Raw genomic sequence first — 72089 nt, forward strand, 5'->3', positions numbered from 1 at the left:
CACCCTCTCACACCACACCCTGGTGGCTGTGCCCAAAGTCTGCCTTCCTAGGCATGGGATCCAGGCCTTTCAGATCTGACGTGTCATCTGCCCATTCTGAACCAGCTCCATCCCAGGACCCATTCATACCCCTGTACAGTTCCTGACCTCTGCATCCTGCTCTCAGCTCCATACTTTCCCCAGCACCAGCAGCATCAAGCCGGCCTCATCCCTCTCAGCCCCTGACCAGCACAGCCCACCACAGGTGCCCCCAGCAGAGGTGAGGGCTGACAGTGGGGAAGGGTGAACCATAAGTTGACTACCTCTTTTCTCACACCTTACAGAGATTTGATCCTTGTACCCGGTCAGTTTTATTATCACATTTCTCACAGGAAATAGGTGAGGCTTGAAAGACCAGACACTTTGCCCAAGGTCTCCCTATGAGGGAACACAGGTCTCCCAACTCCAAAACCATGGCACTTTCTACCTTGCCCCACTGCGGCCAATTTTTAAATCTCTGTTCACTCTCAGATGCCTAGGGCAATTCCCAGGATTCCTGATGAGAGTAGCTGGATATGTTTTAGCGTTCCCATGGCTATGTTGGCACACCCTGTGTGAGCAGCTGGCAATGTCTGCTTTGCCCCGGCCCTGAACTGGAGCCACTGCCTGGGGCCTGCCTGCCCTGCTAATGGGGCTGCACCCACAAGAGCACCCCTGGAAGCCCCGAGCCTGGCGTCTTCCCTGGACATGTCAGACCCAGAGCAACTCCCCCTGTCATGAGGGGCACAAACACCCTATCTACCCCAGCCCAGCTTCAGGGCATGGACACAAAGCTGGCTCCGTGCAGGAAGTGTCCAGGCTGCATTTCCTGCCCTCAGAGGATTCCCCCATAGCACCTCAATAGGTCTCACCCTGAAGAGCCATCCTTCTTCCACACTGTTTTCATGATTCTCAATGTGTCCCTGATTCTCTCTACGCAGTCCCCCCACTCTGAATTCAATGATTGTCACTTCCTCAGTGGCTGGATGACTGTCTTCCCTACACAACTGTGAGCTCCAAGAGGGCCAGGGCGAGACCATGGGTTTCTCGTCATAGAAGCCCCAGCACCCAGCATAGCTCAGTAGACAGCAGTCGGATGTATAGATGAAACCAGGAGGACAGGTTCCTACAGCCCCCGTCCTGTGGCTTCAGGGGTGCCACCACCCAGGCCTGACTCTTTGTGTAGCCACTCTCCATGCTATCCCATGCATTTTCTGCTAACCTGAATCCCCAGCGTGGGTATGGGGACTTTCTGCACCCAGCTACAGGTGCCAGTCCCAGAATATACCTCCTCCTCTGTGCGAGGTGGCACTGCCAAGGTGACAGCCTCAGGCATACTTCCCAGCAATGGTGTAGAGTGGGCACTGCCAGGCCTCTGGGCTGGCCATTCTGGAGCAAGGAGTGTCATCTGTGCTGCGCTGCCCTGCTGGGGCCTTCAGATGGCTCCATCATGGCTAAGCCAGAGTGGTGCCAGGGCATTGATGGCCCTGGTAGTCGTATGGCTAGGAATAACAGAGAAAATGCCACCTTTTAAGTGAAGAGTCCTACTTAACCATATGAGGCAGCAACACACAGTGCTGATCATGCCACCTTTCCCAGGCTCTGTGCAAGGTGCCCTGGCATTGCCAGCAGGCTACTCCCCTAGATTGAGTTCCAGGCCCACACAACAGATTCCTGCCAGTCTTAGCAGCACCCCTTGGGGTGAGCCTTGGGGAAATCAGAGTAGCCTTCCAAAGAGGGGTCTCTGCAGCAGTGGGTCCACAGAGGGAGATGTGACTCTGCCAGTATGAGAACACCCGCACCCAGATCAGCAGGGCCACGCCAGCTCAAGGAGGCCATGTGCTTTGGAGGGTGGCTGGAGGTCGTCTTGGTCTGTGGTCCTCAGGCAGCTTCCCCAGGTCCTTGCTGCTAGGTTCAGGGAGCCTAGAGCCAGCACAGGCCCTGGATGTGGCCTCTGGCCAGGACAAGCCTTGAGCCTCCTGCTCCCCATTCCCTAGGTCTGCATGTCCTGTGGGGGGGATGGGAGATCGGCTCTGGGGAATGACACTTCATGGGCGCCTATCCAGGCCCGATCTCAAAGGTGGGGAAATTCCATAATCACAGCAACTCCGGAGGACAACTCAGAAAGCCTGTGTTTAATAGGCACCTGTCACAGTCTGCAAGGCTCTCAGCACACGGGTGTCCCCATGCCCAGCTCCTTCTCATCCACCTTTTCCAAGGACTGGGGCTTCTCTTGGGGCAAGTCTTCCAGCATTAGGCCCAGCACATGCACGATCTCATAGTACAGCTCTTGAAGCCTGCAAAATGGAGCAGGAGAAGATGAGATCTGAGGTCAGGGGCAGGCTCCAGGACCCCCTAGCCCCACTGACCACACATTTGCACCTGCACAGGTATAGGGTCAAAGAAGAGCAGGGACTTCAGGCCAGATCAGGCTGGGTGGGAATCCTGGATCTGCCAGTCTGCCTGGGGTCCCCTGGAGCAAGGGATTTTACTTCATGTGTCAGGTTGGAAATAAATTCTTAGGTCCTGAGAGAAGTAACTGTGTGGAGTTGCCCAGACAGTGACTGACACCCTATTGGGCCAAAAGTGGGCATTCCCCAACAACTCCTTCCTTTTTGGTTTCTCCCATCTCTAAAGCCCTCCAAGCAGCTTTCATTGAGAAGCCAAGCTAATTATATCTGTCCTCGCTGAAGAGCCCACTGTAGCTCCCTAGTGCCCACAGCCCACCATAGCTCCTGATGCCTACAACCTGTCCAGCCATCAACCAGGTTTTTACATCCTTCCTGCTCAGTAACGGCTGCTCATAATCCCAGCTGACTCACACTGAGCACAAGCCCTGGGCCAGGCCAGGTTCAGAGCTTCACATACACTGTTTTCATTGAATCAGCCCAGCAGCCCCTCATGTGACAGATGGGAAAGGGGCAGAGAATTGTCCAAGGCCACACAGGAAGGTAGTGGCACAACCAGGCCAGAAGCTGAGACTACCTGGTGGTCTCTCCTCTGCACTCTGGAAAGGGGTTAGTGAGGAGAGGCCTGGAGACTTTAAGGAGCTGGCATTTACATGCAAGTCAAGGTGGGTTGGGGAGGGGCAGGAGGGGCAGATTCCCCCAAGCCACAGCCTGTCCACACAGCAGCCCAGCCCCTGTGTATACATGGAATGCTGTACCCTCAAGAAAGCCATGTTCCACTCACCCACTGCCCATCAGCACTTCAGTCATCATCCCCCTCACCTCCCAGGGCACCTGACATAGCCCGACCTCGAGGAAGCCCCAGTGACCAGGGAAGGCTAGGGCTGGAACTGACTTGCGGACAGTTGTGTCCTGGTAGTCCAGAGTGGAAAAGTAGATGTCGATGAAGGGTAGGCTAGTGCCAAAATCATCCAAGACCATGGGGTCAGTGTGGCGCAAGGTCTTCTTAAAGTTCTCCACCAGCTCACTGAAACTTTTACAGTCAGCATTTTTCTAGAGAGGAAAGCATAATGAGAGAGCAGTGATGAGAAGGTGACAGTGGAGCTGCACAGAGGCATGGAGAACCTCCAGGATGGGCCCCAGGCAGCGGCCTCACCCTGGTCCTGGAAAGAAGCTTCAGCCTGGTCACAACTTCATCCTGACCCCTTCTGAACCTGGACTCCTGGGTGGGGCAGTCACCACTGAGGACAGGCAGCACATGAAGTCCAGCTGAGGCTCAGCACAGCCTCTCCCAACCCTGGGCAAACCTTGGGCACGGTGAAGACAGGCACATGTCTCCACCCCAGAGAAGAGGCCAAGGAGGGATGCACCCAAAAAGGGAGGGAGGCCTAGCAGAGCACCCGAGGTTCAGCATGGGAGGCTCAGAGCACTCAGGCTCAGAGGGAAAATTCACCCTGGTCCCTCATGGTTGCATCATGCTTGACAGAAAATCTCCAGCTGGTTTGCTCATTCTTGCTCTGGTTTAAGGAACTTGAGAGAACCAAGGTTGTCTAGCACTCTATCAGAGCCTCCGCATCCTCGTCCACTCAGTGGCCTGGGGCCATGGCTGCCTGGCACCCAGTGAGCCCTCAGGAAGAAGCCTCAGCACAGACTGCCTGGCCCCAAAGGGCCCAGCAGTATAGTTCTGCCCACAACAGAGGGAGACATTATAATCACAGCACTCAACACTCTGAGAGGTCCAGAGAAACACAAAAACGCCAACAGTAAAGGCTGATTCTATAAAACATGGGAGGAAGGTGGCTGTCTTACCTAAGGTTGCAGGTGCCTGAGGCCACCTGCTCTCTACACAGGTACCACGGCCCCTCCTCCTCGCCATCCCATCAGCCTGATGATCCATCCACCCATCTGTCCACCTGCCTGTGGGGGCCACTCACCTGTATATGCATCAGCCTGCTGATCTCCTCCTGCTGCCGCTGCAGAATCACCTGCTTCTCTCCCATGAGCGCCACCTGCCGCTCCAACATCCGCTCTCGCTCAAACTTTTTGATGGAGTCCTAGAGAGTCAGACAATGGAGGTCAACTACAGGCTCTTGCTACATGCCCAGACCCAGTCTTTCCTCTTCCTCAGCCTTGCACCACTGCTCAGGCCCTCAGCAGGGGCACTTTTCCCCACACAGTGACAGCCCCCACTCAAGCTGCCAACTGCAGCTGCAGAGGCTTCCTAGGCCCCACCGTCCTGTTGACCACCATCAGCAGGCAAGGCAAATGCACTGGCTCAGGGAGGAGAGTTCGGCCGGGTGAGGGACAGGCCCATCTGGCCTCCTCTACGCCACTTCATTGGGAAGACACAGCTACACAGCTCCGGGTCCTCCCTGGAGACTTGCCCTACAGCTCCACGTGCCACACCTGCCCTGACCTCCGATCCTCACAGGCGGGGCCTCACCTCTGTGTGCATGATCATCACACCCACGAACATGTTGAGGAAGATGAAAGAGGCGAGCAAGATGAAGATGATGGTGAATGCCCGGCTCAAAGCAAATTGCCGATTGTCCAACTGCTTCTGCAGGTCTGTCCAGCCATCAACCTGCTCAGGCAGGGCAGAGTATGCTGAGGGCCCAGGCCCAGTGGCACAGGCCTCCTTTTCATCTACACTAGGGGAGTGCCAGGCCCACTGAGGAGGAGGGTGGCTCTGCTTCCACGTCATCCCCTCAACACCTCTCAGTCCACTGGCTCCAGCACATACGTGATGGCCTGGGAATGCAGAGCACACCTGGCTGGGGATGCTACTGACCAACATGCCTCGAGGTCTCTTTTCTCAAGGCCTCCCAACCCTCCCAGAAAGACACTGCCTCTCTGCCAGGCCCACCTTTGAAAAGACCCCACTCTTTCCAGAGTCCAGCAGAATCTAGATTTCTAGATTTGGGTTTTACATGCTTCTTCTAGGTGGATTTGTGACAGCCGGTTCCCCAAAAGGCTATGTGACATGGGTTTCATTTATAAATTAAAATTAATCCAAATGAATTATTATTTGAGAACTCTGCAAAGTTTGATCACCCTGTGAGACACGTAGAAGCACTCTAAGGAATCACGGGCCTAGAGTGATGGAGCCCTGTGCAGGGTGCTGGCTTGTGATGGGGAACAGACCCCAGCTTCCCTGGGCCCAACTGAGCACCTGGACATGAGGAAAGCCCCATGTGAGGCCCCACATGTCCACACACTCACACCACCTAGGCTGTCCCTTCCCAAGGCCCCTGCCCTCACCACTGTTCCCAAACACAGTACCGTGGCCAAGCTGAAGAGGGTGAAGAAAGCCGCAGCCAGGTTCCCCCAGTTATCATGGTCACCCTTGTCTGCAGATCCAAACAGGCAGAAGCCCAAGACAGCAAAGATGTACATGAGGAGGAAGAGCAGGAGGAGCACAGAGGCCACAGTGTAGACTGTCTGTCCCACGGCAATGATCAGCGTCTGCAAGGCAGGGACACTGTGGTAGGTGGGGGTGCCGCTGGGCTGGGTGGGCTCCAGGGACAGAGGTCCATTCTGCCCAGTTCACAGCTATCCCCAGCAACTGGTGCCATGCCTGGCACAAGGCAGATGCTCAATAAGGGTGGGTGGGTAGGTGGGTGGGTGGGTTGGATAAACTAATGAATTAATGAAGTGAATCAGAACTGTGCCCAGATTGAGGGCTGGATCCATTTAACAGTGCTTCACCAATGTCTGACATCCACTCTCAGTCAATTCTCTCAGGTCTGAGGTGACCACTCCACTTGAACCCCAACCTGACTGTGTGGTCATCTCAGGGCATCCTGCTCCTGCTTCTCAGCTGAGGACCAGCCCTGAATGCTTTCTGCCCCAGGCCCAGGAGGAGTAGGGGAACGACCCCGGGAGTGAGTATACAGAGGGCCAAGAGGAATGTGGCTCCCTGGTCCTTGTCGGCCCCATCTTCACACGTAGGTCCCTGTCTTGTAACCTCAGTCTTGCCCCATATGACATGTGCATTTGTCTTATCTCCCCACTACATTGCCCATTTCTGGGAGCACCATGTATGACTCCTTATTCATTCTTCTTGCTCTGGAGTCTTGCATGCAGTAGGCACTCAATGCATGTTCACCTACCTAGACATTTCACAGACATAACCTCAAGGTAGGTAGGTGTTATCATTCTTCCCATTTCAAAATGAGCAGTCACAGGCTCAAAGAAGCAAGCTATCTTGGCCAGGGTCACACTCCAACACAATGGCAGAGCTGTGACCAACTCTCAAGGCCTTTGCCCCATGCCACCACCTTCAACCACTAATGACCCTGAGCACAGAGACTGTTTACTGGCTTAGTACTAGGAAAGGAGGTCCTTCGAGCTAAGAAACAAGGCAGTACATTTTGGACAGTTTGGGGTAACCTGGGAAACAGAGAGACAGTCCAAGAGCCCTGGGCTGCCCTGCATGCAGAACGGTTTGGGGCTACCTGCAGGGGTGAATGCACCCCAGATGCCTCCCATCTCTCCTTGGGAAAAGAAAATAAGTGTTTTTGGATTAATTGCAAAAGAGCTGAGATTTTTGTTTGTTTGTTTGTTTTTTGAGACAGAGTCTCGCTCTGTCGCCCCCGCTGGAGTGCAGTGGCGCGATCTTGGCTCACTGCAAGCTCCGCCTCCCGGGTTCATGCCATTCTCCTGCCTCAGCCTCCTGAGTAGCTGGGACTACAGGCGCCCGCCACCACGCCTGGCAATTTTTTTTTTTTTTTGTATTTTTAGTAGAGTCAGGGTTTCACGTGTTAGCCAGGATGGTCTCGATCTCCTGACCTTGTGATCCACCCACCTTGGCCTCCCAAAGTGCTGGGATTACAGGTGTGAGCCACTGCGCCCGGCCGAGATTTTTTTTTTCTTAATGCCTTCCTCCCCGCTAAACAGAGGCAGAACTTCTTTCCCAAGGACTAAGACGAAAGCAGTAAATCCTCATAAGAAAAGCTGTGATGAGATGTGGTCTGCAGATCAGGTTTTTAGTGGGAAGGGAGGAACACTGGGTGGTAGAACCCAAAGCCTGTGCAGAAGGGTTGCAGGGAGGCCTGGCTGGGCCTCCCACCTCCAGGCCAGCCCACAGGCTGGTGCCACCTGAGGTCCAAGCTGAGCAACCTTTAGAGCAGCAGTGGAGGAACAGACATGCTCTCCTGGGAGCCCCATATAGGGCCCATGACAGCTGGATTTGGCCAAGTTCTTTAAGCACAATCCACGCAGGCCCTCTAGAGCACAGTCCAGAAAGGTACAGAAATCCAGTCCTAAAAGTGGGTTGCCCAGTTCCCCTTAGGCCAGTAGCTCCCTCCTGAGGAAGTCCTAAGCTTTTGAGGCCCATGGTGTGGCCCCCATTGGATGTGTGATTTTGAATTCCCAAATCCTTTTGCGGGGGGCAATTCCCTGTACCCAGTTCAGCTCTCCTGGGCTCTGGATCAAGCCACAGCCCTGGGGCATTCTAGATGTGGAAACGAGCTCCAGGCAAGGCAGGTGCCCAGGCCCAGTGCTTGGAGGGAGCACTCCTACACAGCCCCTTGGATGTGTGGAATATGATCCGGCCCCAGGAGGAGGAGGCAGGGAGGAAGGGGGACTAATGCTCACACCACAGCCCAGCATCTGAAGGTTGTTTCCAGGCTGAAACGCAGATGAACATTTGCGCATTTCTGTGCAAAACAACATTTCCTCATGGTGCAGGTTTATTGTCATGAGGTAGAAGGCAGAGTGTCATTTTAATCAACCAGGAGTCAGGAGCCAAGAAGGTGCCAGAGTGCCATCTCTGGGCTCTGAGATTGTAGCCCTTCATTTAAGGGCTCCTTTAGACTTGAATTAATACAAATTAGCTCAGAGGTGCAAGTGCCGACCATGGGCAGGTCCAGCTCCCCCTGCAGGCCAGCCAACATTCAGAGGGCATGTTATCCAGGGTCATTACTGTGCCTCTGGGGCTCTGAGGTCCTATGACATCCCAAGGCTACAGGACAGCCACAGCTCAGGGTGGTTGGTGATCCCCAGGGAATCACTCTAGGATGCAAGGCCCTGCTTAATGACAGAAAACCCATGAGGCCAAACCTGGGGTGCATGCGTGTATGCCTGTTGCCTCTGCATGCCCAGGGTCTCTGTGCATGCCTACAGGGGCAAAAGGCTGAGCAGTCCCCAAGCAGGCCAGCTTGCTCTGGGATACAGCCCTTGGCTAGCAGGAGCCTCTGCCACAACACAGCAAAGACAGGTGCACTGAGCCAGCAGCCAGTGTCCACAGCCTTGAGGTGCCAGTCTAGTCACTGCCCCTGCCCCTTTCTTCCAAGATGGAAGCCCTCCCTGCCACCAGTCCTTTCTGCTTCCCTCCTCTCCTGGCCTCACCTGAAAGTCCTCTATCAGCAGAGGACATCACAACCCAGCTCCCCTCTCCAAGAAGGCTGCCTATTCCTAATAGCCCTCAGATCCAGGGGGCCACCATCTGCCTTATCCTGGGACCCCTTGTTTTCAGAAGGCACAGCCCCAGCTTTTGGGCAGGGCCAACCTTCCAGCTTCCCCCTCTCCCTCATGTCTTAAAATCTCTGCCTCCAGATTCAGTACCTCCTTCTCCAGTCAACCCTGCTGTCAGCCTGGGGGCCTTCCACATCTTTATGGAAGATGCCAGGGCTCTTTACCCCTGGGCTTCCCTCTCTAGTGACCCTGGTGCCACTCCTGGCCCCTGCTCCCTTGGTGCCCAACACCTGGAAAAACCAGATCACACTTCCCACTGCCAGATCCCGCCCTTGCTCTGGGGTGACCACCTGACCATGAACATCTCGGGCCTCCAGTCTTCTTTCCCTTCCGCCTTCCTTCCTCTTGTCCCTGCTGACTCCAGTGCCCAGCACCTTACATACTCCCTTCCTTATAGGACACACTGCAAGGTCCGTCTGTAGCCTGAAAAATGGGGAGCCACCCTCAGGCTTGAAACCTAGGGTGCTGCAATTGGATGTGCACTTTCAAGATCCTCCCCACCCTGCTGGGACATTTCTGTTCCAGGGCTCCCAGTAGCGTGGGACGCCATTGCAGGAATCCAGGTAAGGCTGATGGTGACAGGGATGAAGAGATGTGGACAAGTCAATAACCACCGAGGAGGTCACACAACAAAGCTTGAGAGAGCAGTCTAAGTAGACAGTCAAATTTATGACTTGGCAACTGAATACGGGTGGGGGACCCCTCTTTACCAAGAGATGAAATACTGGAGGAGATGATGGCCAAATAGGAAAAGCTCCAGTCTATAGCTCCCAGTGTGAGTGATGCAGAAGACGGGTGATTTCTGCATTTCCAACTGAGGTACCAGGTTCATCTCAATGGGGCTTGTCAGACAGTGGGTGCAGGACAGTGGGTGCAGTACACCGAGCGAAAGCCAAAGCAGGAGGAGGCATCGCCTCACCCAGGAAGCACAGGGGTCGGGGAATTCCCTTTCCTAGCCAAGGGAAGTTGTGACAGAGAGCACCTGGAAAATCGGGTCACTCTCACCCTAATACTGTACTTTTCCAATGGTCTTACCAAATGACACACCAAGAGATTATATCCCACGCATGGCATGGCTCAGAGGGTCCCACACCCACTGAGCCTCACTCATTGCTAGCACAGCAGTCTGAGATCGAACTCCAAGGTGGCAGCGAGGCTGGGGGAGGGGCACCCACCATTGCTGAGGTTTGAGTAGGTAAACTGGGTGGAGTCCACTGCAGCTCAAGGACACCTGCCTGCCTCTGTAGACTCCATCTCTGGGGGCAGGGAATAGCTGAACAAAAGGCAGCAGAAAATTCTGCAAACTTAAATGTCCCTGTCTGACAGTTTTGAAGAGAGTAGTGGTTCTCCCAGCATGGAGTTTGAGATCTGAGAAGGGACAGACTGCCTCCTCAAGTGGGTCCCTGACCCCCAAGTAGCCTAACTGGGAGGCACCTCCCAGTAGGGGCCGACAGACACCTCACATGGCTGGGTGCCCCTCTGAGATGAAGCTTCTAGAGAAACAATCAGGCAGCAACATTTGCTGTTCTGCAATATTTGCTATTCTGCAGTCTCCGCTGGTGATATCCAGGCAAACAGGATCTGGAGTGGACCTCCAGCAAACTCCAACAGACCTGCAGCTGAAGGTCCTGACTGTTAGAAGGAAAACTAACAAACAGAAAGCCAAAACCCCATCTATACGTCACCATCATCAAAGACCAAAGGTAGATAAAACCACAAAGATGGGGAGAAACCAAAGCAGAAAAGCTGAAAATTCTAAAAATCAGAGCACCTCTTCTCCTCCAAAGGATGGAGAATGACTTTGACGAATTGAGAGAAGAAGTTTTCAGACGATCATAATTCTCCGAGCTAAAGAAGGATGTTCAAACCCATCACAAAGAAGCTAAAAACCTTGAAAAAAGATTAGATGAATAGTTAACTAGAATAACCAGTGTAGAGAAGTCCTTAAATGACCTGAAGAAGCTGAAAACCAGGCACGAGAACTATGTGAAGCATGCACAAGCTTCAGTAGCTGATTTGATCAACTGGAAGAAAGGGTATCAGTGACTGAAGATCAAATGAATGAAATGAAGTGAGAAGAGAAGTCTAGATAAAAAATAAATAAAACGAACAAACCTCCAAGAAATATGGGACTATGTGAAAAGACCAAATCTACGTCTGATGGGTGTACCTGAAAGTGACGGGGAGAATGTAACCAAGTTGGAAAACACTCCAGGATATTATCCAGGATAACTTCCCCAACCTAGCAAGGCAGGCCAACATTCAAATTCAGGAAACACAGAGAACAGCACAAAGATACTCCTCAAGAAGAGCAACTCCAAGACACATAATTGTCAGATTCACCAAAGTTGAAATGAAGGAAAAAATGTTAAGGGCAGCCAGAGATAAAGGTCGGGTTATCCACAAAGGGAAGCCCATCAGACTAACAGCAGATCTCTCGGCAGAAATTCTACAAGCCTGAACAGAGTGGGGGCCAATATTCAACATTCTTAAAGAAAAGAATTTTCAACCCAGAATTTCATATCCAGCCAAACTAAGATTCATAAGTGAAGGAGAAATAAAATCCTTTACAGACAAGCAAATACTGAGAGATTTTGTCACCATCAGGCCTGCTTTACAAGAGCTCCTGAAGGAAGCACTAAACATGGAAAGGAACAACTGGCACTAGCCACTGCAAAAACATGCCAAATTGTAAAGACCACTGATGCTAGGAAGAAACTGCATCAACTAACAAGCAAAATAACCAGCTAACATCATAATGACAGGATCAAATTCACATATAACAATATAAACCTTAAATGTAATGGGCTAAATGCTCCAATTAAAAGATACAGACCGACAAATTGGATAAAGAGTCAAGACCCATTAGTGTGCTGTATTCAGGAGACCCATCTCACATGCAGAGACACACATAGGCTCAAAATAGAGGGATGGAGGAAGATCTACCAAGCAAATGGAAAACAAAAAAAAAAGGCAGGGGTTGCAATCCTAGTCTCTGATAAAACAGACTTTAAACCAATAAAGATCAAAAGAGACAAAGAAGTCCATTACATAATGGTAATGGGATCAACTCAACAAGAAGAGTTAACTATCCTAAATATATATGCACCCAATACAAGCAGCCAGATTCATAAAGCAAGTCCTTAGAGACCTACAAAGAGACTTAGACTCCCATACAATAATAATGGGAGACTTTAACACCCCACTGTCAACATTAGACAGATCCACAAGACAGAAAGTTAACAAGGATATCCAGGAATTGAACTCAGCTCTGCATGAAGCAGACCTAATAGACATCTACAGAACTTTGCACCCCAAATCAACAGAATATACATTCTTCTCAGCACCACGTCGCACTTATTCCAAAATTGACCACATAGTTGGAAGTAAAGCACTCCTCAGCAAATGTAGAAGAACAGAAATTATAACAAAATGTCTCTCAGACCACAGTGCAATCAAACTAGAACTCAGGATTAAGAAACTCACTCGAAACCACTCAAGTACATGGAAACCGAACAACCTGCTCCTGAATGACTACTGGGTACATAACGAAATGAAGGCAGAAATAAAGATGTTCTTTGAAACCAATGAGAACAAAGACACAACATACCAGAATCTCTGGGACACATTTAAAGCAGTGTGTAGAGGGAACTTTATAGCTCTAAATGCCCACAAGAGAAAGCTGGAAAGATCTAAAATTGACACCCTAACATCACAATTAAAAGAACTAGAGAAGCAAGAGCAAACACATTCAAATGCTAGCAGAAGGCAAGAAATAACTAAGATCAGGGCAGAACTGAAGGAGATAGAGACACAAAAAAGCCCTTCAAAAAATCAATGAAACCAGGAGCTGGTTTTTTGAAAAGATCAACAAAATTGATAGACTGCTAGCAAGACTAATAAAGAAGAAAAGAGAGAAGTATCAAATAGATGCAATAAAAAATGATAAAGGGGTTATCACCACCGATCCCAGAGAAATACAAACTACCATCAGAGAATACTATAAACACCTCTATGCAAAGAAACTAGAAAATCTAGAAGAAATGGATAAATTCCTGGACACATACACCTTCCCAAGACTAAACCAGGAAGAAGATGAATCCCTGAATAGACCAATAACAGGCTCTGAAATTGAGGCAATAATTAATAGCCTACCAACCAAAAAAAGGTCAAGACCAGATGGATTCATAGCCGAATTCTACCAGAGGTATGAGGAGGAGCTGGTACCATTCCTTCTGAAACTATTCCAACCAACAGAAAAAGAGGGAATTCTCCCTAACTCATTTTATGAGGCCAGCATCATCCTGAACCAAAGCCTGGCAGAGATACAACAAAAAAAGAGAATTTTAGACCAATATCCCTGATGAACATTGATGCAAAAATCCTCAATAAAATACTGGCAAACCGAATCCAGAGCACATCAAACAGCTTATCCACCATGATCATGTGGGCTTCATCCCTGGGATGCAAGGCTGGTTCAACACATGCAAATCAGTAAATGTAATCCATCATATAAACAGAACCAAAGACAAAAACCACAAGATTATCTCAATAGATGCAGAAAAGGCCTTCAACTAAATTCAATAGCCCTTCATGCTAAAAACTCTCAATAAATTAGGTATTGATGGGATGTATCTCAAAATAATAAGAGCTATTTATGACAAACCCACAGCCAATATCATACTGAATGGGCAAAAATTGGAAGCATTCCCTTTGAAAACTGGCACAAGACAGGGATGCCCTCTCTCACCACTCCTATTCAATATAGTGTTGGAAGTTCTGGCCAGGGTAATCAGGCAGGAGAAAGAAATAAAGGGTATTCAATTAGGAAAAGAGGAAGTCAAATTGTCCCTGTTTGCAGATGACATGATTGTATATTTAGAAAACCCCATTGTCTCAGCCCAAAATCTCCTTAAGCTGATAAGCAACATCAGCAAAGTCTCAGGATACAAAATCAATGTGCAAAAATCACAAACATTCCTATACGCCAGTAACAGACAAACAGACAGCCAAATCATGAGTGAACTCCCATTCACAATTGCTTCAAAGAGAATAAAATACCTAGGAATCCAACTTACAAAGGATGTGAAGGACCTCTTCAAGGAGAACTAAAAACCACTGCTCAACAAAATAAAAGAGGACACAAACAAATGGAAGAATGTTCCATGCCCATGGATAGGAAGAATCAATATTGTGCAAATGGCCATACTGCCCAAGGTAATTTATAGATTCAATGCCATCCCCATTAAGCTACGAATGACTTTCTTTGCAGAATTGGAAAAAACTACTTTAAAGTTCATAGGGAACCAAAAAAGAGCCCGCATTGCCAAGACAATCCTAAGCAAAAAGAACAAAGCTGGAGGCATCATGCTACCTGACTTCAAACTATACTACAAGGCTACAGTAACCAAATCAGCATGGTACTGGTACCAAAATAGAGATAGAGACCAATGGAACAGAATAGAGCCCTCAGAAATAATACCACACAACTACAACCATTTGATCTTTGACAAACCCGACAAAAGCAAGAAATGGGGAAAGGATTCCCTATTCAATCAATAGTGCTGGGAAAACTGGCTAGCCATATGTAGAAAGCTGAAACTGGATCCCTTCCTTAAACCTTATACAAAAATTAATTCAAGATGGATTAAAGACTTAAATGTTGCACTTAAAACCATAAAAACCCTAGAAGAAAACCTAGGCAATACCATTCAGGACATGGGCATGGGCAAGGACTTCATGTCTAAAACACCAAAATAACTGCAACAAAAGCCAAAATTGACAAATGGGATCTAATTAAAGAGCTTCTGCACATCAAAAGAAACTACCATCAGTGTGAACAGGCAACCTACAGAATGGGAGAAAAATTTTCAATCTACGCATTTGACAAAAGGTTAATATCCAGAATCTACAAAGAACTCAAACAAATTTAGAAGAAAAAATATCAAACAACCCCATCAAAAAGGGGGTGAAGGATATGAACAGACACTTCTCAAAAGAAGACATTCATGCAGCCAACAGACACATGAAAAAATGCTCATCATCACTGGCCATCAGAGAAATGCTCATCATCACTGGCCATCAGAGAAATGCAAATCAAAACCACAATGAGATACCATTTCACACCAGTTAGAATGGCGATCATTAAAAAGTCAGGAAACAACAGGTGCTGGAGAGGATGTGGAGAAATAGGAACACTTTTACACTGTTGGTAGGAGTGTAAACTAGTTCAACCATTGTGGAAGACAGTATGGCGATTCCTCAAGGATCACGAACTAGAAATACCATTTGACCCAGCCATCCCATTACTGAGTATATACCCAAAGGATTATAAATCATGCTGCTATAAAGACACATGCACACGTATGTTAATCACGGTACTATTCACAATTGCAAAGACTTGGAACCAACCCAAATGCCCATCAATGATAGACTGGATTAAGAAAATGTGGCACATATACACCATGGAATACTATGCAGCCATAAAAAGGATGAGTTCATATCCTTTGTAGGGACATGGATGAAGCTGGAAACCATCATTCTGAGCAAACTATCGCAGGGACAGAAAACCAAACACCGCATGTTCTCACTCATAGGTGGGAATTGAACAATGAGAACACTTGGACACAGGAAGGGGAACATCACACACTGGGGCCTGTCGTAGGGTGGGGGTACGGGGGAGGGATAGTATTAGGAGATATACCTAATGTAAATGATGAGTTAATGCATGCAGCACACCAACATGGCACATGTATACCTATGTAACAAACCTGTACATTGTGCACATGTACCCTAGAACTTAAAGTATAAAAAAAAAAGAAAGAAAGAAAGAAAGAAAAAAAAGAAATACTGGAGGAGAAGCCAGGGTTTGGGATTTGAGGTTGGGGATGGGGGTGAGTGACAAGTTCAGTTTAGACACATCAAATTTGAGAAGCCTGTGAGATGCCCAGGGTGCGGTTGGGTCTAAAGGTCAAAGAGAGAGGGGTAGGCAGATGGAGGGTCCTGGAAAGTGGAAAAGATCACCCAGAGAGGATGTGCAGAGGGAGCAGAGGAGGAGAACTCAGGGACCATCCTGAGAAAACAGCGTGTATGAGCCAGGCAAAGGATAAACACTCCTGACAAGTCAGGCTGGAGGAAAACCAAGAGAAAGGAGTGACAAGGATGCCAAGGGAACTGGCCACTGGATTTGAAGACAAGGAGGTTGCTGGCAACCTCAGAGAGGCTAGATATTCTGGAGTATAGAGAAAGCAGCTAGGGCATAAATGACGGACAGGGAAGTGGGACTGGAAGTACAGACACTTTTCCCCAGAAGGTTCGCCATGAAGAGAAGGAGAGGGAAGGCTGGATTGCGTTGTTTGAGAGGGGACACACACAGGCAGGCGCTTGCTTACATGACAGCAAGAAACAAACGAAGGTGTGTGCGTGGCAGAGGAGACCTCTAATGCTCCCCTTCTCTTCTCTACCCAGGCCTGGGGCTCCCAGAATGTGGGGCCAGGCCCTAGACAGCAAGCCACCCAAGCCCAGGCGAGGGGCAGCCCCTGGCAGGACAGGTCAACACACCCCGACTGAACACAGGAACCCAGACCAGCCCCCACCTGGAGAAGCATGGACACTGGGTGCAGAGCTAGGTAAACCTACTGTGCACAGGACAAGTGCCTGAGGGCACGATTCAGGGCAGGGGGGCAGCCCTGAGGTTCTTTCTGAAGCCTCTGAGTCAAGGGAGTGTTGGACACTCCATGGTTTTCAACAACCCAGAAAGACTTCTCAGCAGCAGTAGCCCTTCCAGAGCCACCTTACAAAAGCACAGAGACTATTCCCAGCAAGACAGCAGCAGACTCTCAGCTGTTTGGGGAAAGCAGCTAGTGGTCTGGGCCACCAAAAAGCTGAGGCGTCCTGGGTATGTAGTTCAAAGGATGTGTAGCATAAGAAAATCAGGCACTTCGCAGCACGAGAGAGAGGAAAAGTTCAGATGTGGCCTCTGGAGTCAGACACACCTTTCAAATCTCAGCTCTGACATTTCACCGCTGGGTGACCTCAACTTCCTCATCTGTAAAATGGAGCTAATAATACCATTCTTAGAATTGTTTTAAGATTAGGCCGGGCGCGGTGGCTCAAGCCTGTAATCCCAGCACTTTGGGAGGCCGAGACGGGCGGATCACGAGGTCAGGAGATCGAGACCATCCTGGCTAACACCGTGAAACCCCGTCTCTACTAAAAATACAAAAACTAGCCGGGTGAGGTGGCGAGCGCCTGTAGTCCCAGCTACTCGGGAGGCTGAGGCAGGAGAATGGCGTCAACCCGGGAGGCGGAGCTTGCAGTGAGCTGAGAAAAAAAAAAAAAAAAAAAAAAAGAATTGTTTTAAGATTAAATGAGATAATATTGGTAAAGATCAACCTGCCACACACGTTGGACTCAACAACTGGAAGATGGTAGTACAGTCATTATTTCCTTAGGGTCTTCGGGGCAAATGGGCCTACAGCCTGCCCTCCCAGCACCATGGCACCCCCAGCGCACTCACCCGGATGCCCCGGCTATAGGGAATAAGCTTGAGGATGCGCAGGGACTGCATGCCATCAGCGATATGCACGTAAGTGAACTGTCTGCCCATGAGCTCACGGACGGTATAGGGGAGAAGCATAATGATGATAATGATCACATCCAGCAGGTTGTAGCCGTTCTTCCAGTAGTTGATGGGGTCCACATAGAGCTTCATGGACAACTCAGATGTGCAGATGGACACAAAGAAGATCTCCGAGAGCTACAGGGGTAGCAAGGGTTGGAGAAGTCAGACCGAGCTGCACAGCCCTAGAGCTCTGGCCTGCTCCCTGCCTAAGCCCTGGAAGGGGTGCTCCTAAGTCACCCATGTAAGAGAGAAACCCAGGCAGAGTTCCTGGCACACAGCGGACGCTTAGTGTGCCTGACTCCCTTCCCCTTCTCTGTCCTTCCTACCCCGTGGCCCTATGCCTGGGGCTGGGCGTGACCCTGGGTACTTGGGAATGACTGCCTGGCAGACAGAATGACTGTATAGGCTCTAGCATACTGCAACTCCACCTGAATATAAGGTTTCCCAAGGGAAGGTCCCAAGAGTTTTCTGACCAACCTGAATATACACACTTTTAGGAATATAGATGAAATACACAGATATCTACTTATGTTTAATCTATTAACTTAATCATACATATTCAATCTGTTTCTGAAGAATATCTTTTAGTTTATGAACCAATCTTCTTCAAATTCTTTTCATGCATCTACAACTCTAATGGCTTTGTTTTTACCAAGAAGTACTCTTTGTGTCATCTACGTGTTCCTTCCCATCACATCTTGACTATCACGCAAATCCGTTCACTCACTGGAAGAGCTGTGATTGAGCACCCACCCTGTACCAAGCAAACATCATTTTAGGCACTGGGAAACGCAACAATGAGGAAGACAGAAAATGTCCAGCCCCCAGGAAGCTTATAGTCTAGTAGGAGAGACAGAAATAAATGCTGGAACAAATGTATATAGAATATAATGTCAGGCAGGAAGGAAAATAAACCAGCCAAAGGAGATAAAGGGACTCACCAGGTTGGAGGAGAAGAGGCAGTCCTAGCAGCTATTTTAGAAAAGATGGAAGCAACCAAACACAGAAGGACAAATATCACATGTTCTCACTCATCTGTGGGAGCTAAAAAAAAGTGGATCTCATGAAGATAAAGAGTAGTCTGGTGGTTACCAGAGGCCAGGAAGGGCAGGGAATGAAGAGAGGTTGGTTAATGGTTACAAATATACACTGAGAAGAAATAAGACCTAATGTTCAATAGATCAATGAAGTGACTATAGTGAACATCAATCTATTGTGCATTTCAAGATAACTAGAAGAGAATAATTCAAATGTCCCTAGCATAAGAAAAAGATAAATATTTAAGGCAAATATTTGATTATATGAATGTATCAAGTTATCACATGTAGCCCAAAATATGTATATCTAATATGTATTGGAAGGAAGGAAGGAAGGAAGGAAGGAAGGGAGGGAGGGAGGGAGGGAGGGAGGAAGAAAGGAAGGGAGGGAGGGAGGGAGGCAGGGAGGGAAAGAAAGGTGGTCAACAGAGGTTTCGCTGAAGCCAGGAATCGAGACAAAATAAAAACTGGGGGGAACACTTTGGGGAAGTGAAGGAATGGTGAGTCCAAGAGCCCTAGGGAGAAAAAGAGGCTGTTCAAGGAACAGCAAAGTCAGCAGGGCTAGAACAGAAACAGGGAGAGCAGAGCAGGAGAGGTGGTTAGACAAGCAAACTGTCATGCCTTGTAGGCCTGGTGAGGACTTTGAATTTTAATCTCAGCCTCGGAGAATTTTGAGGAAGGAAGTTATCTGAACTAATTTACATTTTTAAGATATCTCAAAACGATTCTCGTATGTTTTATTGCACACATGTCTAAAGTATCTGTCAGATACATACCTAGGAGTGGAATTACTGCGTTGTAGGATATGAATGTCTTTTTTTTTTTTTTTTTTTTTTTTTTTTTTTTGAGATGGAGTCTTGCTCTGCCACCCAGGCTGGAGTGCAGTGGCCGGATCTCAGCTCACTGCAAGCTCCGCCTCCCGGGTTTACGCCATTCTCCTGCCTCAGCCTCCCGAGTAGCTGGGACTACAGGCGCCCGCCTCGTCGCCCGGCTAGTTTTTTGTATTTTTAAGTAGAGACGGGGTTTCACTGTATTAGCCAGGATGGTATCGATCTCCTGACCTCGTGATCCGCCCGTCTCGGCCTCCCAAAGTGCTGGGATTACAGGCTTGAGCCACCGCGCCCGGCCGAATGTCTTAACTTCACTATATATTGGCAAATTGTTTTCTGAAGTTATTGAACCAATCTACTTTAATATCAGCAATGTTCCTCTTGTTCTACATCCTTGCTAACACTTTGACTATCAGACTTCATCAATCTGATGAATATGAAATAGTATCATATTTTTAAATTTTCATTTCTCTAATTATGAATAAACTTGGGCATTTTTATATGTTTAAATTATGAATTGCCTGTTTCTAATCTTTTGCCAAATTTTCTGCTGGATTGTTTTGTCTTTTTCTTATTGATCAGGAAGACGTCTTTTATATATTTTGAATCCTAATGCTTTGCCTGTTATATGTGTTACAAATATCTTCTCCCACACCAACTTATCACATTGACTTTTGACTTTTCACCTTTTTTATAGTTTTTGTTTGTTTGTTTGAGATAGAGTCTCACTTTGTCACCCAGGCTGGAGTGCAGTGGCATGATCTCAGCTCACTGCAACCTCTGCCTCCCAGGTTCAAGCGATTCTCTTGCCTCAGCTTCCCAGGTAGCTGGGATTACAGGCGCCTGCCACCACGCCTGGCTAATTTTTGTATTTTTAGTAGAGATGGGGTTTCACCATGTTGGCCAGGCTGATCTCAAACTCCTGATCTCAAGTGATCTGCCTGTGTCAGCCTCCCAAAGTGCTGGGATTACAGGTGTGAGCCACCATGCCTGGACAGTTATATATGTTTATAATTATATCTTCCACACAGGTAAACCATATAGTCCAGGTCTGTTTGTTTTGGGTAGTAGAAATTTTAAACTAAGACAATGCTTTATAGCCATTAAAGGATATATAATTTTTATTTCAGGTTTTTGCTTTCTTATTGAGAGTCAGTTTTATAATTTTTTTAAGAAAATTATCTATGTCAGCTAGGTTTTCAAACTTATTGGCATAAAATTGTTAGATTTCTGATATCTACTGTATCTATACTTCCCTTTTTAATTCCTAATTTAGGGCTTCTATTTATTTTGATCGTCTCATGAACAAAGTTCTTTATTTTATAATTATTTTCTGAGAGCTAACTTTTGGTTTTGTTGATACTTTCTAGATATATTCTATTGAATCTTCATTTTCTCTTTCATCAATTTCTACTCTTATCTTTACTATTTCCTTCTTTCTACTGTTTTTGGTGTTATTCTGTGGCTCTTTTCCCAACAGTTCAGCTCATTAATTTTTAAAATTGAGATATCATTCAAATACCACAAAATTCACTATTTTTAAGTGTAGAATTTAGTAGTTTTTTTTTGTTTGTTTTAGTTTTTAGTATTTTGTACCTTTTTATTGTGGTAAAATATACATTAAATGTATCATTTTTAACCATTTTAAGGTGTACAATTCAGTGGCACTAAGCACATTCACAATATTGTACAACTATCACTAGCATTTCCAGAAGGATTTCATCATCCCAAATGGAAACTCTGTACCCAATAAACAGTAAGTTCTCATTGCCCTCTCCCTGCAACCCTAGGTAATCTCTAGTCTACTCTCTGATGGCATGAATTTGCCTATTCTAGGTATCTCATATGGGTGAAATCATACAATATTTGTCCCTTTGTGTCTGGCTTATTTCACTTCATGGAATGTTTCCAAGGTTCATTCCACCTTGTAGCACAGGGAATAGAATAGCAGAATTCTATTTCTAGCATGTGTTGGTTTCTGACTTAAAAATGTAATTCTATTCCTTTTTAAAGATGAATAATATAGCATTGTATGCATCTACCATATTTTGTTTATCTATTCATCTGTTGATGGACATTTAGGCTGCTTCCACCTTTTGACTATTGTGAATAATGCAGTTATGAACATGTATGCACACACAAGTATCTGTTTGAGTCCCCACTTTCCAATCTTTTGTGTATATACCCAGAAATGGAATAGCTAGATCATGGAATACTATGTTTAACTTTTTGAGGATCTGTCAAACTGTTTTCCACAGTAGTTGTCCCATTGTTACACTCCCACAAGCAATGCAGAATAGTTCTAATTTATCTACATCTTCACCAACACTTGTTATTGTCCATTCGTTGTTGTTGCTTGTTTGTTTGTTTTTTGAGATGGAGTGTTGCTCTGTCACCCAGGCTGGAGTGCAGTGGCATGATCTTCTCACTGCAACCTCTGCCTCCCAGGTTCAAGGGATTCTCCTGCCTCAGCCTCTTGAGTAGCTAGGATTACTGGCACCCGCCACCACACCTGGCTAATTTTTGTATTTTCAGTAGAGAGGAGGTTTCACCATGTTGGCCAAACTGGTCTCGAACTCCTGATCTCAACTGATTCACTCGCCTCGGCCTCCCAAAGTGCTAGGCTTACAGACGTGAGCCCCTGCACCCGGCCCCATTTTTTGTTGTTTTTTAATAATAACTATTCTAATAGGTGTGAAATTGTATCTCATTGTGGTTTTCATTTGCATTTCCCTAATGACTAGTGATGTGAAACATCTTTTCATGTGCTTATTGGCCATTTGTAATATCTACTTTGGAGAAATGTCTATGTAAGTCTTTTGCCCATTTTTAGATTGGGTTGCTTGTTTTGTTGATGCTGTTGAGTTGTAGAAGTTCTTTATATATTCTAGATATCAATTCTTTTTTTTTTTTTTTTTTTTTTTTTGAGACGGAGTCTCGCGCTGTCACCCAGGCTGGAGTGCTGTGGCCGGATCTCAGCTCACTGCAAGCTCCGCCTCCGGGTTCACGCCATTCTCCTGCCTCAGCCTCCGAGTAGCTGGGACTACAGGCGCCGCCACCTCGCCCGGCTAGTTTTTTTTTTTGTAGTTTTTAGTAGAGACGGGGTTCACCGTGTTAGTCAGGATGGTCTCGATCTCCTGACCTCGTGATCCGCCCGTCTCGGCCTCCCAAAGTGCTAGGATTACAGGCTTGAGCCACCGCGCCCGGCGATATCAATTCTTTATCAGATATATAATTTGCAAATATTTTCTCTCATTCTATGGATTGTCTTTTCACTTTTTTTTTTTTTTCAAAACAGGGTCTTGCTCTGTCACCCAGGCTGGAGAGTAGTGGCACGACCATGGCTCACTGCAGCCTCAACCTCCCAGGCTCAAGTGATCCTCACACCTCAGCCTCCTAAGTAGCTGGGACCATAGGCACATGCCACCACACTTGGCTAATCTTTGTATTTTTTGCAGACAGGGTTTCGTCAGGTTGGTCCAAACTCAAACTGGGCTCAAGCGATCCTCCCACCTCGGCCTCTCAAAGTGCTGAAACTACAGGTATGAACCACCATACTCAGCCTCTTTTCACGTTCTTGATAGTGTCCTTAGATGCATGAATGTTTTAATTTGATGAAGTCCAATTTGTCTGTTTTTTCTTTTATTGTCTGTCCTTTTAATGTCATGTGTAAGAATCCATTACCAAATCCAAGTTCATGAAGATTTACCCCTTTGTTTTCTTCTAAAAGTTTTAGTTCTTATATTTAGGCTGTTGATTGAGTTTGTTTTTGTACATGGTGTGAGGTAGGTGTCAAACTTCAATCTTTTGCAGGTGAATACCAAGTTGTCCAAATACTATTTGTTGAAGAGACTACTACTTTTCCCCATTGAATGGTCTTGACCCCCTCGTCAAAAAATCAATTGACCATAGATATTTGAATTTCTTTCTAGATTCTCAGTTCTATTCCCTTGGTCTATATGTCTATCCTATTGCTAGTACCATGCTGTTTTGATTGCTGTGTCTTGGTAGTCAGTTTTGAAGTCAGAAAGTGCAAGTCCTCCAACTTTGTTCCTTGTTTTCAATATTGTTTTAGCTATTTGGGGCCCTTTCACATCCATATGAATTTGAAGATCTCCTTTTCCATTTCTGCAACAACAAAAAAACTATTGGAATTTTGACAGAAATTGCATTGCATCTGTAGATTGCTTTGAAAAGTATTGCCATTTTAACAAGATTAAGTCTTCTCTTCCACGAACACAGGATGTCTTTTCAGTTATTCAAGCCTCTTTAATTTCTTTCAGCAATGTTTTGTAGTTTTCAGTATTCATCTCTCACTACCTTAAATTTTTTCCTAGGTATTTTATTCTTTTGGATGCTCTTGTAAAGATAATTTTCTTAATTTCCTTTTCAGATTATTAATTGATAGTGCATAGAAATACAATTGATTTTTTTCAGTTAATACAGTACAGAGAAAAAAAGAAATATAATTGATTTTGTTGTTAATCCTGTATCTTGCAACTTTGCTGAATGTGTTTAATACCTCTTGTGTGTGTGTGAGTATATGGGTTCTTTTAGGATTTCCTATATATAAGACCAAGTCATCTGCAAATAGACATATAGGCATGTCTTGTTTTATTGCACTTCACTTTATCGCACTGTGCAGACGCTGCAAGTTTTTCACAAATTTAACTTTTGTGGCAACCCTACATTAAGCAAGTCTATAGGTGTCATTTTTCCAACAGTATGTGCTCATTTCATGTTTCTATGTCATATTTTGGTAATTCTCACAATATTTCCAAATTTTTCATTATTATTATATCTGTTATGGCTATCTGTGATCAGTGATCTTTGATGTTACTATTGTGAAAGGAAAATATCCTGGGCACTGAAATCACTAAGCTAAAGGGAGAAGTCAAGCTGAGAACTGCGTAGGGCAAACCTGCCTCCCATTCTATTCAAAGTCACCCCTCTACTCACTGAGATAAATGCATATCTGATTGCCTCCTTTGGAGAGACTGATGAGAAACTCAAAAGAATGCAACCATTTGTCTCTTATCTACCTAGGACCTGAAAGCCCTTCTCCCTGCTTAAGCTGTCCCACCTTTCCAGACCGAACCAATGTTCATCTTACATGTCTTGAATGATGTCTCATGTCTGCCTAAAATGTATAAAACCAAACTATGTTCTGACCACCTTGGGCATAAGTCATCAGGACCTCCTGAGGCTGTGTCACAGGCATGCATCCTCAACCCTGGCAAAATAAACTTTCTAAATTTGCTGAGACCTGTCTCAGATTTTCGGGGTTCACACTATTTTAATTGCTTGGGATGGCATAAACCAGATCCATATAAGACAACAAACTCAATACATGTGCATGTTCAGACTGCTCCACTGACCAGCCATTCCTCCATCTCTCTCCCTCTGCTGGGGCCTCCTTATTCCGTGAGACATAACAATATTTAAGTTAGGTCAGTTCAAGTGAAATGAAGAGTCGCAAGTCTCTCACTTCAAATCAAAAGCTAGAAATAATTAAGCTTAGTGAGGAAAGCATGTTGAAAGCCTAGAACTCTTGCACCAAAAAGTTAGCCAAGTTGGGAATAGAAAGGAAAAGTTCTTGAAGAAAATTTAAAGTGCTATTCCGGTAAACACATAAATGATAAGAAAGCAAAACAGCCCTATTGCTCATATGGAGAAAGTTTCGGCGGTCTGGACAGATCAAACCAGCCACAACATTCCTTATAACCAAGGCCTAATCCAAAGCAAGGCCCTAACTCTCTTCAATTGTTTGGTCTGAGAGAGAGAAGGAGGCTGCCGAAGAAAAGCTAAAAGTTAGCAGAGGTTGGTTCTTGAGGTTTGAGAAAATATCATATCTCTAGAACATAAAAGTACAACATGAAGCAGCAAGTGCTGATAGAGAAGCTGCAATGCCTTATCTAGAAGACCTAGCTAAGAGAGTTGATGAAAGTGGCTACGCTCAACAACAGATGTTCAATGTGACAAAGTAGACAAAAAAGCTTTATATCTGAAGAAGAAGCCATCTAGGACTTTCCTAGCTACAGGGGAAAAGTAAGGCCTGGTTTCAAAACTTCAAAGGACAGGCTGAATCTCTTGTTAGGGGGTAATGCAGCTGGTGACTTTAAGTTGAAGCCAGTGCTCATTTACCATTCCAAAAATCCTAGAGCCCTTAAGAATGATGCTAAATCTACTCTGCCTGTGCTCTAGAAATGGAACAACAAAGCCCGGATGACAGCACATTGGTTTATAGCATGGTTTATGGAATATTTTAAGCCCACTGTTGAGACATATTGCTCAGAAAAAAAAGATTCCTTTCAAAATGTTACTGCCCATTGACAACGCACCTGGTCACCTAAGAGTTCTGGTGGAGATGTATAAAAAGATGAAGAAGTTGTTTTCAGGCCGGCTAATAAAACATCCATTCTGATCAAGGAGTCATTTCAACTTTTAACTCTTATTATTTAAGAAATATATTTCAGGCCGGGCGCGGTGGCTCAAGCCTGTAATCCCAGCACTTTGGGAGGCCGAGACGGGCGGATCACGAGGTCAGGAGATCGAGACCATCCTGGCTAACACGGTGAAACCCCGTCTCTACTAAAAAAAATACAAAAAATTAGCCGGGCGAGATGGCGGGCGCCTGTAGTCCCAGCTACTCGGGAGGCTGAGGCGAGAGAATGGCGTAAACCCGGGAGGCGGAGCTTGCAGTGAGCTGAGATCCGGCCACTGCACTCCAGCCTGGGCGACAGAGCAAGACTCGGTCTCAACAAAAAAAAAAAAAAAAAAAAATATTTCATAAGGCTATAGTGTATGTATTTATAGTAGTTATAGACAGTGATTCTTCTGATGGGTCTGGGTAAAGTAAATTGAAAACCTTCTGGAAAGAATTCACCATTCTAGATGCCATTAAGAACATTCAGGACTCACAAGAGATCAAAATATCAACATGAACAGGAATTTGGAAGAGGTTGATTCCAATCTTCACGGATGACTTTGAGGGGTTCAAGACTTCACAGGAGGAAGTAATTGTAGATGTTGTGGAAATAGCAAGTGAACTAGAATTAGAAGTGGAGCTTGAAGATGTGACTAAACTGCTGCAATCTCATGATAAAACTTGAAGAGATGAGGAGTTGCTTTCCATGGGTGAGCAAAGAAACTGGTTTCTTGAGATGGAATCTACACCTGGTGAATATGCTGTGAAAGTTGTTGAAATGACAACAAAGGATTTAGAATATTCCATAAACTTCATTGATAAAAGCAGCAGCAGGGTTTGAGAGGACTGGCTTCAACTTTGAAAGAAGTTCTACTGCGGGTAATAAGTTAACAACCAGCATTACTTGGTACAGAAAAATCTTTCATGAAAGGAAGAGTTGATTGATGTGGCAAACTTCCTTGTTGTCTTATTTTAAGAAACTGCCACAGACACTCTGGCCTTCAGCAACCATCACCCTGATCAGTCAACAGCCATCAACATCAAGGCAAGACCCTCCACCAGCAAAAAGATTATGTCTTGCTGAAGGCTCAGATTATTGTTGGCATTTTTTAGCAATAAAATAGTTTTAAATTAAGGTATATACATTTTTTTTAGATCTAATGCTACTGCATACTTAACAGACTCAGTATATTGTAAACTTAACTTTTATATGTACCAGGAAACAAAAAAAAAAATCACATGACTCACTTTATTGTGGTCTGAAACTTAATCCACAATATCTCTGACGCATGTCCATAGCTTTACTTCTTTCTTTTCAATTTAGATGCTTTTTGTTTCTTTTTCTTGACTGATGATTCTGGCTAGAACTTTCAGTACGATGTTAAATCGTGGTGAAAGCAGTCATATTAGTCTTGTTCCTAATCTTAGGGGGAAGAGTTTTCGTCTTTCTCAATTAAGTCTGAAGCTAACTGTGGGTTTCTTCATAAATGCCCTTTATCAAGTTAAGGAATTTCCTTTCTATTTGTAGTTTACTTTTTTATATATAATGAAAGAATGCTGGATTTCATCAAATGCTTTTTCTACATCAACTGAGGTGAACTTTTTTTCTTCATTCTACTGGTGTATTACATTGACTGGTTTTTGTATTTTGAATCACCCTTGCTTTCCTGAGATAAATCCCACTTGATCAAGTGTATAATCCTGCTAAGTATGCTTCTGGCTGGCTCCAGTTTGTTACTCTCTCAATGACAATTTTTGCATCTATATTCTTAAAGAACATCTGTCTCTAGTTTTCTTTTCTTATGATGTTTTGTGCTGGTCTCATGGATAAGCTCAGAAGTCTTCCCTCTTCTCTTTTTTGGTAGAGTTTGGGAAGAATTGGTGTTAGTCTTTCCTTAAATGACTGGTAGGATTCACATGTGAAACTACCTCGTCCTGAGATTTTCTTTGTTGGGAGGTTTTTGATTACTGATTCAATCTTTTGTTATCTGTTCTGATGGGTCAGTTTTCTTTCTTCTTGAGTCACTTTGTGTGCTGTCCATTTCACCTACATTATTTAACTTGTTGGCATATAATTGCTTATGGTATTCTCCTATAACCCTTTTTGCTTCGATAAGGTCAGTAGAAATGTCCCAAATTTCATTTCTGACATTAGTAATTTGAGTCTTATTTTCTTAGTCAATCTAGCTAAAGGCTTGTCAATTTGCTGATCTTTTTAAAGAACCAACTGTTGATTTTGTTCATTTTCTCTATTGTTTCTCTACCCTCTATTTTGTTTATCTCGTTCTAGTATTTTTTTATTTCCTTCCTTCTGCTAGCTTTATCTGCTCTTCTTTTTCTAGTTCCTTAAGGCATAAAGTTAGGTTACTGATTTGAGACCTTTCTTCTTTTCTAATGTTAAGCATTTATAGGTACAAATTTCCCTCTGAACACTGCTTTCACTGCATCCTGTGAATTTTGTTATATTATGTTTTTTATTTTCATCTTATATTTTCTAATTGTCCTTGTGATTTCTTTCTCTGACCCATTAGTTAAGAGTATGCTGTTGGCTGGGCACGGTGGCTCACGCCTGTAATCCCAGCACTTTGGGAGGCTGAGGCAGGTGGATCACCTGAGGTCAGGAGTTCGAGACCAACCTGGCCAACATGGTGAAACCCTGTCTCTACCAAAAAATACAAAAATTAGCTGGGCGCAGTGGCATGTGCCTGTAATCCCAGCTACTTAGGAAGCTGGGGCAGGAGAATTGCTTGAACCCGGGAGGCGGAGGTTGCAGTGAGCTGAGCTGAGGTTGTGCCATTGCACTCCAGCCTGGGAGACAGAGCAAGACTTGGTATCAAAACAAAAAAAAGAATATACTGTTTAAGGCCAGGCACGGTGGCTTACACCTGTAATCCCAGCACTTTGGGAGGCCAAGGTGAGTGGATCACCTGAGGTCAGGAGTTTGAGACCAGCCTGACCAACATGGAGAAACCCTGTCTCTACTAAAAATACAAAATTAGCTGGGCATGGTGGCACATACCTATAACCCCAGCTACTGAGGAGGCTGAAGCAGGAGAATCGCTTGAACCCAGGAGTCGGAGGTTGCAGTGAGCTGAGATTGCGTCATTGCACTCCAGCCTGGGCAACAAGAGCCAAACTCCGTCTCAAAAAAACAAAAAAAAAAGAGTATGCTGTTTAATTTACACATATTTGAAAAATGTAGTCTTCCTCTGTTATTTCTAGTTCTGTTTTATTGTTGTCAGTGAAGATACTTCATCTAATTTTATGTATATGTATATTTAAGTGACTGGTAGAATTCATTATATATATGTATATATATATGGCTCTGTGTGTGTTTCGTGTGTGTGTGTGTGTTTCTTTTTAAATTTTTTTTATTTCAATTGTTGTTTGGGGGGATTCTGCCTATTCGTTTGTCTGAGACAAGATCTTGCTCTATCATGTAGTCTGGAATGCAGTGATACAGTCATGGCCCACTGCACCCTTGACTTCCTGGGCTCCAGTGATCCTCCCACATCAGCCTCCCAAGCAGCTAGGACTGCAGGCATGCATTACCACTCCTTTTTTTTTTTTTTTTTTTTTTTAATAGATGGGGTCTCATTATGTTGCCCAGGCAAATCTCAAACTCCTGGACTTAAGTGATCCTCCCATCTTGGCCTTCCAAAGTGCTGGGATTGCAGATGTGAGCCACTGCCCCTGGCCTATTTCAATACTTTTAGGGGTACACATGGTTTTTGGTTACATGGATGAATTGTGTAGCAGAGAAGTCTGGGATTTTAGACTGCCTATTGGGTGCAATGTACACTACTTGGATGCACCCATCACCCATGTAGGTGTGCATTGTACCCAATAGGTAGTTTTTTGTCCCTCACCCACCTCCAAACCTCCCCCTTCTGAGTTCACTGTCTCCCTACAATGTCCATTATACCATTCTGTATGCCTTCGCATACCCAGAGTTTAGCTCCCACTTATAAGTGAGAATATGCAGTATTTGGTTTTTCAATCCTGAGTTACTTCACTTAGAATAATACCCTCTAATTCCATCCAAGTTGCTGCAAAAGACATTATTTTGTTCTTTTTTAATGTGTGAGTAGTATTTCATCATGTGTATATACCACATTTTCTTTATCCACTCATTAGTTGATGGGCACTTAGGCTGATACCATATCTTTACAACTGTGAATTGCACTGCAATACACATATGCGTGCAGACCTGGCACAGTGACTCATGCCTGTAATCCCAGCACTTTGGGAGGCAGAGGTGGGCAGATCATTCAAGGCCAGGAGTTTGAGACCAGCCTGGCGAACATGGCGAAACCCTGTCTCTACTAAAAATACAAAAATTAGCCAGGCGTAGTGGCTTATGCCTGTAATCACAGCTACTCAGGAAGCGGAGGCAGGAGAATCACTTGAACCTGACAGCAGAAGTTGCAGGGAGCTGAGATCGTGCCACTCACTGCACTCCAGCTTGAACAACAGAGCCAGATTCCATCTCAAAAAAAAAAAAAAATGCACGCAGGTGTCATACAGTGATACAGGGATTTTTTTTTTTCCTTTGGGGAGATAGTCAGTAGTGGGATTACTGGATTGAATGGTAGATACACTTTTAGTTCTTGGAGAAATCTCCATACTGTTTTCCCATAGAGGTTGTCCTAATTTACATTCCTACCAGCAATGTATAAGCGTTTGCTTTTCACCACATCCACTCCAACATCTATGTTGCTTTTTGACTTCTGAATAATGGCTATTCTGGCTGGGGTAAGGTGGTATCTCATTGTGGTTTTCATTTACATTTCCACGCTGATTAGTGTCATGTGGAGCATTTTTTCAAGTGTTTGTTGGCCATTTGTGTATCTTCTTTTGATAAATGTCTATTCATATCCTTTGCCCATTTTTTAATGGGATTTGTTTTTCTTGCTAATTTGAGTTCTTTGTAGATTTTGGATATTAGTCCTTTGTCAGATGCATAATTTGCAAATATTTTCTCCCACTGTGTATGTTGTCTACTTACTCTGATTATTTCCTTTGCAGAAGCTTTTTAGTTGAATCAGGTCCCATTTATTTAATTTTGTTGTATTTGCTTTTGGGGTCTCAATCGTAAACTGTTTGCCTAGGCCAATGTCCAGAAGAGTTTTTCCCAGGTTGTCTTCTAGAATTTTTATGGTTTCAGGTGTTAGATGTAAGTCTTTATTCCATCTTGAGTTAATTTTTGTATATGGTGAGAGATACAGATCCAGTTTCATTCTTCTACGTGTGACTAACCAGTTCTCCCTGCACCATTTATTGAATAGGGTGTCCTTTCCCCAATTTATGTTTTTGTATGCTTTGAATATTGGTTGGTTGTTAAGTATTTGGCCTTATTTCTGGGTTCTCTATTCTTTTCCATTGCATCTATGCATCTACTTTTATACCAGTACCATGCTGTTATGGTTACTATAGCCTTGTAGTATAATTTGAAGTTGGATAATGTGATGCTTCCAGATTTTTTCTTTTTGCTTATGACTGCTTTGATTTCAATATTTTAATTTATTGAGATTTGTTGTATGGTCTAATATATAATCTGTCCTGGAGAGTGATCCTTGTGTACTAGAGAAAAATTGTTTTTATCTTCCTGATGAATTGATCCCTTTGTCAATATAATGTCCTTTCTTTTCTCTTAGAACAGTTTTTGCCTTACTATCTATTTTGTCTGATATTAGTATAGCCACCCCAGATATCTTTTGGTTTCTATTTGTTTGGAATATCTTTTTCCATTCTTTCACTTTCAACATATTTGTATCTTTGGTTTGTTTGTTTCTTTGTTTGTTTGAGACAGAGTTTCACTCTGTCACCCAGGTTGCAGTGCAGTGATGCTATTTCAGCTCACAGCAACCTCGGCCACCGAGTTCTAGCGATTCTCATGCCTTAGCCTCCTGGATAGCTGGGACTACAGGCGTGCGCTACCACACCTGGCTAATTTTTGTATTTTTAGTACAGACAGGGTTTTTGCCATGTTGGCCAGGCTGGTCATGACTATTTGTACCTTTGAATCTAAAGTGAGTCTCCTGTAGACAACTGTTAATCTCTGCCTTTTAATTGGAGAATTTAATCCATTTATATTTAAAGTAATTATAGATAAAGGACACACTTCTGCTGTTTTGCTATTTGTTTCCTATATGACATATATTTTTGTTCCTCAATTCCTCCATTACTGCCTTTTTGTGTATATACCTGATTTTTTTGTAGTGTGCCACTTTGATTCCTTTCTCATTTCCTTTTCTGTATAGTATTTTTGGTTGTTCCCTTAGTGTTTACCTTTGGATTATAATTAACCTCTTAAATTTATAACAATCTATTTTTAATTAATACAACCTTAGCTTCAATAGTATATAACAATTCTGCTCTATACAGCTTCATCTCTCCTCCTTCATGTTTTTGTGATTATAAACTACTCCTTCAAACACGTGTGCCCATTAACTATAACACTGGAATTTTAAGTCATATATTTTTAAAAAGAGTTACAAACCAAAATATACAATAACACTAGCTTTTGTATTTACTGATGTAGTTGCCTTACCCGAGTTCTTTATTTCTTTGTATGAGTTCAAGTTACTGTCTTGTTCATTTCCACCTACAAAGCTACTTTTACCACTTTTTTGAGGGCAGATTTACTAGCAACAAACCCTCTCATTTTTGTTTATCTGGAAGTCTTTACTTCCCCTTCATTTTTGAAGGATAATTTTGCTGAATACGGCATTTCTCATTGACAGTATTTTTTCTTTTATATTTTAAACATGGCATTTCACTGTGTTTTGGCCCCCAAAGTTTCTGAAGAGAAATCAGCTGTTGATCTTATTGAGGTTTCTTGTATGTGACAACTTGCTTATCCCTTGCTGCTTTCAAGATTCTCACTTTATTTTTGGCTTTTGACAGTTTGATTATATGTCTTAGTGTGGCTCTTTTTATGTTTCTCCTTTTTGGAATTCATTGGAACTTCTGGATGTATATATTCGTGTCTCTCATCAAATTTGAGGATTTGGGGTCACTATTTCTTTAAACATTCTTTCTGCCTCATTTTCTCCTCTCCTTCTGGAACCCCTATTCTGTGTATGTTAGTATGTTTTATGGTGTCCCACAGTTCTCATAGGCTCTGTTCATTTGTCCTCAATATTTTTTCTTTCTGCTTTTCAAACTGAACAAGTTCAATTGACCTGTCTTCAAGTTCACCAATTCTTTCTTCTACCTATTCAAATCTGTTATTGAATGCCCCTAGATAACCTCCACCTCCTGGGTTCAGGCAATTCTCCTGCCTCAGTCTCCCGAGTAGCTGGGAATACAGGCCCCTGCCACCAAGTCCGGCTGATTTTTGTATTTTTAGTAGAGGCAACGTTTGACTACATTGGCCAGGCTGGTCTTGAACTCCTGACCTCAAGTGATCCACCCACCTCAGCCTCCCAAATTGCTGTGATTACAGGCATGAGCCACTGCACCTGGCCTCTTTGAGCATTTGTTTTTAAAGCCTTTGTCTAGTAATTCCAATGACTGGGTTTCCTCAGTCATTGAACGGAACGGAAGAGTTTCTGTTCATTTAGCCTGTGTATAAGTCATACATTTTTGTTTCTTTGATTGCTTTATTGAAAACTAAATGTTTTAAATATTGCAATGTGGTAAGTCTGGAAATCAAATTCTTCCCCCTCCTCATGATTTATTTTTGTTGCTTTATGTGAGTAGTATTTACTTGTTTAATGACTTTTCTAAACTATTTTTGCAAAGAACTATATTCTTTGTTGTGTGTGATCTCTGAAGTCTCTATTCCTTTACTTTCTGGTCAACTAGTGTTTTGACAGGGATTTTCTTTCTATCTATTTTTTGAGATGGAGTCTCACTCTGTCACCCAGGCTGGAGTGCGTGGCATAATTTCAACTCACTGCAACCTCTGCCTCCCAGCTTCAAGCAATTCTCCTACCTCAGCCTCCTGAGTAGCTGGGATTACTTCATGCGTGGCTGATTTTTTTTTTATTTTTAGTAGAGACAGGGTTTCACCATTTTGGCCAAGCTGGTCTCTAACTCGTGACCTCAAGTGATCTGCCTGCCTTGGCCTCCCAAAGTGCTGTGACCACAGACATGAGCCACCATGCCCAGCCAACAGAGATTTTCTTAAATGTCTCAAGCAAAAAGAAAGAAGGAAAAAAGAAAGGAAAAAAGGGAGATACAGAGGGTTTGGGGGAAAAAATGGAGGGAAGAAGAGGGAAAGAAGAAACAAAATAAGGAAGGGAGGAAAGAGGAAGACAGAAAAAGGAAAAATAAAGAGAAATAAGAAAAAGAGAGCAAGAGAGAGAGAGAGAAAGGCCAGGCACTGTAACTCATGCCTGAATCCCAGTGCTTTGGGAGGCCAAGGCAGGAGAATCTCTTGAGGCCAGGAGTTTGAGAGCAGCCTGGGCAACACAGTGAGATACCATATCTACAAAAAAAAAAAAAAAAAAAAATTTAATTAGCTGGACATGGTGGTGTATGCATGCAGTCCTAGCTACTCAGGAGGCTGACACATGGGGATCTTTTGAGTCCAAGGGTTTAAGGCTGACTGAGCTATAATCAAGTCACTGCACCCAAGCCCAGGCAACAGCGTGAGACCCTGTCTGATAAAGAAAGGAGGAAAGGGGCCAAGAGTGGTGGCTCATGCCTGTAATCCCAGCACTTTGGGAGGCTGAGGCAGGAGGATCACAAGGTCAGAAGATTGAGACCATCCTGGCCAACATGGTGAAACCCCGTCTCTACTAAAAATACAAAAATTAGCTGGATATGGCAGTGCATGCCTGTAATCCCAGCTATTCCGGAGGCTGAGGCAGGAAAATCACTTGAACCAGGGAGCTGGAGGTTGCAGTGAGCCAAGATCACGCCACAGTACCCCAGCCTGGCAACAGAGCAAGACTCCACCTCAAAAAAAAAAAAAGAAAAGAAAAGAAAGAAAAAAAGAAAGGAGGAAAGGAAGGAGGGAAGGGGGGAGGGAAGGAAGGAAGAGAGGAAGGAGGGAGGGAGGGAGGGGGGAAAGAAAAAAAGAGAAAGAAAGGAGAATAAAGGAGAGGATAGAAAAAGGAAAGGAAAAAGACAGGCTAGGCATGGTGGTTCATGCCTGTAACCCCAGTGCTTTGGGAGGCCCAGGCAGGAGGATCTCTTGAGGCCAGGAGTTCAAGGTCAGTCTAGGCAACACAGTGAGAGCCCATCACTACAAAAAATTTAAAAGTTAGCTGGGCGTGGTGATATATGTCTGTAGTCCTAGCTACTCAGCAGGCTGAGATAGGAGGATCCCTTAAGTCCAGGAGTTTAAGGCTGCAGTGAGCTATGATCATATCACTTCACTCTGGGCCACAGAGTAAGACCTTGTCTCAAAAAGAAAGAAGAAAGGGAGGGAAGGGTAGGAAAGGAGGGAGGGAAGGTTGGGAAATGAGGGAGGAGGGAGGAAGAAAAGTTCTCCTAGTTTTTTTAGATTGGTTCTGTGTTGGGGTACTCTTTCAGTGCTTAGCAAAGCCATTTACAACTCCACAATAACCCTAACTTCCAGTTTTTACTGAGCCTAAAGATCAGCTAAAGTTGAAATCTTGAGATCTTAGGTCTTTTTGAAACATTTATCCTGCCCTGAGCATGAATGCTTTCTAAATTCCTCCATATACACAGGAGCTTCTCAATGTCCTACTTATCCAAAGAATCTCCCTTCTAGGTCTTTCTTCCTACACTTTAGTATGTCCGTTGTTTGCTTTAACTTTTTTTGCCCCAGGCAGGAATAGACTGTTCATATGCCTTTTAATGTTTGTAAGAAATTCCCTCTCCATAGCCACCTTTCTGCTTTGAGAAAATTCCAAGCTAGGTGAAACAAAAGCAGTCAACTTCTATCAGTCCTTTGACTGGCTCTCAGGTCAAAATGGACCAATACAATTCCTTAAGAACAAGGTCTGGGTTAGTGCATGGTGGCTCATGACTGTTGGGAGATCCAAGGTGGGTAGATCACTTGAGCCTAGGAGTCTGAGACCAGCCTGGGCAGCATAGCGAGACCCTATCTCTACAAAACATACAAAAATTAGCTGGGCATGATGGTGCATGCCTGTGGTCCCAGCTACTCAGGAGGCTGAGGTGGGAGGACTGCTTGAACCCAAGCAGTTGAGGCTGCAAAGATCTGTGATCATGCCTCTGCACTCCAGCCTGGGCAACAGAGCAAGACCCCATCTCAATAAACAAACAAGTAAGGTCTGCTCTGGAACCAAGGACCAGGGTTCTACATTAGGAATGTGAGCTGCTGTCTTCAGGATCATCACCATGCTGGGGAGGGGAGTGGACAAGGCAAGTGAAAATATAACAAAACTTTCCCAACTTTTAAAATATGTATGTGGACAAAGACAGTTTTATTTCTTCCTTTCCAGTCTTTACATGTTTATTTCTTTTTCTTGTTTTACTGCATTAGCCATGACTTCCAGTATGATGTTAAATAGGAGTGGTGAAAGTAGACATCCTTTTCTTGTTCCTGATCTTAGTAGGAAGGCATCAAGTTTCTCATCATTAAGTATAATGTTTGCAATCAGTTTTTTTTTAATAGATTGTGTTTTGTTTTTTAACTTCTATTTTGTTTTTAACTGACATATAATAATTGTATTTATGGGGTACAGTATGATGTTTCAATACATATATACAATGTGTAATGTCAAATCAGGGTAATTAGCATATTCATCACCTCAAACACGTCATTTCTTTGTGATAAGAACATTCAAAGTCCTCTCTTCTAGCTATTTTGAAGTATACAATGCATATTGCTAAATATCATCACCCTATTGTGCAGAACACCAAAATTAATTCCTCCTATCTGTAACTTTGTACCTCATTAACCAACCTCTCCTCCTCCGGTTCCTCCCTACTCTTCCCAGCCTTTAGCAACCACTATTCACGTAATATGGTTTGGATGTTCGTCTCCTCCCAATCTCATGTTGAAATGTGGTTGCCAGTTTTGGAGATGGGGCCTAGCAGGAGTTGACTGGATCATGGGAGCAGATCCTTCATGAATAGTTTAGCACCATTCCATCAGTGATAGGTGAGTTCTCACTCTGAGTTCACATGAGATCTGGTTGTTTAATAGTGTGTGGCAGTTCCCCCCTCTCTCTCTTGTTCTCTCTCTCACCATGTGACATGCTGGCTCCCCTTTGCCTTCTACCATGTAAGCTTCCTGGGACCCTCACCAGAACCAGATGCCAGCACCATACTTCCTATATAGTCTGCAGAACCATGAGCCAAAATATAACCTCTTTTCTTTATAAATTACTCAGCCTCAGGTATTTCTTTACCTCATAGTTCTTTACCTCAGCAACACAAAAACTGACTAATATGGGAAAAATGGTACCAGAAGTATGGTACTGATATAAAGATACCTGAAAATGTGGAAGCAGCTTTGGAACTAGGTAACAGGGAGCATGGAAGAGCTTGGAAGTCTCAGAAGTCAGGAAGATGAGGAAAAGTTTGGAACCTCTTAGAGACTGGTTAAATGGTTGTGACAAAAATGCTGATAAAAATATGGACAGTGAAGCCCAGGCTGATGAGGTCTCAGATGGAAATGTGGAATCTATTGAGAACTACAATAAAGGTCACCCTTGTTATCCCTTAGCAAAGAACTCGTTTGCATTGTTTCCATATCCTAGGGCTTTGTGGAAGGCTGAACATAAGAGAGATGACTTAGGGAATTTAGCAGAAGAAATTTCTAAGCAGCAAAATGTTCAAGATGTGTCCTGGCTGCTTCTAACAGCCTTTGATCAGACATGGGAGCAAAGAAGAGGTTACAGTTGGAACTTATATTTAAAAGGGAAGCACAGTATAAAAGTCTGGACAATTTGCAGACTGGCCATTTTGCAGAGACAGAGAAAGCCCTATCAGGATGGAAATTCAAGCAGGCTATGAAGCAACCATTTGCTAGAGAGATTACCATGACAAAAACAGAGCCAAGTGCTAATATCCAAGACAATGGGGAAAAGGCCCTGAAGGCATTTCAGAGATCGAGGCAGCCCCTCTCATAACAGGCCCAGGGGCCTAAGAGGACTGAATGATTTCTGGGGCCAGGTCCAGGGTCCTGCTGCCCTGAGCAGCCTTGGGACACTGCTCCCCACATTCTGGCTTCTCCAGCTCGTCTTAGCTCAAATAAAGTTTGCTCTGGAACCCATATTGCTGGGGCCATGACTTTGGAGAGCACAAGCTGCTGCAAGCCTTGGTGGCTTCCACATGGTGTTAAGTCTGTGGGCTTAGGGAATGCAAGAGTGAAGGAGGTTTAGCAGCTTTCCCCTAGATTTCAGAGGATGTATAAGAAAGCCCAGGTGTCCAGGCAGAAGCCTGCTACAAGGCCAGAGTCCTCACAGAGAACCTTTACTAAAGCAGTGCAAAGAGGAAATGTGGGGCTAGAGCCCCCACACAGAGTCTCCACTAGGACACTGCCTAGTGGAGCTGTGGGAAAGGACCCACTGCTCTCCAGACCCAAAAATGATAGAGCCATGGGCAGCTTGCATCCTAAACCTGGAAAAGTTGCAGGTACTCAACTCCAACCCCTGAGAGCAGACACAGGGAGTGCACCCTGGAAGCCACTGGGGTTGAGCTCCCCAAGGCCCTGGGAGCTCACCCCTTGCACCAGCTTACATTCCCAATGTGAAACCCTGTTCCTTAGTTCCAGAGGCAACAGAACCGACCTTGGGTTTTTGGTGGGGGTGTTGGGGGCAGTGGTGGTGCTGGGGTTTTATTTTTGTTGTTTTGGTATGGGGTGTTGCTCTGTCACCCAGGCTGGAGTGCAGAGGTGTGATCACAGATCATCACTCAGGCTCAAGCAATCCTCCCAAGCATCTGGTGCCAGCATCACCAGAAGCAGATGCTGGTACTATGCTTCCTGTACAGCCTGCAGAACCATGAGCCAAAATAAAACCTCTTTTATTTATAAATTACCCAGCCTTGGGTATTTCTTTATAGCAATGCAAAAACTAATATACTACCTCTATGAGTCAACTTTTTTAGATTCCACATGAGTGAGATCATGTAGTGTTTGTTCTTCTGTGCTTGGCTTATTTCACTTAACATAATGTCTTCTAAGTTCATCCATGTTGCTGTAAATGACAGGATTTTGTTCTTTGTTATGTATGAATAGTATTCTATTATGTATATATAGCACATTTTAAAATCCATTCATCCACTGATGAACACTTAGGTTGATTCCACATCTTGGGTATTTTGAACAGTGTTACAATAAACATGGGATCGCAGATATCTCTTCAATATACAGATTTCATTTTATTTGGCTATATACTCCTCAGTAGTGGGATTGTTGAATCATATGGTAGTTCTAATTTACTGAGGAACCTCCCTAATGTTGTCCATAACAGCTGTACTAATTTACATTCCTGCCAACAATGTATATGAGCTCCCCTTTCTCCACATCCTCACCAGCATTTGTCTTTTTTTTTTTTTTTTAAGAGACAATGTCTCACTCTGTCACCCAGGTGGGAGCACAGCGGTGCAATCATAGCTCACTACAGCCTTGACCTCCTGAGCTCAAGCAATCCTCCTGCCTCAGCCTCCTGAGTAGCTGGGACTATAGGCACATGGCACCATGCCTATTTTTTTGTTTTTGTTGTTGTTTTTGTTGTTGTTTTTTCCCCCAGAGAGACTGGGTCTCACTATGTTGCTTGTGCTTTCTTTTTTTTTTTTTTTTTGTCTTTTTTATAAGCTTTCCAACATTTCTGAATTTGCTTCTTTCTTGATTCAGTGTTCACTGGGTTGCTATAGACCTTTGGCTATTTTCCAGAGCTCTGGCAGTTCTTGCTCCTTTTTTTAGATGTTTCTCTGGATAGACAAACCTTGGAGTTACCTACTCTGCCATTTTCACTGACATCACACCCCTCTTTCATTTTTGAAGGATAGTTTTTCTAGATGTAGAACTTTTGATTGATACTCTTTTTTTTGCAGCACTTTATGACATCCCACTGCCTCTGGCTGCCATGGTTTCCGGTAAGAAATCAGCTGTTAATCTTACAGAGGATTTCTTCTCTGTGATATGTTGGTGGCCTCAAATTCTCTTTTTGTCTTTGTCTTTCAACAGTTTGAATATGATGTGTCTAGGTGTGGATCTCTGAGTTTATCCTACTTGGAGTTCATTGATCTTCTTGGATGTGGAGATTAATGTCTTTCATCAAATTTGGGAAGTTTCTGCCCGTTATTTCTTCACATATTCCTTCTGCCCTTTCTCTCCTACTCCTTCTGGGACATGTATTACATGCATGTTTTTATGTTTGATGATGTCCTACAAGTCTCTGTTCACATTTTTATTCATTCTTTTTTTCTGTTCCTCAGATTGGAGAATCTCAGTTGATCTATTTTCCTGTTGATTTTTTCTTCAAACAGCTCAGATCTGCTGATAAGTTCCTCTAGCGAATTTTTCATTTCTATTATTGTATTTTTCAACTACATAATTTCTATTTAACTATTTTTAATCATTTACATCTGTTTATTCATATTCTCTGTTTGGCAAGACACTGTTCTCATATTTTCCTTTAATTCTTTAGATATGATTTTCTTTAGTTACTTGAACATATTTATAATACCTGGATTTGGGGGGCTGTTTGTTGTTATTGTTGTTGTTTTGAGATGGTCTTGCTCTGTCACCTAAGCTGGAGTACAGTGGTGTGATCATGGCTCACTGAAGCCTCAACCTCCTAGGATTAAGCAATCCTCCCACCTCAGCCTCCCAAGTAGGTGGGACCACAAGCATGCACCACCAGACAAGCTAATTTTTAAATTTTCTGTAGAGATGGGGGTCTCCCTATGTGGGCAGGTTGGTCTTGAACTCCTGGGCTCAAGCAATCCTCCCACTTTAGCCTCCCAAAATGCTGGAATTATAGACGTAAGCCATAGTTGCCCAGTTGCTTTAAACTTTTTGACTAATAATTCCAACAAATGAGCTTCTTCAAGGATTTTTTTTTTTTTTTTTTTTTTTTTTTTTTTTTTGAGACAGAGTCTCACTCTGTTGCCCAGACTGGAGTGCAGTGGTGCAATCTTGGCTCGCTGCAACCTCTGCCTCCTGGGTTCAAGAGATTCTCATGCCTCAGCCTCCCAAGTAGCTGGGATTATAAGTGCCCACCAACACACCCAACTAATTTTTGTATTTTTAGTATAGATGGGGTTTCACCATGTTGGCTAGGCTGGTCTCAAACTCCTGAACTCAGGTGATCCACCTGCCTCGGCCTCCCAAAGTGCTGGGATTACAGGCATGAGCCTCTGCGTCCAGCCAATATTTTCTATTAATTGCTTTTCTTCTTCTTGTGTATGAGCCATACACTCTTGTTTCTTTGCATGTCTCATGATTTTGTTGTTGAAAACTGAACATTTTACATAATATAATGTTGCAACTCTGAAATCATACCCTCCCCTCTCCCCAGGGTTTGTTGTTGCTGTTCTTTTTTCTTTTCTTTCTTAAATTGACTTTCCTGAACTGATTCTGTAAAGTCTATATTCTTTGTCATGTGTGGCCACCAAGGTTTCTGTTCAATTTAATGGCCTACTAATAATTGGACAGAAATTTTCTTAAATGGCTGAAATCAGTAAGCCTCTTGCCAAGGGGGCTCTGTGGGGGCACATGTTCAATGCTCTAGCAACTTACCACTCTGCCTCAGCCTTCATTTCCTGTTTGCACAGAGCCTCAAGGTTAGCCAGAGGTGAGAGATCAGGGCTCTCTCACATCTTTCCCTGCACCTTCAGTGGAGTTCCCAGAAGTGTTAATAATTTCTCAGTTTCACAGTTAACCAGGGGCTTTCATACATGTTATTTTCAATGGCTGCACCACCACCCTGTAAGTTGTATATTAATTATATCATTTTACAAATGTTACAGACAAACCACAGAGAGCTTAAGTAACTTGTCCAAATTCTCACAGTTAGTAATAAGGTAGGAAGCTGGGGCTTGAACCCAAATCTGTATGACCCCAAAGTCTGCACATCACAGAACATCTCCTAGGCTTGCAAACCAGGTCCCTAAACCAGGATACATGCTTAGTGACCCTTATGGCCTCAGGAGGGCAATCAGAAGATTTAGGCACCTCAATTTGTCTCTTTCCCTGACCCCTGCCATCATACCTAACATGATGTTCCGCAGACCATGGCCAATCTCTGGATTTGTAGTGTGGAATTCACTGCCATACCAACATGTTAACAGAAGTGGTGCCGAGTGGATCTGACACATTTTAAGCATTAATTGTGGTATCCCACCACCTCGACTGCCTCTGATACCACACTAAGTTTATGCTAACCTTTTCATCCCCAAGAAGGAAATTTGTTATTTATCCTAAAGGAAGTTAAGAAAAGTATATATTTAACCTTTTTATTGCAAAATAAACACATATATAGAACCACATGAACAAATATATAGCCTAATAAATTATTTCAAGGCCAATATCCCTGTAACTACCACCTAGGTCAAGAAATAGAACTCTGCCATCCCAGAAGCCCCTCATGTGCCCCACATCCCAATTACAACTCCCTCCCTCCCCCCAAAATTAACCACTATCCAAATTTTATAGTAATTAATTCCTTGTATTTCTTTATAGATAGAAATTCATGTATGTATCCCTAGAATAAGTAGTCGTGCCATTTTATAAATTTTTAAAATGTTGGTGTATCTTTTAATTCCCCCATTCCTTTTTCTTTCCTTACAATTTATCTGTTAAAGAACCTGGGGAGCTTGACTTGTAAAATTTCCCAGGCTGGATTTTGCTGAGTGCGCGCTCATGGTACAGTTCAGCATATCCCTCTGGCCTCCATATTTCCTCAACTCTTTGGCAAGATTAGAGGTGCTGTTCTTTTATAGATGGCGCATAATTTCTGGTTGTCTATCTTTTTATGATGGCAGCAGCCATTGATGCTCAGTGCCTAGATCAATCACTTCCTTGGGCGTTGAAAAACTGTGATATTCTATCATTTCTTTTTCATTTATTAAGGAGGACACATCTATAAAAAGATGTTTCCTTTCACCTACTATATGCTTACTCAGTACTGCAGTTCACATAAGGTCCGTAATGCTTGACTCTTTCCCTTAATTTACTAATTATCAAGATAAAGGATTAGCTCCTTCTCATCCTCCAAAAGTGGACAGTTTGTTTTGGGGTATCATTATAACCTCACAGATTATTTGATGACTTTCAATACATGGCAATTATTATTCTTATTGGAGTTCAAACTGTCCCATCTTTGGCCAACAGTATAACCTCACAGATTATTTGATGAGTTTCAATACATGGCAATCACTATTCTTATTGGAGCTCAAACTGTCCCATCTTTGACCAGTAGGACTCTTCACACAGTCTCTTGAGACTTTCGACATGACCCCAGTAGTCTTTGATAGCTTCCTTGCTATGTCTACGACAAGATAATCCTGGCTCATCTCATGTACCTCCTGCCCTAGACCTGGAATTGGTTATTTGTCAAAGAAGTCATGGGTTCTCTCTTCCATGAGTATCCTGGTTCTTCAGAACACAGGAGGTGACAGAAATAAACTGTCCCATAATTACTCAATTGCCTTATCCTGTATTACAAACATACAAGTCTCAGAATAACACTACTAATAGTGTTGCCACTAAGTTGATTACTGAAAATGATTTCGAAACTTTTTATATTGGCTTTCCCATTGTCTCCCATTTTTTAGTCATACTCTAACTTCACTGTCAGAGGATATACTCATTATATACTATATTCTCTCTGCTAAACCACAATTAATATTAGTTCTACAAATAACTACATATTTAATGCTCATCTTCAGTCCTAACATTGATGCTTCTCTAGTCATTTTGGTTGGCTGAAACTTATTCTTTAGTAAATTACTACGGAAAGGCTCATAGAAACAATATTCCCCAAGTTTTTGAATATTGATGAATTTGTCTGTGTCCTTTATACTTGCAAGTCAATTTTTCTGATCTAAAATTCTTGGTTTACATTTTCTTTGCTGAAGTATCTTAAATATGTAACTCTATTTTCTTTTGGCATATTACCATAGCAAAGTCTGATGATAAGTAACTGTCTTCTTATAAGCCACATTGCCTTGATATTTAGTTTCCTTCACCCCCTCTTTCCTTTAAAATCCAATAATTTTACTAGAATATGTTTTGGTGTTTATTGTTCAAAGTCTATATTCTCAGGTATGCAATGTGTGCTCTTTCAACACCTAGTTCCAAATCTTTTGTTTCAGGTAACTTTTCTTGGATTATAGATGTCAGCATTTGTTCTGTTCCTTTGCTTTGTTTCTGTTTTGCTTCAAATTCAGGGGCTCCTATTGTCCTTATGCTGGATTTTCTTCCCCCATGTTCGAGGTTCATCATTTTCTCTTGAAACCTTTTCATCTCTTCATTTCTTATTGATTTAAAAAATTTCATACATTTAATCCTATATTTCTCTTAAGTTATTATCTGTTGCAATTAATTGCTCTTAGTCTATTTTAGTCTTTATTCTTGAAAGTGTTCTTTTATTTCTAATTCTTTCCTGAGTTTTGTCTTTTCACTTCTATTCTTTCCTATCTTGTATCACTTTCTTAAACATCTGGCTTGTTTTAAAATCATATGCTAATCTTTCCCTGTTTTGTAGGCATGTCTTTGTGGGGGGCTTTAATAATCTATGGGTTATGTATCTCTTATCTGAAATGCTTGGGAACAGAAGTGTTTTGGATTTCAAAGTTTTTTGGATTTTGGAATATTCGCATTATCTTTACCAGTTGAGCAACTCACATCTGAAAATCCGAAATCCAAAATGCTCCAGTAAGCATTTCCTTTGAGTGTCATGTCAGTGCTCAGAATGTTTCGTATTTTGGAGTATTTCAGGTTTAAGATTTTCAAATTCAGGATGCTCCGCCTGTATAAGGGGATTATTCTCTACCTTATTCTCGTTTTTCTTACAGTAATTTTGTCTTTTTTTTTTTTTTTCCTTTTTGTGGAGAACGGGGTCTCGCTGTATTACCCAGGCAGGTCTCGAACTCCTGGGCTCAAGCTATCCTCCCGCCTCTGCCTCCCTGAGAGCTGGGATTACAGGCGTGAGCCACCACGCCCGGCCTCTTACAGTAATTTTGTATGAGACTTTATCTCAACCCTTTTTTTTCTAAAAACACAACTATAGCAGCATCAATCCTTTTCTATTGTGCTGTTTTACATAAAAACTGTTTTCTTAATCTTTTAGAAGATTATGTGGTTCTAACCTCACTGAGCTCATTCTTCTGCTTTTGTGTTGTATTTAAAAATGCAGTAGCTTGATTTTTGAGGTATCCTGGATCCTCCTCCAATTTTATCTGAACCTTCTCTTCCTTCATCTCTATGTCTCTAACCTGCTCAAATTTTATTCCATTTCCAATATTTATCCTAACTGTGGAATCTTATCTTTAAAAAGACCTCTAGCTGGTCCGCTTTGAAAATTCATACCATTTGCTGCTCTAGCCCCTTCAAAAATTACCAGAACCTCTTGATCTAGCCCAGTATTGGATTAGGCAGTACCGTTCCTGATATCAAATGCTGTTCTCACATCAGCCCATCACACTTTCTGATGAAAAAATAATGGCTTCCCTCTGTTTCTTCCCCCACAGAGGCTAATACTATTCAGTTCTTGTGGCTTGTAGTAAGGAAACTACCTAGTTTTGTCATAAATGCTGCCTATGGGTTCGTGGCTTTGCTACCTAGTTGCTCTGGGTTTTTTTGGTCGGTTGTTTGGGACAAGGTCTCACTCTGTTGCCAAGGCCAGAGTGCAGTGGTGCAATCACAGTTCACTGCAGCCTCGAACTCCCAGGCTCAAGCAGTTCTCCCACCTCAGCCTCTAGAGTAGCTGGGACTCAAGGTATGCACTATCATGCCCAACTTTTATTTTTTTTAATAGAGATGGGAGGGGCCGGGCGCGGTGGCTAACGCCTGTAATCCCAGCACTTTGGGAGGCCGAGGCGGGCGGATCATGAGGTCAGGAGATCGAGACCATCCTGGCTAACACGGTTAAACCCCGTCTCTACTAAAAATACAAAAAATTAGCCGGGCATTGTGGCAGGCGCCTGTAATCCCAGCTACTCGGGAGGCTGAGGCAGGAGAATGGCGTGAACGCGGGAGGCAGAACTTGCAGTGAGTCGAGACTGCGCCACCGCACTCCAGCCTGGACGACAGAGCGAGACTCCGTCTCAAAAAAAAGAGAGAGATGGGAGTTCCACTTTCTTGCCCAGGCTTGCTCTGTTTCTGAGAGGAGATTCAAGGAGACTTACTAACCATGTCACTGGCCAGGCGCGGTGGCTCATGCCTGTAATCCCAGTACTTTGGGAGCCCAAGGCGGGCAGATCACTTGAGGTCAGGAGTTCAAGACCATCCTGGCCAACATGGCAAGACCCTGTCTCTACTAAAAACACAAAAATTACCCAAGCTTGGTGGTGTGTGCCCGTGATCCCAGCTACTCAGTCAGCTGAGGCAGGAGAATTGCTTGAACCTGGGAGGCAGAGGTTGCAGTGAGCCAAGATAGCACTATTGCACTCCAGCTTGGGCAACAGGGCAAGACTCCGTCTCAAAAAAAAAAAAAAAAAAACCCCACCATGTCACCACTGCTGCTCTTGCCACCCTCTTCCCAGATCTGAGAGTATTTTTAGAATTCTATGGGAAATTTCTTGAAGCAAAATACCTTAAAAATCTTATAATGGGCCGGGCACAGTGGCTCACGCCTGTAATCCCAGCACTTTGGGAGGCTGAGGCACGTGGATCACGAGGTCAAGAGATCAAGACCATCCTGGCCAACATGATGAAACCCCATCTCTACTGAAAATACAAAAATTAGCTGGGCGTGGTGGCATGTGCCGGTAGTCCCAGCTATTCGGGAGGCTGAGGCAGAGGAATCACTTGAACCTGGGAGGTGGAGGTGGAGGTTGCAGTGAGTCGAGATCACGCCACTGGACTCCAGCCTGACAAAGCAAGACTCTGTCTCGGGAAAAATAAAATAAAATAAAATAAAATAAAAATAAAAAATCTTATAATGTTTCCAGAAATAAAGTATGTTTTAAAAAATAAGAAAATGGACCCATTTTGTCTGCTTACCTCAAGAAGTCTGAACAAGCGGTATCTTATGTCATAACTGGTCCACAAGGCCATAAAAAAGCCATTCGATGTGACAGTGCTAATCATAATTATCTTAAAGAAACGGCTCATTATGACTCTCTTCACAAATGCCCGACACTCATCATCTTTCCTCCTGTCAAAAAGTTGAATATGAAGTACGGTTACAGCACAACAGAGCTAGATCCCCACATAATGCATACCTTTTTGTAGGGACAAGGCTCTGCTTTCTCCCTTGTATGAATATAAATTTACATATACTTTTAAATAGCAATGAAATGTTGAATCAATGACCACTGACATACATATGATGATCATGGATACTCTGTCCCCACTCAGTTACTTAGTTCCCTCTCCCTGGACCTCTGAAAAAGAATGGTCACCACTCCTTCTCCAGCAAAACAAAGCGTCATCTTCATTTACTCAACAAATCTTTATTGAGTGGCAACTACATACCAAGCAATATAGTAGGCACTGGGAACACAATGTGAGCAAGACTAAATATTGCCAGTCTACTAAGCAAAACTGATAATCATCAAATAATCATCCATACACATGCTCACATCAATAAAAAAACTGAACACCCCAAGAGAAAATGGGCACACAATCTATTTGTGAAATAAATACCAAAGACCAATAAACTTCTCCAAATATGTTTTATAGCAATACTAACCAGGGAGATGCAAAGTAAAACCATTATTTTTATTTATAAAATTAGCAAAGACTTAAACATGGTAAGATCTAATGCTGGCAACAGTGTAGCATGATTAAACACTCTCAAAAACTTCCAGAGGCATAAAAACTGACCAGCTCTTTTTGAAAAGCCTTAGAACCATTCATTCTCTGACCCAAGAGAATATAACCTGAAATGAAATAACTTCAACTAAAAATGTCTATCTCAGTATTATTTCCAGTACTGAGAAGCCTGAAAACAATTTAAACATCTAACAAAAAGGACTGGGTAAGTAAATTATGGTATGTCCGTCCCATGAAATACAGGCACTAAAATATGTCTATGTATTTTTCAGGATTTAGAAAAATATTTATGATCCATTTTTATATCTTGTTTTGTTGTGTGCAGCAAAACACAAAACTCAAAGATTAAAAATTCTCTGTTCAAAATTATCTCACCTGTACAAAAGTCAGCAGGTAGAAAAAAATCAGCAGGAAACATGCCAAAATGTTAACAGTGTCTATCTATGGACGGTGAGGTTATAGGTGATTCTTTTTCCTGTTTATTTCCATTTATCTGTGCTTTGCAATTTTTCTCAAAGAGTACGTATTACTGTTTCCCATTATATGTTACAAATGATATATTCATTCTCATAATAGTTAAAAAATATAGAATATATATACTTTTCTTTTCGTCCTTTTTTTTTTTTTTGAGACAGAGTCTCACTCTGTCACCCAGGCTGGAGTGCAGTGGTGCAATCTCGGCTCACTGCAACCTCTGTCCCCACAAGCGATTCTCCTGCCTCAGCATCCCGAGTAGCTAGGACCACAGGTTCACACCATCACTCCCAGCTAATTTGTATATTTTTAGTGGAGATGGGGTTTCGTCATGTTGGCCAGGCTGGTCTCAAACTCCTGACCTCAAGTGATCCACCCCAGCCTCCCAAAGTGCGGGGATTACAGGTGTGAGCCACCGCACCCAGCCAGAATGTATATACTTTTCTAATATATCAAGATATGTAATTTTCATTATCTGATTTCAGATGGGGTCTATTACAAAAAAAGAGAAAAGCCTTCAGATTATCTAACAGTCATAATAGAAAAGGACAAAATGAGTCAAACTGGTCATTCAAGTCTACAAGGCACATAACAGTATGCAAACCTCACCAATCACAGACTCCAGATTGTTAAGGACATGCAACTTATTTTTAAGTGTCTGAGGGAAGAGGCTGAGAGAACGCTGACACCCTGCCCTCACACTTCCACTTGCACATTTCTTAACAGGCAACAGAGACAGATATAATATTTACTTAAATTTCTTGAATGTTGGGCAAAATCCCACCGATGTAGTATCAACTGGTGAACTAGAAATGACTCTCGACTGCCTCTGGTGACGGTGTTGAGACATTTTCCAAATTTTTCAACTTCTATTCCTTGCTTTTGGCATCCAACAGAAAATCTCTGCTTAGGGATTTTCCTTAGCGTCTGCATTCTGAGAGGCAGCAGAGAAGGGGCCACGAAGGGAATCCTTGCTTTATGAGGTCACTCTTGGGCATTCGGTTGCATCACCAGTCTGCAGGCATCTGAAGTGGGGAGCTCCCAAGTGGGTCTATCATGGATTCTCTCTTCCCAAGGAGACTGTGCCTCCATTCAGCAAGAAGGCTATGGGCACCCAGCCATCACGAGGCTCTGGGTTAAAGCTGGAATTCACTAGAAACAGACCACACAAAGGCCCTCACTTCAAGAAGTGCCCCCAGCTGATAGACACAGGCCCTTAATAATGTGTTAGAAAAGGTTAAGAGTCATATAAGGGGGAAAAGCAAGTTCTCTGGGCTCTAAGGGAAAGAGAGCACATCCAGGGCACAGCACTGGAAACACCTGGAAGGACAAGAAAAGATTGTGATGAGTTTGACTTAGAACAAAAGAAAATAAGAGAAGTAAAGAAGGTAATATTGAGGTAGGGACAGTGGCTCACACTTATAATCCCAGCAACTTGGGAGGCTACGGTGGGAGGATCACTTGAGGCTAGGAGTTTGAGATCAGCCTGGGCAACATAGTGAGATCCCCGCCTCTGAAAAAAAATAAGAAATAAATATCAGCAGCGAGGCACAGTGGTTCACGCCTATAATCCCAGCACTTTGGGAAGCCGAGGCAGGCAGATCACTTGAGGTCAGGAGTTCAAGACTAGCCTGGCCAACATGGTGAAACCCCGTCTCTACTAAAAAAATTACAAAAATTAGCCAGGCATGGTGGCAAGTGCCTGTAATCCCAGCTACTCAGGAGGCTGAGGCTGGAGAATCACTTGAGCCCAGGAGGTGGAGACTGCAGTGAGCTGAGATCGTGCCATTGCACTCCAGCCTGGGTGACAAAAGCAAAACTCCGTGTCAAAAAAAAAAAGGAAATAAAAATTAGCCATGGGAGGCTGAGGCAGAAGGGTCACTTGAGCCCAGGAGTTCAAGACCAGCCTGGGCAACATAGTGAGACTGTCTCTACAAAAAATAAAAATAATAAAAATTAGGTGGGTGTGGTGGCAGGCACCTGTAGTCTCAGCTACCAGGGAAGCCGAGGTGGGAGGATCACTTGAGTCCAGGAGTTGGAGGTTACAGTGAGCTGTGATCACACCACTGCACTACAGTCTGCATGACAAAATGAGACCCCATCTCTAAAAAAAAAAAAGGAGGCAATATAAACCTGAGTTGGCTAACTGCAGGCATGAGATGGGATGTGCACATATAAACCACCTAAACAGAATATAAAGAGTGAGCCCATCAGGCAGAGATGTTTTAAGTACAAAAGTAATAGGGATTTTTGCTCTGTTCAACTCTCAGGATTAATATATTCTCCCCACTCACCTTCTCCTAACTCCTTTGCCTTTCAGGGCAAATCGGAACAGTGGGATCTGGGTAGCCCTGTGTTGAATTAAATGTTCAGTGGCTAAATTGGTCAATTTCCTGGACAACAAAGTTCTTGGGCTGTAAGAAAAGGAAGTAACCGCCCCACCATCTCTGCTGTCCCTGGTATTCTACAACAAGTATATATGACCATTCGTGGTAGGAAAATAGTCTTGTGGGCAACCAATATTTCCCAATACTGAACTGGGAAATAACATCTTATGTACTCATTTTCTCCGTTTAAAATCATCAACAGCAAAGTTGTAAGAATCACTGTGATTAATGTCCCCACAATTCAAACTTTAGCCCCATCTTCTCCCTCTACATTGTTTCCCTCCGGTATCAGCTCCTCCTATAACTCCTGCTATATCCTTTAGTTATATGCCCCCACTGTCTCAGGGCTCCTGCCCAACTTCCATCCACAGGGGCCTCCTGGGGCAGCTGCTCCAAGAGAGCCCGCATCAGCTCTCCATCTGTTTCCACCTGCCCTGATATGTCACTGTGCCCAATCCCCTAGGGCACACAGAAGGCCCTCAGTAAGTGTGTGCCGTATGAATATACAAAATAATGGCATCAGGGATCCCTGTGCTCACTCAACGTAGCTAGGCACAACAGGATTTCATCTCCAGGAAACTCAGTAGTACACTTTTGTGACTTCCCTCTTTAAGCACCAAAACATACCTTCAGGGAAAAACAGAAAAGAGATTAAAAATGTAAAGAATTATTTCATGCTGCTTGGAGAGGTGAGGGGAGGTAGCCCACTGAAAGTGACAGAGAAGAGCCCAGTTGTTCTTGGTGTACTACATCAGCACAGCCACAGATGAATGCTGTTTCTGAAGCCAATGATGAAGACTTTAGTCTGAAAATGAAACTCCAGCTGAGTGAGTGGAAAGAAACAGGAAATCAGGTAGACAAGCTGATCCAGGGCCTACTGAAATCACACATATCTTCTCATGGATTGGTGGGCAGCATGGGCATCCTAGGATGAGAAGCCCAAGGGCCATCTCCTATGCCCTTTGAGCAGCAGCTCATGCTCTGCATGACCTGGGCAACACCACCTCAGCTACAGATAGCCAGGGAGAGTCAGCCATTGGCAGGCGCAGCAGCTTGGTGACTCTTAAGTCCTCTGGACAGTGTCATTAATTTACTAGTCCTGAGTAACTGGCATTGAAACACAAAGCTCACATATGATGGCCAAACCCTACTACAGCTCCAGATATTTTGCTGATAACTACAAAACTGAAAGCTACAGAGTCCAACTAGAATGTTTCTGAATGCTGTATCAGAAAGTATACAGACTGCTCCCTACTAATCCTAGTGGTCCAATAGTTTAATGTATTAATGGAGGCAGGCTTGTGTCCAAATACAATGTACATGCTGCTGCCTTTTGTCTATAGCAAAAACATAAACAGCCATGCTTAAGCTATTTATCCAAAGGTTTCCTAAATCCTATCAATGTCAGAAAGTAACCATTATTTTCAGAACTTTCATTAACTTCATTGTAGAAAAGGACATCGTCAACCATGCTGGCCCAGTTTGCTATCTGTGGAGGTCATGCAAGAGGTAATAGGTCATGTCTGTTTAACTCCTCTCTACTCCAGTGATCATTTAGAAAGAAAATAGAGGGAAGCCAAAGCTTACCACATCAGAGAAACCACTGTCATCACGCAAAGATTTGGAACAGACGGGAACCTAGGGGCCGCCAACTTTGACAATGTCTCTTTTAAGTTGAAACGTGAGTTACTTGAAGCAAGTTTGGTGTTTCATTCTGTCGGAATTTACCACCATGAGCATTTCCATAGACTTTGGATATGGGATCTTTGATTCTCTATAGTAAAGTCTGTGAGTTCCAGCAGATGCAGTGACCCATAACATAGACCTATGTCAAACCCTCATGTAGGTGATAACTAGCAACATCATTCTCACCACTGTAATTATGAGCCATATCCTGCTTTCTCCAAGGTGCTACATGTGACATATGTTAACACAGACATCAAGTTTAGCCTCTGAGACTTCCGCTCAAAACAGAGGAAAAGGGTTCCGTTTAGAGTATAGTAAAACAAGTTAAATGACACCACAGAAAGAAACAAACAAATCCAGAAGGCAGAATATTCTACAGCACAACTGACCCAATTTTTACAATAAATAAATTACATGGGGAAATGAGGAAGGGAGGGGAGCTTGCTCCAGATTGAGAGACTAAAGAGACACAACAACCAGATGCAATGGGTGGGCTTCATATAGATCCTGGATTAGAACCAAATTACTGTCCAAAGACACTCATGACCTTCAGGACAATTTGATTTTGCCTAAGTATTAAATGTACCAAGGAATCACTTTGTTAGGTATAAAAATGGTACTGTGGGCCAGGCGCTGTGGCTCACGCCTGTAATCCCAGCACTTTGGGAGGCCAAACCGGGCAGATCACAAGGTCAGGAGTTTGAGACCAGCCTGGCCAACATGATGAAACCCCATCTCTACTAAAGATACAAAAAAAAATTAGCCAGGCATGGTGGCACGCATCTGTAATCCCAGCTACCTGGGGGGCTGAGGCAGGAGAATCGCTTGAACCTGGGAGGCAGAGGTTGCAGTGAGCCAAGATTGTGCCACTGCACTCCCGCCTGGGCAACAGTGTGAGACTCCTTCTCAAAAAAAAAAAAAAATGGTACTGTGGTTTATACAAGAAAATGGTCACATTTTCCATAGAAACTTACTGAAGGATATAGGGGTGAAATGATAAGCTATCTGGAATTTGCTTTTAAATACTTCAGCAAAGAAGGAAATGGGGAAAATGAAGCAAATGGGACAAAATCTTGGTAATTTTTATATCTGGGTGATCTGTAAATAAGGCTTCAGTGTATTATTCATGTACTTTTGAATATGTTTAAATTTTTTCATGCTTAAAAAATTCCTGTAAATCCAGGTGATGATTCTCAAAAGAAAATTTTTTAAAATGTTGCAAATTGAAGCACTTAACTAAAAATATTTGGTAATAAAATGTATAAAAGTCCAAATCTGCACTATAGGAAACAGCTTATAAAAACACACAGCTTTATCTTTTCCCTTGAAAGAATTCTAAGAAACAGAAGTTCTAGTGCTAAGAGTCTGGATCCCCTGACAGCCAGAGAGCCTGGGTGGCTCTCTTCCCTCTTCTCTCCCTGCACACCGCATGTCCACAGGGCAACTGACCACACCTGCCTTTCCCTGGCCAGCAAAACCAGCCAGGAACTGGCTTCAGAGAGCTCAGCCTCTGTGCCATGTTCCCGTATGTTTCTCAGGTTTGGGACAAGGGTGACATGGAGAGGGAAAGGTTTGCTTGCTGTAACGAAGAGTGATTTCTCTGGCCCCTAAAGAGAGGTGGGTTTACAAAAATGATCCGTGTTAAATTCCACTACCATGATGCTTCAAGGGACTAACAAATGCTTCATGGATGGATATATCTGCATCAGAATCTCATTAGTAGTATATTCCTGAATTCCTTCAAAGAACACTATTATAATTTTTAAATAATAGATTACTTGATATTGCTTTTTATATCTGTCAGTGATACATGGAGTAAGTAGAGCTCACTACTGAATAATACCCAAGTAGCTTCTAGCTTCAGTGGCTGTAGACCCTCAGTTCAGGAGTCACAACATGCAAATGATGGGGGAAAAAATCACCCTTTGTTCCTCCTTAACTCAGTAAGTCAAATAATGAGCTGCTGAGTTGGCTGCTCTAACAGTAAATCTTGTATTGCCACACATTCCTGGAAGCCACAGACAAGACACTTGTCCTCTCCTTCAACTCTCTGTTGAAAGAGAAAAGTAAAGAAAACACACCAAGATAGCTCATCCAATTTTTGTGACTTGTTTAATCTAATTAATTATTTAAGTAGTAACAGCAGCTAAAATCCAAATTAACTAAGAATTGTTATAGGGGCCAGGCGCGGTGGCTCAAGCCTGTAATCCCAGCACTTTGGGAGGCTGAGATGGGCAGATCACGAGGTCAGGAGATCGAGACCATCCTGGCTAACACGGTGAAACCCCGTCTCTACTAAAAAATACAAAAAACTAGCCGGGCGAGGTGGCGGGCACCTGTAGTCGCAGCTACTCGGGAGGCTGAGGCGGGAGAATGGTGTAAACCCGGGAGGCGGAGCTTGCAGTGAGCTGAGATCCGGCCACTGCACTCCAGCCTGGGCGACAGAGCGAGATTCTGTCTCAAAAAAAAAAAAAAAAAAAAAAGCATTGATTTTTACCAAATGTAATATATAAAGGTAAACTAAATTTACACAACATAAATTGTTATTTTTCTTTTTTTTTTTGCTTCTAGATATGATGCCTTAAGAGCAACTCAACAGCCAGGCGCGGTGGCTCACGCCTGTAATCCCAGCACTTTGGGAGGCCAAGGTGGGTGGATCACGAGGTCAGGAGTTCGAGACCAGCCTGACCAACATGATGAAACCCTGTCTATACTAAAAATACAAAAATTAGCCAGGCGTGGTGGTGCATGCCTGTAATCCCAGTTACTAAAGAGGCTGAGACAGGAGAATAGCCTGAACCTGGGAGGTGGAGGTTACAGTGAGCTGATATATCAGGCCACTGCACTCCAGCCTGGGCAACAGAGCAAGACTCTAAAAAAAAAAAAGAACAACTCTGTTCACATAAATTTCCTTCAACATACATTGCAGCTAAGATGTATACAAGATTTTACATGTATTTTGGAAGAAATCACACAGAAGCAGCTGCTTTCTCAATAAACTTGGCCAGCTTCACATCTTTTTTGGTCAGTTCACCACAGTCATGTGAGGTGAGAGTTATCTGGACCTAAGAAAAAGAAAAGCAGTTTTTAAAACTCTGAGCAGCAAATCATGGTTATTTTCCTTTGGCAGTTCAGAAATCAGTCTAAATCAGCCTATTATTCAACATTCATATTTGAGAATTAGGGGGATTAAATGATCTAGAAACTACTACATTATGAATAAGCAAAACATTTCCAAAACCCAGTGAACTCCAGGGGCACAGTTTACATCAGGCCTGGCTCAACAGCAACCTTGAAATAAAAAGTTCTCTCCCATGAAGAAGCAATGCAGCTGCCAGAATCTCAAATCTTATTTCTTTAAATAAAAAGAGAGACTGAGGTTCCACTTGAACTCTCATTACTTTAATTACACCAACTATTTTCAGGCCACTGAGAAAAACCAAGCTATCAAATGTAATATCTTAGCAGCAACGTTTAAAAAGCACATTTTGAGGCCGGGCACGGTGGCTCAAGCCTGTAATCCCAGCACTTTGGGAGGCCGAGACGGGCGGATCACGAGGTCAGGAGATCGAGACCATCCTGGCTAACACGGTGAAACCCCGTCTCTACTAAAAAATACAAAAAAACTAGCCGGGCAAGGTGGCGGGCGCCTGTAGTCCCAGCTACTCGGGAGGCTGAGGCAGGAGAATGGCGTGAACCCGGGAGGTGGAGCTTGCAGTGAGCCGAGATCGCACCACTGCACTCCAGCCTGGGCGACAGAGCAAGACTCCGTCTCAAAAAAAAAAAAAAATTAAATTAAAATAAATAAATAAATAAAAAGCACATTTTGGCTGGGCACAGTGGCTCACACCTGTAATCCCAGCACTTTGGGAGGCCGAGGCAGGCAGATCACCTGAGTTCAGGAGTTTGAGATCAGCCTGGCCAACATGGTGAAACCTCGTATCTACTAAAAATATAAAAATTACCCGGGCATGGTGGTGCACGCCTGTGATACCAGCTACTCGGGAGGCTGAGGCAGGAGAATCACTTGAACCTGGGGGGTGGAGACTGCAGTGAGCTATGATGGTACCACTGCACTCCAGCCTGGGCAACAGAGCCAGACTCCACCTCAAAAAAAAAAAAAAGGAAAAAAAAAAGCACATTTCCAAATTAGGGAAGTGGGAGTAAAGGGCAAAATTACGAGCTAAGAGAAGCAACTAGCAAAGAAAAGTTTCGCCTGCTGCGAAGGTGCTCTGGATTATTCTAATAAGTCACGTGAGTATTGTGAAATTCTCTTCAAAGATTTTCATAGAGAAGATGTCACAGAAATCTAGATAAGACATTCCAAATGGCATGACCGTAAAGGCAAGGATACTTTTGGAGGAACAAGGTTCTTCTCACTGTGCCCCCTCAAAACTTTTTAGTCTGTCCTTTGTCTTAAATAAGGTCAGTTCCTACACAGGATACAAAATTTAACAGTTCTCAAAGCACAGTTCTTGAGCAAATTTATTTCAACGAGATAAACAAGACTATATTTATCTGATTTGCTACCATTTCTTTCAATAATTTACCTTAAGTTTTGAAACGTATCTGCATGGCTGATACTCCAATTTAATTCAGGAGCCTCATTTGGCCCAACTTTCTCATATTAGCTTCAGCAGAAAGACAAACAAGAAAATAAAGAGCTTATTCACTGTTCTTAGGAGCAGATCTGAAAATGTTTTACTAATTTGCAATAATACATAGGGATTCTGAGAGAAAGGATAAGACTTTCTTAAGCTCGATGACATTTAGCTGCACAAGATGACAAGGAAGAAAAAGTTTCTTCAACTCCGTAATTAAGGTGATTCCCAAATAAGGCAGTTTAGTTACCTTGTTGTATACATTGAACCATTCTGGGTGATGATTCATCTTCTCTGCTTGTAGGGCAACTCGGGACATAAAGCCAAATGCCTGCATAAGATGAAGTCAAGAGTAATTACTGACATTGTCCTCTACCCTGAGCCTGAGAGATACAACAGAGCAATCCAACCAAATAAAGACATGTAATGATCCTTAGGGAAGCCTGTGGAAATCAAATATGAAAGGACTGCTCTCTGCAGGCCTCTGGGGTCACAGTGCAGCAGGACTGTGACCTACTGCTGGATGGTGAAAAACTATCAGGCTCAAGTAAACAAACCAGGAAATTGGTCTCACCCAGTGACCCGTCTGGACTATTTAATTGTCCTCAGGACGAGACTCTACAAAATAGCATGGGAATAATTTCCCTTCAACCCAGTGCTCCAGGTCTCACTACCTGGCTCCAAATATTAGGAGCCAGTTTTCTTGCAGCTCTGCTCCTTTTGTTTTTAGTGATTGGGTTGCTACCTAACACAACCCACAAGACTACAGAAAAAGGTCTCCTGAGGGTATCTTAAGCAAAAGCACCAGCAGAAATGAACAACTTCTTCATCTCACCTCCCAGGCAGGACAAGAACAAATCAAAGACTATTGGCACCTAGAGTGAAACAGAAGCCCAGCTTGCCTGCTTGGGTTCTTCCTGCTACTGCCTCACACTGCCATTTCAAGGTGACAGTGCACCCACCGCAGGGCAGAAGGCAAGCCAGGAAATGAGAAGAGGGCTGCAAACCAGTAACATGATAAAGTGTGGACTGACGGGGCTCTGTCTTCATACCACAGCGGGAGTGGAAACAATTTTGTTAAGCAGAAGGCAGACTTATCTTGAGAAGAGGGAAAAAACTCATTTTTTTGTTTGTTTTCAATTTTTATGAAGGTAACTGCAAACAATAGGAGAGTCTGTCCCCATTGTTCCAGAATGCAGAAATACTTGGTAAGACTCTTAGGGTAATGGCACATGAATTACAAAGTTACAGTGGAATTAACAGGGCAGTACCCATTACACCCACGTAAATAAATATTTAACTTCATTAACCCTATCCAGAAAAACCAGTATGATGTTAGCTGAGCTAACTAAATCAACTAATTTTGGGATCACCAAATGACCGAAGTGTGCATTTCCTAGTTAACAGTGAGATATACAGAAGATGCCATTTTAAACAATTCTGTATCATTGACTATGGTACCTCTCTTGGAGCCAATTTTATTTGGGATAAAGATTTCCATGTTGATATTTAAGGCCTGAAGGTTTTCCCTATAGGAAAAGGGAGAAAGTTCAACCAAAATCCATTTAACCACGTATGGAATTATCTGTGGAAAAACAATATTCACTTTCCCAGCCCTTCTCATCTCATAATCTGATTCTCTAGATTATGTGAAGGGAAGGAACAAAAGCCTGGCTTTTGTTTTTATAGAGACAGGGTCTCACTATGTTGCCCAAGCTGGTGGAATCCAGGGACTGTTCACAGGTGCAATCATAGCTCACTGCAGCCTCAACCTCCTGAGCTCAAGGGATCACTCAAGGGATACTCCTGCCTCAGCCTCCCAAGTAGCTGGGACTACAGGTGCACGCCACTATGCCCAGCCAAGAAAGTCTGTTCTAATTATTCAAACATAGAGTTAACCCACATTAAACTACATGTAAGGAGAATTTCTACTCTGCCTATAATGCCTTATTCTTGTTTAGCATTAGAAGATGTACAACGCTAATCAATATCACTGATATACAGCAATGCAATTGTTAAGGGCATGGCCTTTTGAGCCAAGGAGTCCTGGATTCAAATCCTGATTCTACCACTTAATTATCATGCAATTTAACTATAAGTCTCAGTTTTCTTTTTTCTTTTTGAGACAGAGTCTCATTCTGCTGCCCAGGCTGGAGTGCAGTGGGACGATCTCGGCTCACAGCAGGCTTTGCCTCCCAGGTTCAAGCGATTCTCTTGCCTCAGCATCCCGAGTAGCTGGAGTTACAGGCACCTGCCACCACGCCCAGCTAGTTTTTGTAGTTTTACTAGAGACAGGGTTTCACTATCTTGGCCAGGCTGGTCTTGAACTCCTGACATTGTGATCCACCCGCCTCAGCCTCCCAAAGTGCTGGGAATATAGGCATGAGCCACTACGCCTGGCCCTCTCAGTTTTCTTATCAGTAAAATGGAGATAATAATTTTAAAAGTCATGTGATTACATTCTAATAAACAATGAGATAAGGTATATAAAGGTACTTAGCACAGCACTTGGTACAGAATAAAAGATCGATAATGGCACATACTGCTGTCACGACTGCTTCTGACCAAACTACACAAGGTAAACCTCACAAAACACAATAAGCAGTGAAAAGCTCTCCATGGGATTGAGAATCTAAGATTCTAGTTGCTGTCTCCCAGCAGAATGGCTCTTTCCTTATTCCAGTTGTCATGAATAGAGACTCGCACATGTATAGCAAACAAACAGATAATACACTGTGGGGTAACATCCTGATGCACACTGACTGGGGAAAGCAGCTTAATGGCAAGAAATTATGTGTGCACAGTCACTACCTAAGTTCTTACACCCTGTGGTCACAATTTCTTTGAACCATGTCATTCTAAAATATCTAAAGTGATGCCTACAATTCCTCGCCATTTCCCATTAGCCAAGTGGATCAAGTGGATGATTGGAACACAGTCAGAAGTGGTCCTCAAATCTTTGACCGCTGGCATACCATCAGTACAGTAGGAAAATCTATTCCATCACAGATATAAGGCTTGAAAGGAAACACACCCACAGTCGAAGAGGCATACTGATCAAAGAAAAAGCATCTACCATATCTACATACAATTAAAAAAATGTTAAGACACATCAAAATTTGTATTTTCCTCAGCTTTGCATATTTCCCTTCAACCGTCACATAATATTTGCATTTAATAAAATACTACAAAGCCTGATAAACCATTTACACAGGATTTATTCCTAATTCTTCCTTGGGGAAAAGAATACTCAGTCTGCTCTGGAAGCAAAAAGACAATTCCATAATCCTTCTTCCATATAACAGAACCAACCAATTCCCAAAATATTTATTTTTAAATCTACAAATTAAAAACATCTATCAAAATATACACTCAAAGAACTACTTCAAGGAATTTAGATGACTGAACAGGAGAGAAAAAAGGCAAAACTCAAACTGAAAGTTTGATTATCTGGAATACAATGAAGAAGATACAATGCCAAAAAGCTGACTTAGCAGATGGTGAAAAGCATCTGCTTCTTTCAAAGATTTCTTTTTACAGTCTTAGCTACTTGCTTATGGGATTCCAGCTGGAATCTAAAGGCTTTGAGCCAACTAAAAGTCAGAAAAGCTAGAAACAGCCAGAAGCAGAATAGACATCACTAACAACCCAGTAAGAGACCCAAGAGGACAGGATCCAGAAAATGGGTAAAATGAAATAGAAATCAACAAGAGTTTAGAAGAACTAGTACAGAATAAATGTATAGGACAAACAAAGGAGATCTAACCTAAAGATCGTTGTTGGCCGGGCATGGTGGCTCACACCTGTTGTCTCAGCACTTTGGGAGGCCAAGGCGGGCAGATCACCTGAGGTCAAGAGATCGAGACCATCCTGGCCAACACGGTGAAACCCCATGCCTACTAAAAATACAAAAATTGGCTGGGCATGGTGGCGTGTGCCCGTAGTCCCAGCTACTTGGGAGGCTGAGGCAGGAGAATCACTTGAACCCAGGAGGCAGAGGTTGCAGTGAGCCAAGATCATGCCACTGCACTCCAGCCTGGTGACAAAGCAAGACTCCATCTCAAAAAAAAAAAAAAAAAAAGAAGACCATGTTGCTACTTAACTGAACAAAAATATGAAACCCTCCAAAATTAGAGTGTAATTTAAGAAAACTATATGACTCAGAATACTTGGGGATAGGCCGGGCGCGGTGGCTCAAGCCTGTAATCCCAGCACTTTGGGAGGCCGAGACGGGCGGATCACGAGGTCAGGAGATCGAGACCATCCTGGCTAACACGGTGAAACCCCGTCTCTACTAAAAATACAAAAAACTAGCTGGGCGAGGTGGCGGGCGCCTGTAGTCCCAGCTGCTCGGGAGGCTGAGGCAGGAGAATGGCGTGAACCCGGGAGGCGGAGCTTGCAGTGAGCTGAGATCCGGCCACTGCACTCCAGTCCAGGCGACAGAGCGAGACACCGCCTCAAAAAAAAAAAAAAAAAAAAAAAAGAATACTTGGGGATAAGAATTTTTTAAAAAATAAGTTTTCCAAAAATAAAGGGTTTAAATCTATAAATTGTAAGAATTCAATCATACATATATACTGCAGCACAGTTAAACTCGGAAAATTAAAAAATCCTTTTGGCATCTAATCAAAAAGATCAATTCATCTATAAGGATGAAAAGAATCTGGCGGGGTGCAACGGCTCATGCCTGTAATCTCAATACTTTGGGAAGCCAAGGCAGGCAGATCATTTGAGGTCAGGAGTTTGAGACCAGCCTGGCCAACATGGCAAAACTCCATCTCTACTAAAAATACAAAAATTAGCTGGATGTGGCAGTGCGCACCTGTACTCCCAGCTACTGGGGAGGCTGAGGCAGGAGAATTGCTTGAACCCAGGAGGCGGAGGTTGCAGTGAGCCAGGATCACACCACTGCACTCCAGCCTGGGCGACAAAGCAAAACCCTGCCTCAAAAAAAAAAAAAAAAAAAGAATCTGCTGACTTCAAACATTCTCATACCAACATTCAACATTATAAGTCAGAGGAGCAAGACCTACAAAAACTTTAGGAAATGAAAGTTGAAAACCAGGAATTTTATACCCAGCTAAGCTGTTGTTCAATAAATACAAAAGACAGACATTTTAGAAATGTAATAACTCAGGGAATAATTCTCACTCATCCTTCTTAAGGAAACTATTAAAGGATGAACTATACGTAACTATGAGATGAATGAAGAAACTATACCAAAGGTATTAGCAGTAAGCAATACATTTACTTTCTAGGAATACATTTAAAACAACTGTGGGAATTACAGTTACAGAATGGAATGCATATGTTATGAGCTATTAAAGGAGTTTAAAAGAGAAAGGACAAGATGAGGAAAGTACGTAAAAGTAAACAAAATCTTTGAAAGACGAAAGATCAAGTTAGAAACATAAGTATATTTAAATGTGTAAAACTTAAGTACTAAGGCTGGGCACAGTGGTTCATGCCTGTTATCCCAGCGCTTTGGGAATCCAAGGTGGAAGAATTGCTTGAGGCTAGAAGCTCAAGACCAGCTTGGGAAACATAGTGAGACCCTATCTCTACAAAAAACTTTTAAAAAATTAGCTGGGCATGGTGGCATGCACTTGTAGTCCTACCTACTCGAGAGGCTTAGGTGGGGGGATCTGTCAAGTCCAGGAATCTGAGGCTACAGTGAGCTATGATCATACTCCACTGCACACCAACCTGGATGACACAGCAAGACTCTGTATCTGATTAATTCATTAAACATAAGCACTAGGACTGAAAAATATAAACTAAAATTAAATAGTGAATGAAAAGTAGGAGAAAATATTATTTCAATATTGCTTTGTGGGGGGGACCACAAATGCTATCTAAATAAACAGAGGACTATATTTTCTTCTTTTGTTGTTGTTATTAAGATGGAGTCTCACTCCGTCACCCAGGCTAGAGTGCAGTGGCACAATCTCAGCTCACTGCAACCTCTGCCTCCCAGGTTCAAGCAATTCTCCTGCCTCAGCCTCCCGAGTAGCTAGGATTATAGGCACATGCCACCACACTTGGCTAATTTTTGTTTTTGTATTTTTAGTAGAGACAGGATTTCGCCATGTTGGCCCAGCTGGTCTTGAACTCCTGACCTCAAGTGATCCACCCACCTCGGCCTCCCAAAGTGCTGCGATTACAGGTGTGAGACACAATGCCCAGCCAGAAACAGAAGACTATATTTTCTATGTAAAATTATAGGTATATAATTTTAGGTATATACCTATAATTTTATAGGATCTTGTAGACACTATATATAGGTATAATAGTACATATATATGTATATAATACTATATATAGGTATTATATATGTATACAATATACTATGTTACCCATAAGGTATTATCAAATGATAGTATGTATATATATAGTTATAATAGTATCCACAAGAATAAAAATAAAAATATAAACATTTCCAGTTAAGTAAAGAAGTAAAGAAAAACACAATTAAAATGAAACAAAGAAAACACAGTCCATATCATAATTTAAAATAAGGAAGAAAAAAGTATTTTGGTTCTGCCATGTTTTATAAGACTAAACCCATCTGTCCAATCAATAAATGTAAAGAATGTAAATCCAACCAATCAAAATAAACAGAAGACTTTCACACGGGATCACAAAGCAAAATTCAATCATTAAAAATAAAAGCACATAGCAAATGCAAAAAAAAAAAAAAAACTTGTTAATAAATTATATTGAACAGGCTGATTTAGGGCAAAAGTCCTGAGGTGAGTAATTTGCATTTATAAATCTGCATCCACCAATGAAGATTAAATAAGTATAAATATCTACACTACAAAGAATAACATGCATTTAATAAGCCCATGTAGGAAATATAGGAATAAATAGAAAGAAACATTTATAGTTGGAGACTTTAATTCACTTTTTTTTTGTTTTGTTTTTTTAAAGAGACAGGTTCTCTCTGTCTCCTAGGTTGGAATGAGTGGCACGAATATAGCTTACTGCAACCTTCAACTCCTGGGCTCAAGGGATACATCCTATCTCAGCCTCCCAAGTAGCTAGAACTACAGGCAAGTGCCATTATGCCTGGCTAATTTTTAAAAATTTTTGTAGAAATGGGGTCTTGTTATGCTGCCCAGCCTGGTCTTGAACTCCTGGCCTCAAGTAATCTTTCCACCTCAGCCTCTAAACCTGTAAGTGGCAGGATTACAGGCATGCACCACTGCACTTAGCCTAACTTACATCTCTTAACCCAGGACAGATTAAACAAACAAACATAATTTTAAAGGTAGAGATAATTGCTATCCTTTAAACTCTAAAAACTGAGAATAACACTTTTAAAGCGCTCATCAAACATTCACAGAAAGTAAACATATATTAGTCTACAAAGAAAATCTCAATCAATTCCAAAAAGTAGAAATAGTACTGACAACATTCTCTGGAATGCTGATAGACAGGAATAGATGCACCCTTCCTTAACATGATAGAATACATTCTCAGTCCAAAGGCAGCATCAGTTTTGTTAGCATCATTCTCTATAGGGAAACACCAGAATTCCCATTAAAGTCAAGAATGAGACCCCAAAAAAAAAAAAGTCAACAGCCTTCTCATACAAACAAAAACCAATTAGAAAATATATCGAAGAAAAGATACCATTTAAAATGGCACCGAAAACAATCTAGGATTAACTTAACAAGAAATTTATGAATTCTATTTCCAGAAAACTTTAAACTACTACTAAGAAATAGATACATCTTACTACATTAAATTTTTTTTTTTTTTTTTTTTTTTTTTTGGCCGGGCGCAGTGGCTCAAGCCTGTAATCCCAGCACTTTGGGAGGTCGAGACAGGCGGATCACGAGGTCAGGAGATCGAGACCATCCTGGCGAACACGGTGAAACCCCATCTCTACTAAAAAAATACAAAAAATCAGCCGGGCGAGGTGGCGGGCGCTTGTAGTCCCAGCTACTCGGGAGGCTGAGGCAGGAGAATGGCGTAAACCTGGGAGGCAGAGCTTGCAGTGAGCTGAAATCCGGCCACTGCACTCCAGCCTGGGCGGCAGAGCGAGACTCCGTCTCAAAAAATAAATAAATAAATAAATAAATAAATAAATAATTTTTTTTCTGTACTCCAGGAAGAAGACAGGCAAAAAAAATTTTTTTTCTGTATGGTAATAAAATCCAACAAGCAAAATCAAAAGATAAACAACAAATTATATTTGCAGTATATACTTCCTTAGCATATAAAAAGCTCCTACGTATTAATAAGGAGACCAACTGCCCAGTATTTTTTAAATGAGCAGAGGACATAATAGACAGATAACAGAAAAGAAATTCAAATGGTTCTAAAACATAAAAACTGCTAAATCTCAATCATGATAAGTACAAATTAAAAACTAAGTTAAACCTAGTAGCTTGACAAAGATCAAAATATTTGCTAATATTCTGTTGGTGAAGATATAGAAGAAAAGGTATTCTCATATACTGCTGGTGAATATAAGTTGATATAATCATCATGGAAGGCAATCTGACAGTATCTGTCAAAACTGAAAATGTCCATGGCCTTTAGACCAAACAATTCTACTTCTAGGAATTTGTCCTGCAGACACACTCACAAATTACAAGAAAGGTCATTGCAGCACTGCCTGTAATAATAATAGACTTGAAACAGCAAAATCTCCATCAAAAGGGAATTGATTAGAAAGATTATGATACATTTACACACTGGAATACTATGTAGTCATTAAGCCGAACAAGGAAACCATTTATCCTCTGATATGGAAGTACCTCTAAAATACATTACTAAATGAAAAAATATGCATAACAATAGTTCATGAAGCATATAAAAAGGAAAGAAATTATATGCTTGTGTATTCATTAATATCTCTGGAAGGATATACAAGAATGATGGGAGCAATGGAGAATGATGACGATGAGAGTGTAGACTGGGAACTGGATGGTTGAGAATCACAAACAGGAAGACTTCCTATATTCTTTGGTACCTTTTGAATTTGCACCATGTGTATACCTAATCTATTTTTTAAAAATTAGTTTGGGAAAAAATGAACAAACCATGCAAATGAAGTTCCCACTGTAAAAGGAGCTGGGATCCTTTAATGTACATAATCTGGTTCATATTAAAATATTTTGGCTCACGTTAACTTCTTAACATATGCCTACCTGTTTAGGTGGGTTTTTAGTGCCAATTTACAGCATAGTTTGTCTATGAGCCATGTTCTGTTGAGCCACGGCCATTTCAAACAAACATATGGCCAACAAATAACATATAATGGCTGATAATAGTTTCAGTCTTTCCTCTACTGCAAATTACAAACATTTTATGAACAAGTCAATGAATGTATGATGAAGTATGACTCTTTAAGTTACTCTACCATTTTAAGGAATGTAAGCAATACAATCACAGTAAATTGGGCCAATGAAGTTTGTCATTTGGAAGTCTCCAAAGCACCAGCAATTAAAGATTTTTCCATGAACCCCAAATCAAGTATTCTTTGGGAACTTTAATTTTTCTTAAAGTTCCTTTCGTTTCATTTTATTCCATGAAACTATGAAAGACTATCAGATGCACGTAACCAAGACAAAAATCCCACATCAATCTGTGAAACGTTTAATAGCACCTTGAATTTAAAATATAGCTTCAGTCAAATAACATGTATGATTTATTAAAGTTCTAAGACTTCTAGCACATATTTACAATACAAATCTTTCATTACACAGAGCAATTCTCTTTGATATACATTCTTAAATCAGCTGCCTTTTATATTTTGATTAGACTATTTCAATTATGCACTAAAAAAGAACATATCTCCCACCAAGAAAATGAGCACCAGCTACTCCAAAGTAATTTCCCCAGTACAATCTCCATTAAGCCTCTAAATACTTCCTTTACTAATTCAATGAATTAGACCTCTATTGTTTATGAATCACCATTATGTTTGTAGGCCTATAACCCTTCTTTTATAAAACACAATTGCTATGGAAGGAAATGATATTTATGTCTGATTAGAAATGAAAACACTATTACATAAATCAGTTTGGGCATTTCTTCACGTCTTGAAACATGATCAGCAATTTACTCTAATTGGTGATCAAGGAAACTATCTTGTGATCAATTAAAGTAATTACCAGATTCCGGCAACACAACCTACCTTAATTTCAGCTAGAGTCTGCACTTCTTCAACTTTAATTAAAAATAATGAAAATTATTAAGCAAAATGCAAGGCAAGATCATTGCCAAGCACGCACATGTCACAGGACAGGACCTTCCCCTGGCGTTGGTGACTTATCAATCACATAAACACTTTCTAGTGCACCAAGTAAAGGCGTTCTTTGCCACAGAACATGATTACACATCTCACCAAGACTTTCACGTGGAAAACACTGTTAACTGTTCTAGTCACTGTAAAGGAAACGTCAGATTTTAATTTGTAGGGAACACAAGAATATTCTCAACTAAATTGTGAGGAACAAATCCAACCAAAGATGTATTTGATCTATGCTTTTTTTCTCTGGACTGTCAGACATATTTTGAGCACATTGATCAACTGGGTTCAATTCCTAGCTCTGCTATTCACTAGCTATATGACCTCAGAAAAGTTACTTAACTTTTTAAATGAGTTTCAGTTTCCTCATATGTAAAAGGAGCTAATTCATGTAATATACTTTACAGTATGCCTGGCACTCTATTAAGCACTCAGTTAATGCTAGTGATTATTATCATCATCAACAACACTTTGATATTATAGTGTCTGTGGCCTGGAAAGGAAGAATTCCTTTCCAAACCTAGCAGAAGACCAATGTGAAGGCCAAAGAAACTCACCTTTACAAGGCTCAGAAAACCAGAAACATCTTTAGCACTGTTTCTCTGAGTGGGTGTCAGCATGGGAAGATTTCCTTGCGGAACTGGCAATCTGTCAGCGAGTATCTCAGCCAAGCAGGTGACTCATGTCTCCCTGAGGATGTGGGGCTAAAGGCCTGCTTGAGGACCATTCCCTGTGCAGTCCCTTGTGTGTCTGGGGGCAGACACAACTCCCACCAATCCTAAGCCACTAGTCTACCTGCCATCTACTTGATCCGCCACAGAGCTCAACATTTCCAATAACTAGGGCCAAGAATATCCAACTATGAAATTAAAACTGGCTTCTCCACGCACTGAAGACAATGTCCACAAGCTACTGAAAAAGCTGCCTGCTCTTCCAGGCCCTAGAAGAAATGAGTCCCCCTTAGCTCATGGTAATAAGTACATTTTTTAAATGTCACTGAACAGGTCACCACCTGTGAGATAGCATGCTCACTTCTAAACATTGCTTTCAAAAGCTGTTTTCATACTGTAGCACCTTGGAGCCTTTAAAAAAAAAAAAAAGAAGTTTCGGCCGGGCGCGGTGGCTCAAGCCTGTAATCCCAGCACTTTGGGAGGCCGAGACAGGCGGATCACGAGGTCAGGAGATCGAGACCATCCTGGCTAACCCGGTGAAACCCCATCTCTACTAAAAAATACAAAAAAAAAAAAAAAACTAGCCAGGCGAGGTGGCGGGCGCCTGTAATCCCAGCTACTCGGGAGGCTGAGGCAGGAGAATAGCGTAAACCCGGGACGCGGAGCTTGCAGTGAGCTGAGATCCAGCCACTGCACTCCAGCCTGAGCCAACAGAGCAAGACTCCGTCTCAAAAAAAAAAAAGTTTCAAGTCACTACTCTTGGCAATTGCCATAATAGCCTACACAGCCAATTGGAAAAATATGGCAACTCTTTAGCTAATGACATGGTACCATCTTCAACATTCACTGTTAAATGAAAAAGCAAGGTGCAAAACAACTTTCTTTTGCAGAATTAGGACTTACCAATACATCAGTAAATTTATACTGAATTCCCAGGTTAGGAAAACTCCTCTTAAGATAGCAGTATACTAATATAAATCCACTCTTCTCCAGGTGGTAGGGTTTACACCCACAAAAAAACCTCTACACGTGATTTTACCAAAGGGTTCTTCATTTCTGTTCCATCTTTAGTGGAAGTTCTCTAACTAGATAGAGTTCACAGAGCTGATGTATACCAAAAAGACATTCTGGTCAAGGTGATCACTCACTATGAGTATCTTTTCCCTGAAGAGACACTACTTGATTCCAAATCCCTCTGCACCTAAGTTTAAATTCATTTCCCCATATCTTCATCAGCTACTATTGGGCAGACCAACTGCCCAGTCTGATTAGCTCTTTCTTAAATTTCTCACCATCTTTCAATTTTGCTGTCTCAGAATTAGCAAAGTTCACCAGTTTTCTACCCATTCTTTTCTCCTAAAGCAAACCGAAGCCCTGGTTTTAAAACCACCCCAAGAGACGCCCCTTACCCAAGTTCCCTAGTGTCAAAATAATTTGTGATGCTTTGCAGTTCACAGGGGCTGGTCGTTATTGCCAACCAGCTGCCTCAGAAAAGTCCTGTCGGAGGTTTTCTTCCCTAATCTGCAGATAATCCTTATTTGTTGGCTTTCATAGTCTTATGAGGTGAGAGGTATTGCAAAGACTGCCAAAGTTTAGTTAGTTTTGTTTTAGCAATCCTTTTAAAAATTGAATTTAAGTTCCTTGGTACTGTCATCATGACAAAATTATAAAAAATTCTACTTCATATAAAAAAAAAAATGACCATAGGCTTCAACTTTGTGCTTCCAAACCACTAAGATAAACAAAGTACCTGGCCAAATACATTTTTAAAAATTGAGTGGCCGGGTGCGGTGGCTCACGCCTGTAATCCCAGCACTTTGGGAGGCCCAGACGGGCGGATCACGAGGTCAGGAGATCGAGACCATCCTGGCCAGCACGGTGAAACCCCGTCTCTACTAAAAATACAAAAAAATTAGCCGGGCATGGTGGTGGGCGCCTGTAGCCCCAGCTACTCGGGAGGCTGAGGCAGGAGAATGGCGTGAACCCAGGAGGCAGAGCTTGCAGAGAGCCGAGATTGCACCACTGCACTCCAGAATGGGTGGCAAAGTGAGACTCTGTCTCAAAACAAAAACAAAAACAAAAACAAACAAAAATTGAGGCCGGGGGTGTGGGCGCAGTGGCTCACGCCTGTAATCCCAGCACTTTGGGAGGCCAAGGCGGGTCGATTACGAGGTCAGGAGATCAAGACCATCCTGGCTAACACGGTGAAACCCTGTCTATACTAAAAATACAAAAAATTAGCCGGGCATGGTGGTGGGCACCTGTAGTCGCAGCTACCGGAGAGGCTGAGGCAGGAGAATGGCGTGAACCCAGGAGGCGGAGCTTGCAGTGAGCGGAGATCGCGCCACTGCACTCCAGCCTGGGGGACAGAGTGAGACTCCAACTCCAAAAAAAAAAAAAAAAAAATTGGGGGCCGGGCACAGTTGCTGTAATTCCAGCACTTTGGGAGGCCAAGGCGGGCAGATCACCTGAGGTCTGGGGTTTGAGACCAGCCTGACCAACATGGAGTAAACCCCGTCTCTACTAAAAATACAAAATTAGCCAGGTGTGGTGGCACATGCCTGTAATCCCAGCTACTTAGGAGGCCGAGGCAGGAGAATTGCTTGAACCCAGGAGGTGGAGGTTGCAGTGAGCCAGTATCACGCTATTACACAGCAGCCTGGGCAACAAGGGCAAAACTCCGTCTCAAAAAAAAAATATATATATATATATATATATATGCTCAAAAATATAAAATATATATATATATATGCTCAAAAATATATATATGCTATTTTTTTGAATAGCATGCAAAATGACAGTCTACTCCCTAACTTTTCTTCTTTATAATCAACTGGCTCCTTTCAGGAGACATAACTATTACTAACACTACATAATTTCAGATTACATATGACATGAAACTATCTTGCCCTATTACCGCAATAAAAATAATCTCTATGGATCTACTTTTAAAGAGAGAGAGAAGGCAAAAGAGCTTCTGCTCAAATTGGGATGTGTTAAGCTGAAAGTCAAGATCCTACAATAATAACCAAAAGGGTGGAGGAAGAGAACAAGTGCTCTGGGCAGGAAGAATGCCCACTCCCCCATCATCTGTGGGGCAGCCACAGCTACTTAAAAAATATTTTAAGGAAACAAAGCAACACCTAAGTTTGGCTTAGTGGTACAGTAAATACATTTTTTATAAGCAGCACACATTTTGTAAAATAGAGTATTATCCCATTTCACATCACAAAATATCTAATGGTCTAAAGCAGTTGCACATCAATGAAATAATGTTTATCCTTTCTTTTGCTTATTTTTAAACTAGGAATCCATTCCCCTTTTAAAAGTTTTTAAAGCATAGTTTCTGCAACATTTGCTAATATTTTCTGCAAGAAAAGTACATCATTCAAACACTAGCGCCTGACTGGACATCCTGATAACCCCATAGAGGAACTCCAGTCATAGATGGCATCAATGTATCCATGGAAGAAAAAAGTCTGCCAGAGCCATGTTTCAGAAAACTGTGTCAAGCAAGAAACCCAGCAAAGAAACCATCTCATAAGTTGTCTATATTTGTTTCAAAATCCACACACAGGTTGCAAACTTGGAATAGCCCCTGAACCTGTGAGAATCTTCAGAAATGGAGCTGAAGGAAACCACAAATACATTCAGGATTTATCCTCAACCTGTGATTTTTCTCTCCTTAAGCCTACCCTTATAGGTTGGGTAGACTTAAGGAGAGAAACATTCCTACCCTTATAGATGGAAAGTAGGGATTTTTTGCTTTTGTGTTTTAAACGATCTTATTTAAGTATATTTATTTATTTAATAATAATTTTAATTATTTGTTGAAGAAAAATACCAGGGCTTATAGCCACATAGAAAGTAAAGTAAGCTTAGCACTTACCCTATTTTTGGTATCAAAGACAAAGTATGGTGGGTAGTATCCTCATATCCTGAAAAATGCTAATCCTAGCTATGTCTCATTCTATGGCCTTGAGCAAATCCTAAACCTCTCTTGCCTCTACTAGTCTGTAAATCTGAGGCTCTACTACTTCTTAATATCATTATTGGGTGTAAGGTCTCACAAAAGTGCACAGAGTGCTTTACACAGAAAATGTGCTTCTTTGGGACACTGAAGCGGTTCCAATTTGCTTGAATCATACATAAAGTAATTTTATGTCACTTTTTTAAAATCTAGAAAATCTGTTCTGTGTAGCCAAACTTAGCTGTATCTTGAATACAAATGAAATATTTTAAGTCTCTGTGTCAAAAATTCACAAATTATGCTAGTAACTCAGAAAATAGCAATGAAGAGAAAACATTTAAAATAATAAATTCTTAAGTCAAAATTTTCAGC

The 72089-nt window shown here is 42.6% G+C and overlaps 1 protein-coding gene across 3 annotated transcripts; it reads right to left on the reverse strand.

Moving 5' to 3' along the window:
- Nucleotides 1–2129: 2129 nt before the first annotated feature.
- On the reverse strand, nt 2130–58382 carry CATSPER3 (cation channel sperm associated 3). 3 transcript variants are annotated; one of them, XM_033181169.1, is made up of 9 exons: nt 57060–58382; nt 55161–55273; nt 46888–47041; nt 17422–17661; nt 5709–5891; nt 4870–5010; nt 4361–4480; nt 3322–3479; nt 2130–2315 (listed from the first exon to the last, which is right to left on the reverse strand). In XM_033181169.1, coding segments are annotated over exons 2-9 (1128 nt in total). In that variant the 5' UTR covers nt 55163–55273; nt 57060–58382; the 3' UTR covers nt 2130–2185. The 3 variants fall into 3 exon arrangements, with proteins under 3 accessions (XP_033037060.1, XP_033037058.1, XP_033037059.1); XM_033181167.1 differs by lacking the exons at nt 55161–55273; nt 57060–58382 and adding exons at nt 48888–49648; nt 50430–52952; XM_033181168.1 differs by lacking the exons at nt 55161–55273; nt 57060–58382 and adding exons at nt 48888–49455; nt 49553–49607.
- Nucleotides 58383–72089: the final 13707 nt, after the last annotated feature.

This window comes from Trachypithecus francoisi, unplaced genomic scaffold (assembly GCF_009764315.1).
Source record: "Trachypithecus francoisi isolate TF-2019V2 unplaced genomic scaffold, Tfra_2.0 Lachesis_group2, whole genome shotgun sequence".
NCBI classification, from domain to species: domain Eukaryota; kingdom Metazoa; phylum Chordata; class Mammalia; order Primates; family Cercopithecidae; genus Trachypithecus; species Trachypithecus francoisi.

What these genes read in the sequence shown, in the direction of transcription:
- CATSPER3 (XM_033181167.1), bottom strand. Translation starts at nt 48,985, where the DNA reads ATGTCTCAACACCGTCACCAGAGGCAGTCGAGAGTCATTTCTAGTTCA. An exon ending in TGATGATCATGCACACAGAG is followed by an intron (nt 4,481 to 4,869) that starts GTGAGGCCCCGC and finishes CTGACTCTCTAG; the next exon opens with GACTCCATCAAAAAGTTTGA. An exon ending in CAGGACACAACTGTCCGCAA is followed by an intron (nt 2,316 to 3,321) that starts GTCAGTTCCAGC and finishes TCCATTTTGCAG; the next exon opens with GCTTCAAGAGCTGTACTATG.